The sequence below is a fragment of the Myxine glutinosa genome, unplaced genomic scaffold, assembly GCF_964187855.1.
Source record: "Myxine glutinosa unplaced genomic scaffold, kmMyxGlut1.1 SCAFFOLD_1932, whole genome shotgun sequence".
In the NCBI taxonomy this organism is placed as follows: domain Eukaryota; kingdom Metazoa; phylum Chordata; class Myxini; order Myxiniformes; family Myxinidae; genus Myxine; species Myxine glutinosa.
The window spans coordinates 3,098-75,186 of NW_027618027.1; the positions used below are offsets into that span (position 1 = coordinate 3,098).

General features: G+C 46.1%; 1 protein-coding gene across 1 annotated transcript; it reads right to left on the bottom strand.

Moving 5' to 3' along the window:
- Positions 1 to 10,736: 10,736 nt before the first annotated feature.
- On the bottom strand, positions 10,737 to 50,182 carry LOC144889234 (ubiquitin carboxyl-terminal hydrolase 9X-like; the record flags this gene model as incomplete). The annotated part of the gene is made up of 7 exons (XM_078769282.1): positions 49,958 to 50,182; positions 49,384 to 49,530; positions 49,038 to 49,184; positions 48,597 to 48,804; positions 46,382 to 46,602; positions 21,239 to 21,429; positions 10,737 to 10,910 (listed from the first exon to the last, which is right to left on the bottom strand). Coding segments are annotated over exons 1-7 (1,214 nt in total), but the record flags the coding sequence as incomplete, so codon positions are not given.
- Positions 50,183 to 72,089: the final 21,907 nt, after the last annotated feature.

Here is a 72,089-nt window from a genome sequence, read left to right on the forward strand (position 1 = left end):
ACATGACTTAGGAAGAAATCAGGCTAGAATACCGCCACAATTGGCCGCCACCATTTACACCTCCGAGAGGCCTACCCACCCACCTCGCATAGCACGTGCTATAACACAAGGACCACGGAGTAGGGGACGAGAGTTGGAGTGACGCAGTGGGCGTGCACAGGGGCGAGTCTGTGGAGGCTCTGATTGGCAGAGCAGTGCGCCAATGCCGACGACATCGGCCGGAGATATTAACGAGGGCCGGAAGCCATTTCGGGCAGATGAGGTCAGAGCCCCGACCTGAGTTGAGCCGAGAGTGAGGAGTGAGATCTGAGTCAAAAGTTCGTGTGCACAGTGGCCATTGCGCAGTTGAGAAGATCTAACCCAGAGCAGTTGGATTCCTGGCCGTGCAGAGAGAGAGAGCCCGAGTTGTGTTGGCAGTTTGCAGAGTTGGCAGTTGAGCCATAGGGAGTTGCTGAACGCCAGTTTGCCGAATGCCATTGGGCAGTCGAGTCGTTCAGAGATCCCGACCCGAGTTGGGCTGAGGTGTAGCCCGAGTGGAGCGGTGCTGGACAGCAGCGGAAGAAGACGACAAGACAAGCTAAGCCAAGCTCCGCGTGTACATATTACAAGACGTGTTTCTTTCTTTAATCCATCTCCCTCGTCTCGTGTTTGATATCTGTTGTGTGTGGGATCCCAATTTAGGCTTCTTATTAGAGTTATTATCGTGCTTTTCACTGTCTTTGCTTTTCCTTCAATAAACCCTTGCATTACTTTTTGTATAGAATACCTGAACGCAGTTTATCGGGTGATTGATTTGATAGTTAAGGCTGCGGGGACTTGCGCTGCTTCCCTCCATTCCGCGCGCTTAAGTGTGTTAGATTTTGGAATCCGCCGTTGAGCTTCCGCCTCGGAGTTAAAGCCACCGTGATCGGCATCCGCCATCGCCTGATATAAATTTCAGCGGTTGCGCGACATTTGGTGTCAGGAGTTAGGGATTCAAACCCAGCGGACCATTTTTTGTCCGGAGGTGGCGAGTCGACGCCGGCTGGGTGAAAAACCCCGCCCAGCATTTGGAACCGAAATTGTTATAGTCGAGGCGGAGAAATTTGTACAGTCGATTGGACGTACGGAGCGCGATATCGCGTCTTTGACAAATTTAAATTGTTTTTTTGGAATTAAAATAAATACGCGCACAGGAAACGACCTTCATCAAAGCGGATGTCGGAGGTCGATGAAATGGAGGTACGCAGCGAGGCCTCAGTCAGTGAAGGGAGTGAGCCGGAAATAGGGGGATTTGAGTTCGAGGTGAGCCTTGGAACCTCCCCCGTCCTGAGTACTACCTTACCCCCCTCCCCTACCAGGGAGTTGGGAGCAGAAGGAGTGGCCCCGACAACCGACCAGATGTTGGGTCAATTGCTTTGGAAAATGGAAGGAATGGAAAAGAACATGAAGGCTCATTATGAGCGGTTGGGAAATCTAATTGACGGAATGAGTGATAGTTTGAAGGAACAAACGAGTAAATTGAGGAAAGGACGAACAAATGGTGCCATCGGGGCACAGGAGAAGCCAAAGGTGGCAAAAATTGAGTCGGAACGGGGGGAAGCCAAATTGGGAATGGGAGAGAGTACGGCCCATGCAGATGTGCACGGGGCTCAGGAGCCGGGAATGGCAAAATTGGGAATTGCACCAGGAATGGCAATTGAAGTAAATAGGGAGACTGCAGGTGCAGAGGTGGATGGGGAATGTCCACAGGTGGATGGGGAATGTGTACAGGCAGATGGGGAATGTCCACAGTTGGATGGGGAATGTGTACAGGTAGATGGGGAATGCCTGCAGGTAAACGTGGAGTGTCCACAGGTGAGCGGGGAGTGCCCACAAGTGAATGGGGAAGGAAATTTGGAATGTGAGAATTGCAATGGGGAATGTTTCCCACCTGGTGGCCTGGTTGTTTGTCGGGACCGGGTGGATGTCACAACACCTCAACAGGGGGATGAATTGGAATTGTTGCAGCACCAGGACGGTGGTGCAGAGCAATTGGGGGCCCGTGCAATAGAGCCGGACCGGTTATTTATTGGGGATATTGATGAAAACCTGGCGGGGGCAGAAATGATTTGTTATGATGATGATGATGAGGATGATTTGATCCATCGGCTGGGGACCTGGGACAGTCCCATGGAGGTAGTGTTTGTTCAGGCCCAAAGGAGTTTGGGGGAAGAGGTGAGTTGGTCTGAGGAGGTGGTTGGAATGACCAAGGGGGCGCTCACCGTACACTACGATTTGGAAACGGAGGCTCCGAAATTGGACAACCAGTTGGGGGAGTGTGTTGGCTCTGTACTGGATTTGGACCTTGGAGAGTCGGGAGATCGAGCCTCCGACGATTTGGTCCCCGCAGGGAATTTGGAACTGCAGGGAGGGGCAGAACAACCGGTCGTAGAGGTTGTTGCCTGCAGCTGCGGTGATTGGACACCTGGAGCAAAAATTGGTAAAATAAAATCTAAAATTAAATTAAAATGGGAATTTGATTTGGCGCAGCCATGGGGAGAGTTGGTCCCCGGGCTGCAGGATTTGGACATGGAGAGGTCATTGAGGATGGCCTCGGGGAAAAGTTGCCCCTTTCAAAATTGGGTGATGCCAGCCAGCTGGGGGGCTGTGCTGGCGAGATTTGGACGTGGGGTCCAGCCATGGGTGGCATGGTACGACCTGGACCCCACGGGGGGTCTGGTGGAGTGTGGCGTTCCTTGTCCGTCGGGGCGCCGGCCGGGTTGGTGGCTCGGGCCGACAGGGTCACTGGACCCTGGTGGGGGTTAAGTCCTCAGGGGGGTCCGAGGTGGTCTCTCCAGCCTGGGATGGCAAATATTAGGACCACTAGGGGGAGGTGTTGTGGGTCGCGCTTTGGTGGTGGCACCGCGGATGGCCAGCTTGGGGCTGGTGTATTGACCACCGGGCATGCGGCCTGACACCCTCTCCCTGAGACACTGGGACAACCAGCATGTGGTGACCTGGCATGGTGGTTGGTCTATGGACGCGGGTCAAACCGCATGGACAGGAATGAGACAGCCTGCTGGACAAACATTGGGGCATCTGTGGAACGTGACGGTGTGAGAGTGACCTTCCACAGATGCTCCTTTATGATTTACGGACTCTTGGTTTGGGAAGAGAGCCATGGGAATGTGAATCGGGAATTTGTAACGAGCCTAGCATATGGGCCATGCTCGGCTGGCATGTGTATGGAAAAGCATCTTTCTTTTGTTGAGATTAGTAAAATGTGAAAAATGTTTGGCATGGGTAATATGTGGGTTAGATGTAAATTAAGGGGTGTATTTTGTGAAGAGAAATGGTGGACACTGTACAGTGACGCCATTATTGATCCAGGTGTGTAGACCAAAGTGTTGGAGGCTGTGATAAAATTAATAGGGTAGCAAGACAGCTTTCAACTGGTTGCAGGGGCAATTGTGCTGATATTTGGGACGCGGGGTTATGGGGATGTAGTTGTGTAGCCTGAAGGTCAACGTGGTGCTGTGCGTGTCTGAGGTGTGTGGACCATGTCTTCTGGGTGGGTCTCCTGGTGGAGCATGGCTGTTGACTGGACCTTGGTTTGGTCAAGTGTGGGTGAGCACTGGGGGGCTGCGGTTCTGTGGACGGCGTAGGTGACGTGAGGGGAATGCCACGCACTGCGCCCGTCTCCCCCAGGGCCGAGGTTGTGTGTGCGGTAGTGTGTGTTGTGGCAGCAGGTGCTCACCACATTGGCCAGCTGGGGCTGGTGCAGCCGTGTTCCTTGCAGGGGGGCCGAAGGATGGATGGTGGGTCGCACCCTTATGGACACTCATGGGCCATGTTGGCGTTTTGACTGCTCACCTTGTCCCGATGACCCTTGCATGGTAGAGGTGCAGAGCTGTCGTGGCCACAGGTAGTTGTGTAGTAATGATCACCGTTGGATGCGGATCCACATACTTGCCAGTATAGTGGGGACAAAAGAGAAATTTGGAGAGATTTGATCGGCCCAATGTGAAATTTTGGGATTTTGAGGGTGGATTGCACTTTGGACTTGACCAACCGGAAGTTACCTGTCCATCAAGGTAGAGATAAGGCCTTGATGTTTACTGTCCCAGGCTTCAGGACTTACTTTGGAAAATTGAGGGACATGTAATTTGGAGTTGGGAGGCGGGTGAGAGTGACATGGTCGGTAAGGGGGATGGAATGGGGGCCACACAGTGTCTTGTGGGTGGCGTGTGTTTATGTGTAGAGGTGATGTGTTTCTATGTGGTCGTGAGGTTGGAGAAATATGAGCGAGTGATGATTATTGAGTTTTGAAATGTGTTTTGGAAATGGAAATGTGAAATGATTTGAACTGTGAACTGGGGGATTTCACATGAGGGCAGGCCATGGCAAACTTGTGAAACATCTTTTGTACACCATCTATGAATTGTGCTGAGTTGTGTTGAGAATTGAATGGCAGCGGGGGAGGAAGTGTGTTTTGGGGTCTTTGGTACGGATTTGTGGGTGGGGAAGGTGTGTGTGTCCAGAGGTACGGATCAAGGTCTGAGGAGCGATGCCTGCGGCTCCCCTCTGCGGCAATTACCCCTGGCAGCCAGTGGTATCTGGAAATTGGAGCTCGTCGGTGGAGGGTCTGGTTGGGCGCCGCGGGGTGAGGAAGTCCCCTGGTGACCCGTGTTGCTGCGCTGAAGCAGGAGGCCGCAGAGGAGCCTGGTGTGTGTGGAGACCCTCACTGGTGAGGTAACGGCGGAAAGGGGCTGTTGGGCTGTCACGGGGACAAGAGGTAAAGGGGGGGGGGGGGGGGGCAATGAACTTGTAAGTCGGTTGACTTGTTTTTGGGACTGCGGGCACCACAGCCTGAAGCGCCCCCACCATCTTTTTGTGCGGTACCTCCCCGCTGCCTCGTTGAGGAATGCACACACATGACATGACATCGATGCCATGGTCCTGCAGGGGTGTGAATTGAAATAAGAGCGTTGTTGATTTTTGAAATGTAATGATGAGTTTCGGAATGAGTATGAGTGGATAAGGGGTTTGCATTGCATGAATGTGCGTGAAATCCACCGAGCCATGTCACTCACCTGTAACACCTGGACAGGGCCCGTGGAAATTTAAAGGGGGCATTGGGGATGGCCCCGCAGGTAAGGTTGTGTCTTGTGGCATCCACTGGGGGACGCGGTCTGTAGACCGGGGTATGTAAAAATGTTTTGTGGAGTTTTTGAATTTTGAGTAAGGTTAAGTTTTGTGGAAAAGGTAGATTTTTGCGTGTTGTTTGTTTCCTCCCTCCGCAGGAACAAAGAAGATCAATGTACATATTTGATTGCATGATGGTTAAGGGGTTTAGCATGTTAAGGAAGTGTAGGTAGGTAGCCCGACTCATTTCCCACAGCCCCTCCTGATTTATTTCATAGGTTAATTAAGTGTGTGACTAAGAGTTAAGGCTGGAATGGTAGCGCCTGCAGTGAACCTTGCAGGAGCTACGGTTCCAGGGGGAGGCGGGGGGGTGCTGTGTTACGAATTTGGTAGAGCAATATGTAGAGCAGAGTAGATCTGAGTAGGTAACATGCTTCGACTGTCGCGATAGGGAACACTTCCTGTAATAAGTCATGTGTAGGTGTTTGTCGGGTTAAGATAGATGATTGTGAATCTACCAGGAGATTCGTGTGTTAGTTAGTGTCAGGAATAATGAGTAGAGCCCTTGTATGTCTCACCTGGTAGCCAAACCTATGTCCATTTTGGCACTGCACAACACTTAAACATTGGTTAGGACCTTTAGTACAACATTAATGACGCCCTTTCCCCCCTGACATGACTGAGGAAGAAATCAGGCTAGAACACCGCCACAATTGGCTGCCACCATTTACACCTCCGAGAGGCCTACCCACCAGGCAATAGCACGTGCTATAACACCAGGACCACGGAGTAGGGGACGAGAGTTGGAGTGACGCAGTGGGCGTGCACAGGGGCGAGTCGGTGGAGGCTCTGATTGGCACAGCAGTGCGCCAATGCTGATGTCATCGGTCGGAGATATTAACGAGGGCCGGACGCCATTTCAGGCAGATGAGGTCAGAGCCCCGACCTGAGTTGAGCCGAGAGTGAGGAGTGAGATCTGAGTCAAGAGTTCGTGTGCACAGTGGCCAATGCGCAGTTGAGAAGATCTGACCCAGAGCAGTTGGATTCCTGACCATGCAGAGAGAGCCCGAGTTGTGTTGGCAGTTCGCAGAGTTGGCAGTTGAGCCATAGGGAGTTGCTGAACGCGAGTTTGCCGAACGCCATTGGGCAGTCGAGTCGTTCAGAGATCCCGACCCGAGTTGGGCTGAGGTGCAGCCCGAGTGAAGCGGTGCTGGACAGCAGCGGAAGAAGACGACAAGACAAGCTAAGCCGAGCTCCGCGTGTACATTTTACAAGACGTGTTTCTTTCTTTAATCCATCTCCCTCGTCTCGTGTTTGATATCTGTTGTGTGTGGGATCCCAATTTAGGCTTCTTATTAGAGTTATTATCGTGCTTTTCACTGTCTTTGCTTTTCCTTCAATAAACCCTTGCATCACTTTTTGTATATAATACCTGGATGCAGTTTACCGGGTGATCGATTTGATAGTTAAGGCTGCGGGGACTTGCGCTGCTTACCTCCATTCCGCACGCCGAGGTGTGTTAGATTTTGGAATCCGCCATTGAGCTTCTGCCTCGGGGTTAAAGCCATCATGATCGGCATCCGCGATTGCCTGATATAAATTTCGGCAGTTACGCGACAAGAAAAAAAAAAATAAAAAAATGTATATATATATATACAGACTTGGCATTTAATATGGAATTTTTATTTTTTTTTCTTGATTTGGGTTTAATTTCTGAACTCGGTATATCAATCTGGTGAGTTTCTTTTACACTTCGGTGATTTCTTTGTTAAAAGAACCATGTCACTGATTGTCTGTCGCAGCAAGAAGTCAATAACAGGATTATATCACAGGTGGCGTGACAAAATGTACGGACAGGTACACCATCGGTTATATAAGGGTTGTTGCGTTCTGTATTAGTGGAAAACAACTGCTGCACGTCTACAAAAGTTATCGCCGCTTCGCCTGGAGATGGTCCGTCAACTCGACAATGCTGTTTGTCATTTAGTGGTGGCCTTACGAAATTCCGGCATGAAACAGCGTGCTATTGCTCGGCAGTATGGCATCACTCAAGGTCAGGTGTCAAAGATCCTGAAACGAAATGCTCACAGGGGTGTCCCTACTCCAAAACCGAGGCCAGGACGTCCCCACAGAACCACAAGGAGAGATGATCGCCAGCTGCACCGGTTAGTCCGCAATGGCCATACCAAGTCAGCTAATCGGCTGAGGGGCTGAGTGGCAGCAACTGACAAATGTGCCTGTATCCAGAAGGCTAGTCGGCCAACGACTGGTTCAAGCAGGCTATCGTGTCAGGGCGTCCCCTGAGAAAGCCACGTCTGACCAGACAACACCGCCAGCGCCGATTGCAGTGGGCCAGAGAGCACCGTCAATGGCAGCCAGGACACTGGAATCACGTGATCTTCAGTGACGAGTCTAGATTTCTGGTCTATCGTCAAGATGGCCACGTCCGAGTGCGCAGACAAGTGCATGAAGCCGACAACGAAGATTGTATAGTGCCAAGAGTCCAAGCTGGAGGTGGTGGGGTGACCGTTTGGGCTGCTTTTCATGCAAGGGGGCAAAACTGACCTGGTTGTTCTGAATGGAAACCTGAACCAGTTCAAGCACAGGGCCATTCTGGAAGAAACATTGCTTCCATTTGCTCGTGCAGCCTTTCGAGGAGACTTTGTCTTCCAAGATGACAATGCACGGCCTCATCATGCTCGCATGATCCAACACACACCACCTGTGATATAATCCTGTTGTTGACTTCTTGCTGCGACAATCAGTGACATGGTTCTTTCAACAAAGACATCACCGAAGGGTAAAATAAACTCACCAGATTGATATACTGAGTTCAGAAAGTAAACCCGTCAAGGAAAAAAAAAAAATTCCATATTTTTCTGGTACTTATGTCACATCCATCACAGCGTGACGGATGTGACACTTCAGGGGACGGAATCATTATTTCCCCCTTCTACAAATTAACATGAAGGCACAAATTAATCATTTGATGTTTGAGAATAGCTAATGGTTGAAGCTGTCTCAGGCATATTTTTTCATATTTTTGTAACTCTTACTTCTTGAATAAATTAGGGTGTGATGGACGTGACATAAGGGGATGGAATTTTTATTAATGATTTTGTCATACAAATTTTTTTATGATGTGATATGTTTATTGAATTTTACTTATAGACTTCAACAGAGAATGGCATCTACAACAGAAGAATGCAAAAGATATAGTTATTCTGTTACTTACCATTTGTAAAGGAGTAGAGTGATAATTAGTACCACTCAAATTGAGCTCACTTTGAAAATAGCGCCATCTTCCCATCTCAATTACTCCGCAATGAAGAGGGGCAGAACGATAATTTTTTCACTGAAATAAACCTTAGCATTTAAATTTTACATAAAAAAATAAGGAGACACCTCAAAACCTTCCTGCTAATAATAGTTGATCAAAGAAATGTCAGTCTAATTACTTTACATTTTAATGCCAAAAATACCCCCTTTTTGGCCTTTAACCTGTCATGCAAGAACCAAAAATTGTTATATTGCACTGAAGTTGTCTCTGCAGGTAGAGGAGACCCCATTACACATCATACAAGTATAAAATAGTGGATATTTTATTTGTAATAAGAAAATATCAAGCCCTGTATTGAGAAAAATGAGTGTTCCAATTTTCGTGACTTCACATATATGTGTGTGTGTGTGTGTATGTATAGGTATATGTATATATGTGTGTGTGTGTGTGTGTGTGTGTGTGTGTGTGTGTGTGTGTGTGTGTGTGTGTGTGTGTGTGTGTGTATGTATATATATATATATATACAGACTTGGCATTTAATATGGAATATTTTTTTTGTGGGGGTGAACTTACTTTTCAAGATGACTTAGAACCAAAAGTTCATTGGAGTTATGTTGAAATTATTCTAGATTTTGTTAATGTGACCTTTAACAGAAACAAAAACCACATTTGACATTTCGAAGCAAATAAATTGATCCTTGAAAGTGATGTAAACTGATATCGAACTCAATTCACGGACAGTACTGTGTTAAACTTCTGTACGTTTTCCAGAAGTATCTCTTTATTTTGCACATTAGCCAAATTTTTTTTCAACAAAAACAAAAGCTAAATTATGACTGGGATTACGGACAGTAAAATTACAGTTCAGTACTTCGTGTAACCCCCACGAACATTCAGGAGAGCACGTACACATCGAGCCATGCTGTTCACGAGATTTGCCAAGGTTTGGACAGGAATCGCTTGCCATGCAGTGACAATAGTCTGCTGCAATTCACGCACAGAGGTAGGCTGCTGGTCCAAGTTGTCGATTTGACGTGTTAATTCTGCCCACAAGTTCTCTATTGGATTCATCCGGGGACATGGCAGGCCACTCCATATGCTCTACACCATGGTCAGCAAGAAAGTGTTGGATCATGCGAGCACGATGAGGCCGTGTCATTGTCATCTTGCAAGACAAAGTTTCCTCGAAAGGCTGCACGAGCTAATGGAAGCAATGTTTCTTCCAGAATGGCCCTGTACTTAAACTGGTTCAGGTTTCCATTCAGAACAACCAGGTCAGTTTTGCCCCCTGCATGAAAAGCAGCCCAAATGGTCACCCCACCCCCTCCAGCTTGGACACTTGCCACTATACAATCTTCGTTGTGGGCTTCATGCACTTGTCTGCGCACTCGGACGTGGCCATCTTGACGATACACCAGAAATCTAGACTCGTCACTGAAGGTCACGTGATTCCAGTGTCCTGGCTGCCATTGACGGTGCTCTCTGGCCCATTGCAATCGGCGTTGGCTGTGTTGTCTGGTCAGGCGTGGCTTTCTCAGGGGACGCCTGGCACAATAGCCTGCTTGAACCAGTCGTTGGTTGACTAGCCTTCTGGATACAGGCACATTTGTCAGTTGCTGCCACTCAGCCATAAGCCGATTAGCTGACTTGGTACGGCCATTGCAGACTAACCGGTGCAGCTGGCGATCATCTCTCCTTGTGGTTCTGTGTGGACGTCCTGGTCTCGGTATTGGAGTAGGGACACCCCTCTGAGCATTTCGTTTCAGGATATTTGACAACTGACCTTGAGTGATGCCATACTGCCAAGCAATAGCACGCTGTTTCATACCGGAATTTCGTAAAGCCACCACTAAATGACAAACAGCATCGTCGAGTTGACGGGCCATCTCCAGGGGAAGCGGCAATAACCTTTGTAGACGTGCAGCAGTTGTTTTCCACTAATACAGAACGCAACACCCCTTATATACCCGATTGTGAAGCCAATCGTCAAATGTACCTGTCCGTACATTTTGTCACGCCACCTGTGATATAATCCTGTTATTGACTTCTTGCTGTGACAGACAATCAGTGACATGGTTCTTTTAACAAAGAAATCACTGAAGCGTAAAAGAAACTCACCAGATTGATATACCCAGTTCAGAAAGTAAACCCAAGTCAAGAAAAAATATATATTCCATATTAAATGCCAAGTCTGTATATACATACATACATATACACGTGCCCCCATGCATCAGTATCATAACAACACTGAACTAAGCAAGCAGCTTACGAAGGTAGAACACGCAGAATTGAAAGAAAGGGGGATAAAAGGAGTAATAACATGCAGATGATTCAAATATTAAGCACACACCGGTGAGGACAGCCCTTGCATATTTTCTGATCAGCAAATGAGCCACCAAGGACACGGCTTAGGAGAGAAGGATGCCCGAGTGTTTTGAGAGCTTCATCAAGGCTGTCTACAAGAGAGTTGAAAAACTCCAATGCATCATGTTGCTCACGGAGGTTCACAGGCTCACCCCAGAGTCTGCAGTGAAGAAGACAAAATAAATAAGTACAAATAATACAATTAAAAGCTTTTCTGGAACAACAAATTATCAATCCATAAGCAAATGGAGAAATGCTTGAACAATGGATGTCACAAACAGAACGTTGACTGAAGTAGGCCAACAGCTGTGGAAAGCAAGAGGAAACTGACATTTCAGGCATGAGTCATTCTTGGGGCAAAAAAGGGAATGCCAAATTGTCCTGAGAAGCAAGCAGCAGCTGACAATTCAGGCATTAACACTTTCTTGTGAAATAAAAAGACCGACATATTCACCCACACAATGGCCTGTGCTGGGTGGGATGAAGGTGCACAAAGAACGATGAGTCTGGCTGCTCTTCTTCTGAGCCTTAATCCCAAAAGTATGGGGTCGGCCACTCAGATCTGCCTCTCCATTCCACCCTGTCCTCTGCAGCTTCCTCTCTCAATCCCACGCTCTTCAAATATCTTCCTGCAACCTCCCTCCACTTTAATCTGTCATCTGCTTGATATTTTCCCTCCAATTGACTCATTCCACACTTTCTTGATTTGTTCTTCATCCTTTTTCCTCATTAAGTGTCACACCTCTGCAACATAGTCTCTCTGAGCCTTTCTGTGATACAAACTCCAGCTCTCTTGCGTGTATCATTCCTCAAATGCTCTCCAAATGATACACAACAACAACAACAACAATAGGCATTTTAAGGCCATTTTCCCTGCAAGAGCAGGGGTTAGCCTTGCGGTCCCCATGACAATCTTCTCCATTTTGCCCTATTTTCTGCATCTCCCCTTGTTAACCCCTTGCCCGCATTTCTTCTTCCACCATCTTTAGCCAAGTCTTTCTCGGTCTTCCCCGTCCTCTACTTCCTTCTACATTCATTTCCATCACTCTTCTCAACGAGTCACTTTCATCCTTCCTCAACACATGACCAACCCATCTCAACCTGTTCCTCTTCACAGCATCAATCACAGGCTCTATTCCCATCATGTTTCGCAATTCATCATTTGTCTTCCTCTCTCTCAACGATACTCCACACATCCACCGAACCATTCGCATTTCCACCTTTTCCAGCCTTCGTTGCTGCTCTACGTTCATTACCCATGTCTCGCTCCCATAAATCATAACACGTCTGTCGTTCCTCTTCCTGGCATAAATCCAAACTGCATTTCGTCAATCTTCACTTTCTTCCTTATCCTCCTCTCCAACACCTTTTCCAATACCTTCATTCCATGCTCCAATAACTTTATCGCTTGATACGAGCCACAGTCCAGAGGGTCACCTTTCCCCTTGTATAGAGGGACGAGGGTACTCGGTTCCCAATCCACTGGAATGCGGCCTTCTTTCACCACCAGATTTCTTTTATTATTTTTTTGTATACTGAATCGAGGCTCGTGAAAGAGCTAACATTTATTTCACAAACAAATCAACCAGACAAACAAGAAAAATAAAAAGAGGGAGCGGAAGACAAGATGGGGAGAGAAGGGGAAGCACACAAACATAACATTTGAGAGCAGGGAGATGTGTGGGAGGGAGAGGGCTTGGGGGAGGAGGCGTGGGAAGGGGGGGTGGGAGAAGTATAAAACACAAGGACTTCCAGGACAGAAGTTGGTATTTCAAAAAGTGGATTTGGGGTGGATTACAGAGTGTGTGGATTACAATTGGATTAAAGTGGATTACAGATCTCTGTCATTCTCTTCACACCCCAACATCTGGCTGCCTTCAACATATCTCCCACAACTCCCGTCGGCCCTCCCGCTTTTCTACTCTTCATTGCTTTTATCGCTTCCTCAACTTCCTTCTCAGTTATCTTCTCTGCCGGTCCTAAAACTGGGTTACTCTCTTTGTTGCCATCCCATTCATTCTCTGCATTCAACAGCATTTCACCGGGTAATGATATCTCCAAATGATACTCTCTAATAATGCACTAGAGCATTCTCATCTGTCCTCTCCAGCATCTCCTCTTCCCTTTTCTCAACGCCCATGTTTCTGCACCATACATTATAAATGGTCTTATCAGTCTTCAATTTTCTCGGCATTCTTCTGTCATAGAAGACCCCACTAACCTCCTGCCATTTTTCCCATGCTGCCTTCATTCTATCCTGAATTCCTGCTTCACAACCTCCCCTTCCTTAATTGTTAACAAAGGTAGTTGAACTTGTCCGCTTGCGTGAGCTGTCCACCCATTATAGCTACAATATTGAACCTCTCTGCACCAGTGTTTCCACACACCATCACCTCTGTCTTTCTAGCATTAACCTTCAATCACTATCTCTCTTGCCAATCCAGCACTCTTATCTGCAGCTCTTCTTTGACTCTGCTGTTACAACCAAGTCATCTGCGAACAGGAGCTCACACAGTTCTCCATCTCTGATGTTGTCACTCAGCATGCCCATCACTGTTACAGAAGGACATCACTGCTACAGAACCCTGGTGTAGACCAAACTCCACTCAAATATTTAGAGTCCCCATTCATGGTCCTGACCATAGCATTGGCTCCTGCATACGTTTCCATCATAACGACAACAATCTTCTCTGGCAAGCCCTTCTTCCTCAAACACCAATACTGTGTATCACATTTCAATATCTGATCATATGCCTTCTCTAGATCCATGAATGCACAGTAAAGATTATTTCCTTCAAGAATCTTTCACTGAATCTGTTTCATGATGAAAACTCACATCCAGTTCCCTTTCCTTGCATGGATCTATACTGCATCACATCTATATTCACAATCGCCCTTATAGTGCAGGGCCGTATGTCTCCAAAATGGCTCCCGTGGGCCGTTCATGTTTATTTCCTAATTTCTACTGGAATCTAATCTACGATGACCACTGAATCAAAAAAACATTGGCGCCAATTTTTTCGAACACTTTTTCCCGCCTTTTTGTGCATATGAACTATGACGCCATAGAATACACATAAAAAATGCAAAAATTAGCATTTTGGTTGTCATCTACAATGCTATTTTAAATTTTCCTGCTCTCATACATACATTATGGTGTCAATACCTCTAGTTTAATATTTATCACATATAAACTAGGAAAAAAGCATGTCTCAATCATCGTTTTGCTTTCTATTCAAGTATGATATGTCATACCTTTTAAAAGCCTATGGAAAATGTTCATGCTTCCGTTTACATAAAGGTATTTCCTTTGCTTTTGTTACTAAAGTCTTGTGCTGGGGTTTTCAATATATCTTCATTATATTCAAGGGGACCTATCAAACCATCATATGCAAATTAGTTATGATGTCATAGTAATATAGTGTTCACCATGCATTCGATGTATGCAATAGTGCCATTATACATGAAATGGTTTTAAAACAAGGAAACCAAAAATAAGTACATGGACATATCTGGAGCTGACCGCATGAGCTACGTTTCAAGAACATCATCATCATCGTCACTGTCGTCACCTGCAGTATGTATGTTAACAATTCTGTTCTCACAAGCTACTTCGCAGGTACACATATCTGTGATGCATTTGAGATTGTGCTTCCGACATGAGCAGATCATCGTAGAGCAACTTCCTTTTCATCCACATTTGACTAGTTGAAGCACAGCCTGAGGTGCTGGCAAAACTGTTGTTGGTACGGGAAGAAGCCTGTCACCTTCCAGACGCCATCCATGAGAAGTTGGTGGAGGTAGAGTTGAAGATGCAGTGCCGCATTGTTTCCATATCATGGTGACATAATTTGCTCTGTTGATCTTCTGTACTAGGGTGGCCTTTATAGGGGGCAATTTCTCATCTGTGTACTGGCGCTTACTGAAGAGGAACCAACGCATCTCGTTCACAGAAGAGATTGTTGTGCCAGGAACGTAGAGTTGACATACGTAGCGCTCCAATTCACTGACGTCATCTTCCTGTATGCTTGGAGTGTTTCCAAGGTTGCCAAATGCTCTAACAATATCACCATCGGCTTTCTGCAGTGTATTCCAGCAGGAAATTTTTGATTTCCCGCAGAATGTGCCAGTCTGGTCACAACCACTTAAGACATGGAAGCCAGGGAGTGCAGAAGCTTTCTGACTGCCCAGGGCATCATATATAGGACCTAAATCAATAGTTCGCCGTAGACCACCTGTTCCAACAAGCATCGATGTTGCAGGACACAAGTCCTTGTAGCACCACAAGGCGAGAACTAACACATCTGTATCCGGACTCTGAATGCAGATCGACGTGGCCCCCCTCTGCGAAGCGTCAAGAGCATGAAGTAGCATTCTTGTATCTGCCTCCTCTTGTGTACTGTTCAGATGATCTAATATGAGCTTGTTTGATTTGCATTCCTCACTGAGTGTTGTCACATATATCTTCTCAGATTCCTTGCGATGCTTCAAGATGTGTGATGCTAGATAGAGAGTGAGTCTTTGCTTGTTGTATTGGTTGTTCAGCAGTTGCTTTAGCGTCACCTTTTCAATGATTGCCTCATCGGAGATATTGTAAGCAAGGCTTCTATGATCTCCTAGGCGCAAATTGCGTGTTCTTTCCTTCAGGGAGTTAGGAATGTCATATCGGTCAAAAACGACATGAACTTCATGAAATCCTTGAGATTTGCAATCGAGGACATGCAAAAAGTGATTGGCGAGATCGTAGCAAGTTTTCACCCATGTAGGTTTCCCCATTGACTGGACCACGGCCATTCCATCAATGATTGTGACTCTGCCATGCTGTGTTTGCTCTCCTTGTGCAACAACAAGCTGCTGTTGGTCAGGCAAACGTTCCAAGATAGTCATCAGCTTACTTTTGGCAACACAAGACCGCAAGATACCATCAAAAGTGAAGAGTGAATGAGGATATTCTGCAAACTCAAACTCACTGATGCTCTCCTTCAGGTCAATATCTGGCCGTGACAGTATCACAACAAGGAGGCGGGCGAACAGTGCTCTTTCATTCTTAATTGCTGTAACAGCGACAGCTTTCTTGCTCTTCTTAACCATTCTTGCTGTCTTCCAAGTCTTGAGATTTGCCTTCTTCATAGGACTCCAGATATTCAGCTCTAGGTTTACAAGATGCTCTTGAACAAATTTCTCAAACATCTCTTCTCCAACACTATCTCGCTGTATTACTGCCTGTTTTACTACCTCTGGCATGATCGCTTGTGTGACGATGTTGATGAGCTCATCATCTTCAATAATGAATGGATCATTCATTTTCAGCACCTCTCTCAATTTTCCTACATTATCCTCATACCGTTCCAACTTAGCATCTGACAAATCATGATGCCTTACTGATCTCTGGGAGACTTTACCCACCAAATGTTCAGCTTCATTGACCAAGCGACTTAGCTCAGGTGCAATCAGAAACCATCTGGCCATAGCTGCCGGTTGCTGTGTTAGCCCTTTCAAACCTCCAAGGATCTTCATGACTTTGTTCTCCTGTTCAATGCCATGATCTGGGCCTATTGCGCAGAAAGGGACTTCATTTTTGTAGACGCAGAAGTTGCCAGCCATGAATTCTGTATAGATATCGGGATCATTTGTTTCCAATTTCTCCATCTGTGCCAAATACAGTGGAACCATGCGGGCATAGTTTTGTCTATCATGTGTGAAGAAGTACTTACACAATGCTCTAAGCGATTCTAGATGCAATTTCCAATTGCCTTCCCGTGTTGCCCGAATGAACATCCATATCCAAGCCACAAATTTCATGTAATCTCTGGCAAATTTGAAAGTAGGATCACTTGTTTCCATCTTTGCATCAAATTCATTCAGCTTGTCCATTAAAGAGACATCTACCACAGCTAGTAATTGCTTGTGTCGGTTGTCTAATTCGTCATACTTGCGCTCTTGACATGCTGAATTGACCATTGATGCAGCCACTTGAAGGTAATCATGAACCAAGGTTATCGTATCGGCCGTTAATCGGATGCTTTTGGGCCCCAACGTCGGCTTATTCAGATTTTTCGAGTATGTCTGTACGTGATAAACAAAGAGCGCAGTTCGTAGATCGTAAATCCATTAGTGCCATGGGCATCGGGTGACTGGGTGCGGCGTAAAAGGGATAACAAAGTCGAGTCCTTACGCTATTATTATATAGATAAGATACTGAATACAGACAATGTCCGCTAAAATCTATGCATAGGGTCCACAAAATTAAATTTGTATCATATTTTGCAAAGAAAATTTACATCGTTTAATTTTTATTTACGAATTATGACGTCATACCTAATTTGCATAAAAAAATATGCAAACATACTTGAAAAAATTGGCGCCAAATTTTTTTCCCTTACTCACATCATAATTAATGATTTCCCGCAAAGAATACAAAATAAACATCAAAATCCCACGGAATTACATACGCTCCCGAACTATTAGCCTAAGGTCTACAATCCTTTCTCGTATCTTCATAGCATGTTCCATCAATTTGATCCTTCTCTACTTTCCATAATCTAAGACCTGCCCCTTCTGTTTGACAATTGGTATTATTATACTCTTCCTCTAATCATCTGGTATCTTCTCACTCCATAGTTTCCTAATCAACTCCACATCCACTTAAATTCTCTCAGTGCCGAACACCTTTACTAACTTGACTGCAACTTCAGATGGTCCACAGGCTTTCCCTCTTTTCATTATGTCAAGTGCTTTTATAATTTTGAACCTTTTTCACAGGTCCCTCAGTTTTCCATGCATCCATCAGGGCCCCACTCTAATTTTCCATCTTGTAATATTTCAAAGTACTCTTTTCACCTTCTCTTAATTTCCTCTTCACCATGGCATTGATCGAATGGTTACACCCCTTGGCATTGCACCACATTGAGGAGAGATCCAGTGTTCAAAGTATTTTATATTCAGAAGGATGTTTTGAAGTTTTTTTTGTTTGTTTGTTTTTCGAATACATTTTTATTTAAAAAAAACGCATTTAGGTTGAAGATGACTTTTTACTGTTGACTTTACTTTTGTACACCATTTATCACATTTATTACACAAGGTCGCAGTCGAGCGCTTTACCTCCGCCACCGAAGGTGAATGGAGATTATGTTTTCACACCTGTCTGTTTGTTACTTGCCGGAAATTTTTTTCCGGCAAGTATGTTGATCTGTTCGTTTGTCTGTTTGTCTGTTTGCAGCACTGCGTCTACACCGTTGCACGGAGAATCGCCAAACTTTGCACACATATTGGTCTTGCCCTGGAATAGACTGTGCCCAATTGATGACGTCATCGGTGACGTGGTTCGGCCGCCATCTTGGAAAAACCGAAAAACTTTGCACTTCTATATCTCCGAAAGTACTGAACAGAAAAAATTGAGACATGGCTCATTGTAAAGAACTCTCCATGGGGAATAAAATGTTAATGATGACATCATCAGTCACATGGTCGGCCGCCATCTTGATAAAACGGCAAAACTTTGCACAACGAAATCTCCAAAAGTGCTGAACAGAAAAAATTGAGACATGGCTCATTGTAAAGAACTCTCCATGCGGAATAAAATATGTTAATGATGATGTCATATGTCACGTGGTCGGCCGCCATCTTGGAAAAACCAAAAAACTTTGCACCGCTATATCTCCAAAAGTGCTGAATAGAAAAAATTGAGACATGGCTCATTGTAAAGAACTCTCCATGGGGAATAAAACATGTTAATGATGATGCCATCGGTCACGTGGTTCGGCCGCCATCTTGGAAAAACGGTAAAACTTTGCACCACCATATCTCCAAAAGTGCTGAACAGAAAAAATTGAGACATGGCTCATTGTAAAGAACTCTCCATGGGGAATAAAATATGTTAATGATGACGTCATATGTCACGTGGTTCGGCCGCCATCTTGGAAAAACCGAAAATTTTTGCACCTCCACATCTCTGAAAGTGCTGAATAGAAAAAATTGAGACATGGCTCATTGTAAAGAACTCTCCATGCGGAATAAAACATGTTAATGATGACGTCATCGGTCACGTGGTCCGGCCGCCATCTTGGAAAAACCGAAAAACTTTGCACCTCGTGCTGAATAGAAAAAATGAGACATGGCTCATTGGAAAGAACTCTCCATGGGGAATAAAATACGTTAATAATGACGTCATCGGTCACGTGGTTCGGCCGCCATCTTGGAAAAACCAAAAAACTTAGCACCTCAATATATCTCCGGAAGTGCTGAATAGAAAAAAATTGAGACGTGGCTCATTGTAAAGAACTCTCCCTGTCGAATAAAATAAGTTAATGATGACATCATAGGTCACGTGGTTCGGCCGCCATCTTGGAAAAACCGAAAAACGAAGCACCTCTGTATCTCCGAAACTGCTGAAGGGAAAAAATTGAGACATGGCTCATTGTAAAGAACTCTCCATGGGGAATGAAATATGTTAATGATGACGTCATCGCTCATGTGGTTCGGCCGCCATATTTGTCCTAAATGGCCGATAAAAAAGTACATTCCGGCAAGTCCTCGGTCTCTGACCGATTTTTCATCTGTCTGTTTGTTTGTTTGTCTGTGCGCAGTACTACGTCTACACCGTTGCACGTAGAATCGCCATACTTTACACACATATTTGTCTTGCCCTGGAATAGACTGTGCCCAATTTTTAACTCTCTAGGCCCAAGGCCTCTGTTATGACGTCATAATTTGATAATTTGACAAGTACAAAACTTCATCCAATCAAGATGCAATTTCTTGGGCGCCATGTTGGCATAAACTGGTGGAGAAAAGAAAAAATGATGACGTCATCGGTCACGTGGTTCGGCCGCCATCTTGGAAAAACGGAAAAACTTTGCACCTCTATATCTCCGAAAGTGCTGAATAGAAAAAATTGAGACATGGCTCATTGTAAAGAACTCTCCATGGGGAATACAATATGTTAATGATGATATCATAGGTGCCTCCATTATGACGTCATAATTCGACAAGTACAAAACTTCATCCTATGATGAAATTTTTTGAGCATCATCAAGGAATAAATTAGTTTAGAAAACAAATAATGATGACGTCATCGGTCACGTGGTTCGGCCGCCATATTTGTCCAAAATAGCCGATAAAAAAGTACATTCCGGCAAGTCCTCGGTCGCTGACCGATTTTTCATTTGTCTGTTTGTCTGTCTGTCTGTCTCTGTCTGTGAACAAGATATCTCAAAAAGTTGTGGCCGGATTCAGACAACATTTGGCAGAGACGTAGTGTATGTGACAAAGACGAAACGATTAGATTTTGCTGAAGATTCGGATCCGGCTCGTATAATTTTTGAAGTGATTCTTCATCATTGGGAGATCGGACCAAAAGCGATACATAACATGATATTTAAAAAGGTTATGGATGAGTTATGACTAAACTAGGTGGACGAGTTGGTTTGGTGACAAGAACAAGCCGATTAGATTTTGGTTCAGGTCCGAATCCAGATCCGGCCGATCAGTGGGATACAAAACAAACTGTTCAGCCTAGCGGAGGTATGCGCTTTACTGAGTGCCATTCCAGTTTGCACATGTAATCACAATATTTGATGGTTTGGTAAAAACCATCCCAAACTACAGTAGTCAGTCATCACTATCATCAGAGTTATTTAATCCGGGGTACCAAGAACGTGTGATTCAACCGAATTAAAATTGCAATACAGGGTGATCCAAAAAGACAGAGCCAACTTTGGTTGGTAATATATTTAGAACCACAAATGATACAGCGATACCCTTTGGATTATATCATACAGAAATTCAAAGTTTTGCGCACACCATCAATATGCTTCAATGTGAGCTCCGTTTGTCACACACAGGACATCAAGACAGTACACGAGTTATTGCCATGTTCAGCTAAGCATGTTTGCATCCACCAGTGAGCATGCAGCTGTGATCTGAGAATGAAGATGCTGCAGGTTTGCCACCTTGGTATGTTCATCCTTTTTGGTTGAATCGGAGGGATGAGACGTCGTGGAACCCCCTTCTTTATGCACTTTTGGCAGCCCATATGCCCTTGGTGCAACTCAATTGCTGCTATACAATATTGTTTGTAATGCTTCATTTGTAATCCCTCCAATCCAACCAAAAAGGAGGAACGTAGGGTAAATACACTGTCCAATAAAATTAAAGGAGTTTCCTCGGTAACTCATACGTTGAACCTTATCCTTATGCTGTCTATACTATAACTATTGAATTGATGTTCCTTTGTTTCATACATACCTCTTGCATCTTCACTTTTGGAATCCAAACCATTAATACTTTATTTGATCTTCTCTTCCACAAACCTTATCACCTCCATTAAACATGATTAAATGTGCAAATGGCAAACCACCATGAACTCAAGAGTTTGTTTTTACCAAGAATATCCAACCTCTAGGTGTTCATAAAGTGAATTACGCTTGCTGTTACATCAGAAGAGTGATGTCATGTGACAAAGTTGTGTGACTTTGTGAGGCTTTGTACCTGAATTGTTTCCAGAAGCCCCGTGGAATGTAGAACTGCAACTTGGAGGCAGCCAGATGACCAAAGATGACTTGAAGTTGGCGTAACACGCCAATGTTGTACTCTCGGCGCTCCTGCGCTTTGCTCACTGAAGGGCGGTCCTCAAATGGCACCTGGTAGCCGAGGGGATCGTCACGAGGGTCGACATTGCTCTGCAAAACACCAATTAAAAAGGAGGAAGTCAAGTCACCTTCAGTTTCTAATAAATACATTTTATATCTTTGAGAACAGTTGGACCCTGATATTCACGGTCTCAACATTCGCAGGTTCCATGTATTTACAGTTGATAAATTGTAACCTGTTTCTACGTTTGTGGCTCTGTGTTCTGCATATTCAGGGTTTCCGCGGGTGCAAAAAAAAGAAATTTCCACAACCGCGAGCATAACAGTTTTAAAACATATCTTCCACCAGCCACGCACAAAGCAACTGGACATACGCAGAAAACATGTCTTCCATGAGCCGCGAGCATGACCTGCTTCGACATTCGCGGCCGTGTGCTTCACATTTTCACGGCTTTTACATTCGGGACCATGTGCTTCACATTTTCACGGCCACAAAAATATTTCTGCCGAGCTATTCGCGCGTTTCACGGGATATTCGACCATTCACATTGTAAACATAACCTCGGGGGATGTCTTACCATTCACACTAGGCCTGGGCGATAATGGAAAACCAATATCACAATAATGGACCTCATTATCATGATTATCGCGATATCATGATAATATAAACAAGAAAAAGACAAAATGTCATACCCCCGCAGGGTTTTAGTAATTTTGCAGTACGGAGTTAAAGGCCATCATTCAGCAATCTTTGGTCAAATTACAAAACAAAATCTTCTGCATGTACACTCGTGTATTGTTGTTTGAAGTTTGTGCCAAGTTTGAAGAAAATTCGACCATGCATGTCCGAGAAATTGTTGGATATACGTTTAAGTAACAAAATGGCTGCCAGTCGGCCTTCTTGGTTCTGATCTCAAAAAATATGACCATCTAACATACAGCATATGTAAGCCATCATTCATTATCTGTGTGCCAAGTTTGACAAACATTGGTAAATGCATGTCCGAGAAATGGTTGAGGACGTGTTCAACATCGGGTATTTTTTTACAACTAAAATGGCCACCAGTCGGCCATCTTTGATTGTATAATAAAAAAGAAAAAGAAAAAAAGATGCGCATATGTATACGATCGATTGTCTGTATGCAAAGTATGACTAAAATCAGTCCATACATCTCCGAGATATGGTTGCGGTTGCACGGACGCACGAGACCAAATCCATAAGCACCATTTCGGACTAAGTCCATTGGGGGATAATAATGTAATTGGTGCCTTGAGAACCAAGTAGCATACAATAACAATCCACGTAAAAACAAACTGAATAGCCATAGAGTTACCTCTGTTCGTACTCTTTATTTAATAATTCTGTTGCAATTTGTTTGAAGTCAAACCTTATTTTACCTGGACGAAATTGCTTTGCTCCTTTGCCGAGTAACTGGATGAGCAGTTTGCAAAGCGGTTGATACAGAATGTCTGGCTTGGCAAGCAATAGCAAGCTGCTCGCTAACAGAACACACCAAACAAGCTGCTCGCTAACGGAACACACCAAGCAAATGCTCGCTAACAGAACACACCAAGTAGGCTGCTTGCTAACAGAACACACCAAGCTGCTCGCTAACAGAACAGACTAAGCAAGCTGCTCGCTAACGAAACACACTGAGCACGCTGCTCGCTAACGGAACACACCAAGTAGGCTGCTTGCTAACAGAACACACCAAGCTGCTCGCTAACAGAACACACCGAGCAAGCTGCTCGCTAACGGAACACACCAAGCAAACTGCTCGCTAACGGAACACACCAAGTAGGCTGCTTGCTAACAGAACACACCAAGCTGCTCGCTAACAGAACACACTGAGCAAGCTGCTCGCTAACGGAACACCCCAAGCAAACTGCTCGCAAACGGAACACCCCAAGCAAACTGCTCGCTAACGGAACATACAGAGCAAGCGGCTCGCTAACGGAACACCCCAAGCTGCTCGCCAACAGAACACACCAAGCAGGCTGCTTGCTAACGGAACACACCAAAATGCTCGCTAACGGAACACACCAAGCAAGCGACTCACTAACAGAACACACCAAGCAAGCTGCTCGCTAACGGAACACACAGAGCAAGCGGCTCGCTAACGGAACACCCCAAGCAAACTGCTTGCTCACGGAACACACTAAGCTGCTTGCTAACGGAACACACCATTTGTGAAGAAAGTCATATTTGACTATCTTCACTCTTTGGGCATTTAAAATTATGCCTTTGTTGGCGAACTTCGTGGGCTGACAGGATGTCCCAGAGGTACGCACACTCGCCTCGAAGCTGTCTAGCCTGAGTTTGAATCCCGACCCAGCTATAAAATGTTATCCTGGTGTTTCCCAGGCAGGGTGATTCATCATTGTGTGTGCCATCCCTCGATGGACGTTAAACTGGGGGTTCCATCTGTCAGCACCAGTTTGTGGACGTTAAAGATCAAATGGTGTCCTTCGCAAAGAGTAGGCGAGTATGGCGGCACCATGGCCAAATTCCAAATTCCTGCCCTAAAAAGGCCAATGTCAGGCCTGGCCAGCCGGTTCTTAAATGACTTGAGCCAAGCTTCCCCTGGCCGACACCACAAGGGGGGATAATAGTGGCTGTTAAAGAACAGCACCTTTGATGTTGAACTGAACTTCGCGATATGCAAAATGAAACGTCACCATGTTTGCCGCTCGTTCGGTCCATCGTGAAGGTTGAGAACTGAGAGGAGAAGCATGAGATTACCTGCTTATCCTTGTCCTCAAAGCCAAAACTCCGCAAACCGAGCATGCTCGTCTTGTCAATCTTAAACAAGATGTTGCCTTCAATGTTCAACTTCACGCACAGACAAAGCAAACTCAAACGGATCAGCGATTTCGACATCGATTTCGACATCGGCAGCGCTTTCATTAATTGGTTGTTTGTTTTAATGTTTAACGATACACCATTTATATTACATCTTGGAGAATATACATTTCATATTATATCACCTGCTTTATTTTATAGAGCTGAATTGAATACGGGTATATCTTTTGAGAGAAACTAAACACAAACCGCTCAAAGTAGTCAATACACCATCAATATCCAGGTTCAAGGTGCGTTCCACTGACTGCGCATGCATCACCTATCGCGATAACAAATATGGATTACGTCATCGTGATAATAATAATAATAATAATACATTTATTTTATATAGCGCTTTTCAAGAAGCCCAAAGACGCTTTGACAGAGTACAAAAAACAAGTGCAAAAAGACAAAAACAAATAGGTAAATAATCAAAGCAAAAGGAAGGAGAAGGAGAAGAGATAGTCAGGGGTTAAATGCTGTGGGTTAAATGTTAAATGCAGTGTTGAACAGGTGGGTCTTGAGTGATGTTTTGAATGTGGTGAGTGAGGAAGAGTCTCTGATGGTGTGAGGTAGTGAGTTCCAGAGGGTGGGAGCAGCGATGGAGAAGGCCCTGTCCCCCCAGGATCTGAATTTGGTCTGGATGGGGGGGGGGGGGGGGGGGGGGGGGACAGGAGGTTGGCGCCAGCAGAGCGGAAGTTGCGGGTGGGAGTGTGACTGGAGAGGAGGTCAGTCAGGTAGGATGGGGCCAGGTTATGGAGGGCTTGTAGGTCAAGAGGAGGATTTTGTACTTGATTATCTGGGGGATGGGGAGCCAGTGAAGCTTATAAAGGACGGGGGTGATGTCACGGGTCCGGGAATGGGTGAGTAGACGGGCAGCGGAGTTCTGAATGTATTGGAGTTTATTGATGATTATTGAGGGTGAACCATAGAGGAGGCTGTTGCAGTAGTCCAGACGGGAGGTGATGAAGGCGTGGATGAGGGTTTCTGCAGCCATGGAGGAGAGGGATGGACGGAGACGGGTGATGTTTTTCAGGTGAAAGAAGGCTGTCTTTGTGATTTGTTTAGTGTATTTGTCGAAGGAGAGGGTTTGATCAAAGATGATGCCAAGATTCCGGATGTGAGGGAAGGTGGATACTGGGAAACCGTCAATGTTGAGGGCGAAGTTATGGGTGGATTTGGTGAGCGTTTTTGGGCCAATGATGATTATTTCAGATTTATCATAGTTAAGTTTGAGGAAGTTGATTTGAAGCCAGGATTTTATTTCAGTGATGCAGATTGTCAGGATAGAGTGGGTGGCTGTGGAGATTGACTTGGTGGAGATGAAAAGCTGGATGTGAAAGTAAATGTGATAGTAAATCTAAAGCACGATTATCGCCAAATCGCGATTATCGCCCAGCACTAATTCACACCATAAACAGAGCTTCATGGGATATCCAACTATTCATATTGTAAACATAACTTTGAGGGATGTCCCACCATTTACACTGTAAACATAGCTTCACAGGATAGCTGACCATTCACATTGTAAACACAACTTCGTGAGATGTGTTACGTGCTCCTCCCCAACCCCCGGTCACGGTGTTCCTCCGAGCCCCGAGAGGAGTCACGGCAGAAAAATGTGTTATTCTGTATGTCAAAGATCAATGGGGAAGCCACACCAATTGTTACCAACAAACAAATATTGTATTAAGATCACAAGAATAACAGTACAACAACAATAGTAATCAATTGTACAACCAATATATATTTCCTATGATGGTACCATCATGTTCGTACAATATAACTCACTGTGCTTCAAGTGAGCGAAAAGAAGAACATTCCCCAATGTCTCTCTTCCGGCATCAAGCCCAAGTCGATCCGCTCCAGCGATCGTCAGAACGATGTCCAATCGAGACCAGAATCCCGTTCGGATGACAGTCACAGTCACGCGGCCAAAGCTTCGCAAAGGTGCCCTCAAGGCGACGGGGAAATCCAAAGGCGCCCTCCAGGCGACTGAGAAATCCCACCCTCGGGTATGGACGTTTCATGGCTCCAAACCGGCGAACCGCAGATTTACCTTCAAAATCCACGTTACCCACACACACACACCAGATAAACGTCTGGATGCGGTGAAAATGGTTGAAGCGAAGCGAAAAAACCTTGCGCGACCCGCAAGTCAAAATGGCCGACGGCCCGTTCTCGAGGCGTAACGGCCCGACGATGATTCTCCTCGGAATCAACCGCCAAAACCTGACACGCAGGTTGATCTGTCACAGCGATAACAACTCTGTCGCAAGAATCCCTTTCCCGGGAAACCTGAAGTTCGCTAGTGACCTCCGTTCGTCAACGTGTGCTCCAGACCTCGAAGCAGCTAGGCTTCTTCTTCGACTCACTCGCTCCGCCTTCCTTTTCTTCTCTTCCTCTTCTTCGTCATAGTTCGGTTCCGGTTTCATTTAAAACATTATTTTTTTTTACCTTTTGAAAATAGAAATCTCTATCTCCCTTAGACGACAACAATAATATAGTACATGGAATCAAAAATGTTTACAGTGGATGAAAACCACAACAACGGAAGTGACGAATCCGTAACAGATGTCTTACCATTCACACCATAAACATAGCTTCACGGGATATCCCACCATTCACACTGTGAACATAGCTTCGCGGGATATCCCACAAGCTGTGTAACATGTCACCCCCTATGAGTTACTGTACAGAATGAAGACACTCCACCGCATCCATTTGTGCAATTAGCTGTCCCCTTTTCCCCCATTGAAATAACTAGCAACGGTACCCGCCCTACGGACGGGGCTTCAATTGGGAGGCCCAAATGAAAAGGCAAAATGTCAGAAATTGAAGGCTTTAATTTTTTTTAAACGATTCATATAAACATCCGTTAAATCATATCACACGCAAATCATCAAATCACAGTGATGTGGTTTTTTTATTGAAATTCTAAAAATACTGTTTAGATTTTGATGATTTGCGTGTGATATTTAACGGGGTTTTTTTTTTTTTTTTTGTATACTGAATCGAAGCTCGTGAAAGAGCTAACATTTATTTCACAAACAAATCAACCAGACAAACAAAATATACAAAAAGAGGGAGCGGAAGACAAGATGGGGAGAGAAGGGGAAGCACACAACCACAACATTTGAGAGCAGGGAGAAGTGTGGGAGGGAGAGGGCTTGGGGGCAGGAGGCGTGGGAAGGGGAGGGGGGGGGGGGGGAGAGGTATAAAACACAAGGGGACCGAAATTAGCGGGGGTAGAAAAGATCAAGGTTTTGGATGGGGGAGGATAAGAGATGGTGGTGAACAGCTGTTTTAAAGACGTGGAGGGTGGAGTGGGATTGAAGAGAGTGAGGGAGTTTGTTCCAGAGGCGGGAGAAAAGAGGAATGAAGGAGTGAAGGTGAGCAGAAAGTCTTGATTTTGGCAGTTTAACCATAAGAGGGTTGCAGGCAGATCTTGTGCGACCTGTAGGAATATTTGGGGGACAGAGCCCAGAGAGAGCTGGGGGGGCAAGGCCAGAGAGGAGTCGGTAGAAGACGGAAAGACCACCAACCTGCCTGCGGTGAGTGAGTGAAAGGCCCTTGGAGTTAGCTTCATCGCGGGAGATTCCAATGATTCTGAACGCTTTGGTTTCAACAGCGTGAAGACGAGCTAGGTGTGAGGCAGGAGCACCAGACCAGAGGGGAGAGCAGTATTCCATAGAGCTGCGGATGAAAGCCTTGTATGTGGTGAGGAGCTCAGGTGTGCCAAGGAAGGACTTCGCACGACGGAGGATGCCCAGTCGGCGACTGGCTTTGGAGGCCAGATTTGAAATGTGGTTTTCCCAGGAAAGATCATGGCAAATAGTGAGACCCAAAAGCTTGAGTGACAGAACTTCTTGGAGAGGATTATTCAGAAAGTGGATGGGAGGGTTTTCCAGTCGGCCTTTTCAGAGAGACATCGTAAGAGTGTGAGATTTATCAGGATTTAGTTTTTTTTTTTTTTTGTATACTTCATCGAGGCTCGTGAAAGAGCTAACATTTATTTCACAAACAAATAAAACCAGACAAACAAAATATATAAAAAGAGGGAGCGGAAGACAAGATGGGGAGAGAAGGGGAAGCACACAAACATAACATTTGAGAGCAGGGAGATGTGTGGGAGGGAGAGGGATTGGGGGGGAGGAGGCGTGGGAAGGGGGTGGGGGGGGGGGGGGGGTTGAAAGACATGTTCCATTTGTTTGCCCAGTCTGTGATTTTGTCCAGGTCTGCAGAGAGTGAGGAGGCTGCAGACTGCCGATCTGAGGGATGAGGAATGGAGCGACAGAGAGTAGAGTCGTCAGCAAAGAGATAGAGAGGATTTTCAAGAGAGTCAGAGAGATCATTGATGAAGACCAGAAAAAGCACAGGGCCCAGAACACTACCTTGGGGAACTCCAGCCTGAACAGGAAGAGGAGGAGGAGATGAGAGAAACCCATTCAGGGCCACACGTTGACTACGACCAGAGAGGAAGTCCGCCAGCCATGCGTGTAGATTTCCATGGATACCAAAGGAGGAGAGTTTGGTGAGCAGAGCAGGGTGCCAGACCATATCGAAGGCACGTGAAATGTCAAGGGAGACAGCTCTAATTTCCTGTTTGGCGTTGAGGACCTCCATCCATTGTTGAGAAAGCAGAAGCAGATGTTAAAGATGTTAGAATGTTATCGCGATTATCGCGCCTCCCAAATAAATCGCGCCTCCCAATTGAAGCCCCGCCCGGGTACCGTTGCTCAGGTACCATTGCTCGGGTACCGTTGCTCGTCTGGTACCGTTGCTCGTCATGTATAATGGTGATACAACCATTTATACCACTTTGCTTTGAAGAACTGGAATGAAGGAGGAGGAGCGTGTTAATATGTCTGGTTGAAGGCTTTGGGTGGTGAGGGGCTTGAAGGCAGATTTTAATCTTACAGCCGCCATATTGGTGCTCGCCGTCACTACGATGCCAAGCGAAAGACGCCTCAGAGCTGTCACATTCACAATCGCTATGTCGTATGTACTCCCGATACGTATGTACTCCCGATAGGTGTACCAAATTCCTGATATGTGTGACTGTACTAAATCAACAGTTAAAATAATTTTGAGGCGATAGGATAGGTGTTACGGTCTTGGAAAGATCGATGGAGACAGCGATCTGTTAGCGTATTCACCGCCCAAATAGCTATGTGGAATTCTCTCATGTAGAGATTAAATGTGGTTTGAACTTTGGCCGAGGTCATTATTTACCTTTAATGATGTTTATATATAAATGATGTTTAATGATGTTTATATTGGTTTTGGGTCGTCCTTTCCGCATATCTCATGGGATTGTAAGTTGGAGAGACGGCCGTGATGGCGGCGAGGGGGTTGGAATTCTCTCAAGCAAGGATTCAACCCGTGTCCTTAGAAAAGGTCTTTGTCCGAGGTCACCGAGTCCGATCGGTGCAGCCGTGCAGCGATCGGTGCAGCCGTTTGCGCGGCACCTGGGAAAACAACATCGTCACAATGAAAACATCGTCACAATGAACGTCATGCGAACGCAAATGTTATGCGGGAGTCCAAACTTGAGAATGCTGGAGACTAAAGCTGGAATTGGAAGAACTAAATCGCCTATTTTACTCCTGGAGATCCCAGGATTATCCACCCAAAATATCGTTGCGATCGGTTCAGCAGTTTTTACGGTACCTTTGAATGGACAGACAGACAGACGGACGGCCATTTGGTGAATTATAGTGAGATGCCACAACATTTGTGGATTTTCCTTGACATTTGTCGGATTTTTCATGACATTCGCAAGATTTTATTTGCCATTTGTGGGATTTTTCATGACATCCGCAGAATTTTCCTTGGCATTCGTGAGATTTTCCACGGACGAGGAACCACCGGGAACCTATCCTCCTTTTCTCATTGAAACAATTCCCCGTATTCACAGTTCCGACATTCTCAGCATTTTCCAGGAACGAATCCCCCACCAATGTCGGAGTCCAATTGTATTATTCTTCTGGAGCAGGGGTCCCCAAATATTTTTTAATCATCGGCAATAACCAAAATTCCTTAGCACCTCTCAGGCCACACAGTCATTTTAAATAAGGAAAAGCTACATTCTGTGGGCCCAACCCCCTTAAAATTTTCTGAAATAAAGGCTTATCCATTTGCTCCCCATCCTGACTAATACTCTTATCTCAGACAATCAAGGTCATGAAGCATGAGTATCATAGTAACAACAATAAAAGTGACAGACAACAGTACCCCACAGTCACCATGTCGCCTCATAATCTGGCTTACATAAGGACAAAAAGAGATGCAAACGCACGTCTATCCTCCTTCGTGACTGGCCGTGGATAGTGAAATGGGGGAGGCGGGGATGGGAGGGGGGGGGGGCGGGGGGCGGAGGGGATGAGGTAGACGGAGTATGTGCACTCTAAAAATATTTTAAATAATAGGTGCACAATACCACAGCTTCATTTAATGCCAATAGTAGTGCACCAATGTCAGAGGCATAGAACTGCAAGTACCGTCCATCACGATAAGATGGGTACTGACCAAGATTAGTCTGGGTGGGAGAGTATTGTCACGCAACTCCGATTAACATCAGAGTTGCGGATTGCCGATTACGAGGCTTTAACTCCCGAGGCGGAAGCTCAATAGCGGATTCCAAAATCTAAGCGCGCAGAATGGAGGGAAACGGCAAGAGCCCCGCAGCCTTATCTATTAAAACCAAACACCCAGGAAAACTGCGTTCAGGTATATGTACAAAAATAATATAAGGATTTATTCAAATGAAACGGGCAGGACAGGAAAATGCGCGCCGATAATAAATATCCTAATCGGGATCCCGCACACCAGACAACAACAGGACAAGGGATGAATTAACGAAAAGAACACGTCGTGTAATTGTGAATTGTGGTGTGAGCTTATCTGTCCCGTCGTCTTGACCCCAATTGGCTCCAAGCTCCGCCGCACACCACGAGGTCCCTCGCTCCCGCACTACAGCACCGCGAAGGCCCCAGCCAACGCCCACTCCAGGCCCCTCGTTGACCACCCATGAGGTCCCTGCACCACTTCAGGCTCCAGAAGCACCGAGCACCGCTCCAGGCACCACGAGTCGAACGCACCAAAAGCACCACGCGCCCAACGCAGGCTAGTGAAGAACCCAAAAACTCGAGCAAGAGCTGGACGTGCAAGAGGACGTACTGCGCAAACAAGAACCAGATGTGCTCTCTCTCTCTCTAATGACGTTCGGCCCGCCCTGATATAACCTGGCCGGTGACGTCCCCTTGGCATGCTACCAACCAGCTACTTCCACCGAACCTTCCAGGTTCGCGCCTCCCGCACTCATTGGCTGGAGGTACGCGCTTAGCACGCCGACCATAACAGGCCCGTAGCGTGGTAATAGCTCGTGCTACTTGATGTTCCTAGGCCGCCGGAGGTGTAGCGGCGGCGGCCATCATCGGCGGTGTCCTGGCCTGGTTTCTTTGCCTGTTCCTTCCGAAGTCATTGTCAGGGAAGGGAATTATTTAATGTTGCGCTAGGGACCTAACTAAGTGTATATGTGGTCTGCAGTGCCATAATGGACAAAGGTTTGATGACCAGGTTGGACTCACAGGGGCGTTATCTTTAATCCCGAACTACTTAACAGTCGAATCTCCTGGTAGATTCACAATTATACACCTTAACCGACAAAACGCCGAAACATGGACTTATTACAGGAAGTGTTCCTTATCGAGACATCTCGAAGCATGTTACCTACTCAGATCGACTCTGCTCTATATTTTGCTCTACCCCCAGACATAACAGTATTTGTGTGGTAACAAATATTGGAAATTTAGGCACGCAATACTACGATATCCAATGATGACTATAGCAGCACGCCGAGAATCACCTGGAGCCAATATATGTGAAAGGGTTAATTAAAAAAAAAAAAACTCAGAATTTCAATAAAGGTAGCTTCACAGAGCAGCATGTTTAGGAATCAGTCGGTGCAAACGGTCTGTTTCACCAATTGTGATTGGGTACCTATATAAAGAGGGGCATGTATTTCCTAATATAAAGTAGACAAATGAGAAATATTTAAACAAATTGATTTAAAAAAACAAATTAAAGAAGTCCAATCCATAAACCAAAAAAAAAACAACTAAATCAATAAGCAAATATCACCATCAAATATCAATGACAGTAAAATCAAATCAATACAGCAGTATTACTGTTCACAATATCCTGGAAGCAGGACTGGGGGAAAAAAACAAATTTGACCAAGAAAGAAAAAACAGGAAAATGGGGGGGAAAAGTACATGCAGTCGGACCACAACATTCGCAGGGGATACATTCCTGGAAAATGCCAGGAATGTTGGAAATACAAATATTGAGGCATTTGTTTCAATGGGAAAAGGGGGGACAGGTCCCCAGCGGTTTCTGAATCATGGAAAATCCGTGAATGCAGAGAAAAATCCCACAAATGCCGAGGGACAGGGCCACGAATGTAGAAGGAGGCCGCATTTCATCAACTGTTAATACGTGGAACTCACGAATGTTGGGGTGCAACTGGATATTATTTATATATATATACGTCCATATATACAGACTTGGCATTTAATATGGAATATTTTCTTTTTCTTGACTTGGGTTTACTTTCTTAACTCAGTATATCAATCTGGTGAGTTTCTTTTACACTTTGGTGATTTATTTGTTTAAAGAACCATGTCACTGATTGTGTGTCGCAGCAAGAAGTCAACAACAGGATTATATCACAGGTGGCGTGGCAAAATGTACGGACAGGTGCATTTGATGATTGGCTTCACAGTCGGGTATACAAGGGTTGTTGCATTCTGTATTAGTGGAAAACAACTGCTGCAAGTCTCCAAAAGTTATTGCCGCTTCCTCTGGAGATGGTCCGTCAACTCGACAATGCTGTTTGTCATTGAGTGGTGGATTTACGAAATTACGGCATGAAACAGTGTGCTATTGCTCGGCAGTATGGCATCACTCAAGGTCAGGTGTCCAAGATCCTGAAACGAAATGCTCAGAGGGGTGTCCCTATTCCAATACCGAGGCCAGGACATCCCCGCAGAACCACAAGGAGGGATGATCACCAGCTGCACCGGTTAGTCCGCAATGGCTGTACCAAGTCAGCTAATCGGCTTAGGGCTGAGTGGCAGCAACTGACAAATGTGCCTGTATCCAGAAGGCTAGTCAACCAACGACTGGTTCAAGCAGGCTATCGTGCCAGGCGTCCCCTGAGAAAGCCACGCCTGACCAGACAACACCGCCAGCGCCGATTGCAGTCGGCCAGAGAGCACCGTCAATGGCAGCCAGGACACTGGAATCACGTGATCTTCAGTGACGAGTCTAGATTTATGGTCTATCGTCAAGATGGCCGTGTCCGAGTGCGCAGACAAGTGCATGAAGCCTACAACAAAGATTGTATAGTGCCAAGAGTCCAAGCTGGAGGTGGTGGGGTGACCGTTTGGGCTGCTTTTCATGCAGGGGGCAAAACTTACCTGGTTGTTCTGAATGGAAACCTGAACCAGTTCAAGTACAGGGCCATTCTGGAAGAAACATTGCTGCGGGGATGTCCTGGCCTCGGGCCTTTCAAGGAAACTTTGTCTTCCAAGATGACAATGCACGGCCTCATCGTGCTCGCAGGATCCAACACTTGCTTGCTGATCGTGGTGTAGAGCATTTGGAGTGGCCTGCCATGTCCCCGGATATGAATCCGATAGAGAACTTGTGGGCAGAATTAACGCGTCAAATCGACCACTTGGACCAGCAGCCGACCTCTGTGCGTGAATTGCAGCAGGCTGTTGTCACTGCATGGCAAGCGATTCCTGTCCAAACCTTGGCAAATCTCGTGAACAGCATGCCTCAACGTGTACGTGCTCTCCTGAATGCTCGTGGGGGTTACACGAAGTACTGAACTGTAATTTTAATGTCTGTAATCCCAGTCGTAATTTAACTTTTGTTTTTGTTAAAAATATTTTTGGCTAATGTGCAAAATAAAGAGATACTGCTGGAAAACGTACAGAAGTTTAACACAGTACTGTGCATGAATTGAGTTCGATATCAGTTTACATCACTTTCAAGGATCAATTTATTTGTTTCGAAATGTCAAATGTGCTATTTGTTTCTTTTAAAGGTCACATTAACAAAATCTAGAATAATTTCAACATAATTCCAATGAACTTTTGGTTCTAAGACATCTTGAAAAGTAAGTTCACCCCCACGAAAAAAATATTCCATATTAAATGCCAAGTCTGTATTTCAACATACAGGTATTTGATCTTCATTTTAACGATATTGATAGATAAAGGTGATATAATAAAACAAATATCATGAAACATTTACATTTTGTAGTCCATTGTATAATTTAAATAAACATAAATGCAAATTTCACATGTGGAAAAAGTAAGTACACCTTTGGCTCTAATAGGTGGTATTGCCCCCTTTGGCAGAAACAACCTCAAGTAGGCATTTCTTATAACTGTCTACCAGTCTCTGACATAGACTGGGAGAAATTTTTGCCCACTCCTCCATGCAGAATTCTTTCAGCTGTGCGATGTTTGAGGGGTTTCTTGCATGCACAGCTCGTTTCAAATCCCCCCACAACATCTCGATGGGATTTAGATCCGGGCTTTGACTTGGCCATTCCAGAACCCTCCATTTCTTTCTTTTCAGCCATTCCTTGGTGGATTTACTGGTATGTTTAGGGTCATTGTCATGTTGCAAGGTCCACCTTCGGTTGAGCTTCAACTTTCCGACAGATGGCCTCACATTATCCTCAAACACCCTCTGGTACAATGAAGAATTCATCGTGGATTATATGATGGTGAGCTGCCCAGGCCCTGATGCAGCAAAGCTGCCCCAAACTATAATATTTCCACCACCATGCTTTACAGTTGGTATCAGGTTCTTGTGGTCAAATGCTGTCTTTGGTTTTCGCCAAACATGTCTTCTGGTACTGTGGCCAAATAGCTCGAACTTTGACTCATCTGTCCAGAGCACATTGTTCCAGAAGTGCTGGTCTTTGCCGAGGTGTTCATTGGCAAACTTTAGTCTTGCCCTGATGTTCTTTCTGGACAGCAAAGGTTTCCTCCTGGCACACCATTTTTTTTTTTTTTTTTTTTTTGTATACAAGATTGAGGCTCGTGAAAGAGCTAACATTAATCACACAAAAAGACAAACCGACACACAAAACACAAAAAACAAGGGGAGCGGCAGACAAGATGGGGAGAGAGGGGGAAGGACACAAACACAACATTTGAGAGCAGGGACATCGGGAGGACTTGGGGGGAGGTGGGAGAGGATTAAAACATATGAACACTGCAAGGACTCTGGGGTGAATTACCGGGGGTAGAAAAGATCAAGGTTTTCGATGGGGGAAGATAAGAGATGGTGGTGAACAGCTGTTTTAAAGACCTGGAGGGAGGAGTGGGATTGAAGGGAGTGGGGGAGTTTGTTCCAGAGGCGGGACAAAAGGGGAATTAAAGAGTGAAGGTGAGCAGAGAGCCTAGACTTTGGCAGTTTAACCATAAGAGGGTTGCAGTCAGATCTTGTGCGACCTGAAGGAATATTGGGGGGACAGAGCACAGAGAGAGCTGGGGGAGCAAGGCCGGAGAGGAGTCGGTAGAAGACAGAAAGACCACCAACCTGCCTGCGGTGAGTGAGTGAAAGGCCCTCGGCGTTGACTACATCGCAGGAGATTCCAATGATTCTGAAAGCTTTGGCCTCAACAGCGTGAAGCCGAGCAAGGTGTGAGGCAGGAGCACCAGCCCAGAGGGGGGAACAGTATTCCATTGAGCTGCGGATGAAAGCCTTTTATGTGGTGAGGAGCTCAGGTGTGCCAAGGAAGGACTTCGCACGACGGAGGATGCCCAGTCGGCGACTGGCTTTGGAGGCCAGCTTGGAAATGTGGTTTTCCCAAGAAAGATCATGGCAGATAGTGAGACCCAAAAGCTTGAGCGACAGAACTTCTTGGAGAGGATTGTTGAGAAAGTAGATGGGAGGGTTGTCCAGTCGGTCCTTTCGGAGAGACATTGTAAGAGTGTGAGATTTGTCAGGATTGAAAGACATGTTCCACTTGTTTGACCAGTCTGTGATTTTGTCCAGGTCTGCAGAGAGTGAGGAGGCTGCAGACTGCCGATCTGAGGGATGAGGAATGGAGCGACAGAGAGTAGAGTCGTCAGCAAAGAGATAGAGAGGATTTTCAAGAGAGTCAGAGAGATCATTGATGAAGACCAGAAAAAGCACAGGGCCCAGAACACTACCTTGGGGAACTCCAGCCTGAACAGGAAGAGGAGATGAGAGAAACCCATTCAGGGCCACACGTTGACTACGACCAGAGAGGAAGTCCGCCAGCCATGCGTGGAGATTTCCATGGATACCAAAGGAGGAGAGTTTGGAGAGCAGAGCAGGGTGCCAGACCGTATCGAAGGCACGTGAAATGTCAAGGGAGACAGCTCTAATTTCCTGTTTGGCGTTGAGGACCTCCATCCATTGTTGAGAAAGCAGAAGCAGCATGTCCAGAGTAGAGTGACCAGGTCTGAAACCAAATTGATGATCAGAGATCAAGCCATTGGAGAAGAGGAAAGATTTAATATCTGAAGCAATGATGGATTCCATGACTTTGCTGATAATTGGGAGAAGGCTGATTGGTCTGTAGTTGCTGGGATCTGTTTTTGCACCTTTTTTGTGCAAAGCGGTGATGTTGGCTGATTTCCAAGCAGATGGCAGATGACCTTGAGCAAAAGAGAGGGTGAAGAGAACAGAAAGCGGGAGTGAAAGAGCAGAAGAACATGATTTTAGGACCCGTGGGCTGATGCCGTCAGGACCAGTTGCAGAATCAGAGTCGAGGGTTGACAGAAACTTTTCCACCTTGTCAGGAGGAAAGGACACAGAGTCCAGGAGCAGCTGGGTACGACTGGGTCCGGTGGGTACAGAGAGGGATGGGTTTGGGACACAAGATTTAGAGGCAAACACAGAGTTGAGGCATTCAGCTTTTTCACGTGCGGAGTCAGCCGTTAAGCCGTTTGAGGTGAGGGAGGGGATGGAGGGGGAACAAACACCAGAAACAGATTTGACCAGACGCCACCAGGATTTGGAAGAGGGAGACAGATAAGAGAGTTCGGTCTTGAGAATGGTGAGATATTGTTTCCTGGCTCTCCTGAGGGTGGACACACACTTGTTTCGGGCTTTGCGAAAGGAAATGAGATTTCCTTCCGTTGGATTTGCTTTCCACGAGACGAAAGCAAGTTGTTTCAGGGCAACATCCTCACCACAAGATTCCGTGTACCATGGACGGGAGGAAGGGTATGACAACTGAAGACGAGATGGTATAAATCTGTGCATGAGAGAGAGCAATTTACTTTGAAAGAATTCCCAGGATGAGTTGATGTAAGAGGCGGTAGAGATGGGAGACCAGTCCAGATGATTGATGGCTGCTTGAAGACCGTGCCAGTTGGCCTGAGTGAAATGCCAGACTCGTCGACGCTGAGGAGGCTCTCTGAGAATGGTCAGAGAGATGTCCACTTTGACAAGCACATGATCAGATGAGCCGATTGGAGCAGAAGAAGAGCAGCAGACATTTTCAGGGAAGTTTGTCATAACCAAATCCAGAAGAGAAGATGCTCCGTTGACTGAGATCCGGGTCGGGAAATTGACAGATTGTTTGAGTCCCAGTGAGTCACAGAAGTCCTTTGCTGAAGAGCCATGGCTGGTGAGAGAGGTACCCACACCCAGCCAACTGGCATGGTGACAATTGAAATCACCACATATGAGGAAGAGAGAGTTGGGATGGGTAGATAGAAGTTGGTCCATATTATCAGACAGTGAGATGTAGATGGAGTCATCGCTGATTGGTGGACGGTACAACACACATATGAACAAAAGGTGGGAGCGAAGGGGAAGCCATAGCCAAAGGTATTCCTGGGGGTGAGGTGGAGAGAGGGCAGTGGAGGGCGAGTGAGGATGAGTTTTTTATAAAGATAGCAACCCCACCTCCAGGACGAGGCTCAGGTCTATCATACCGGAAGAGGGAGTAACCTGGGAGAGATACCAAGGCATCAGAGATATCATGAAGGAGGAAAGTTTCTGTTAAGCAGATCACATCTGGTTTGTCAGAAGCAACCTGTATGGAGAGGTCAGTCAAGTTTGAGCGAAGGCCCTGGATGTTTGAGGTCCATACCGTTAATGAAGAGGAAGGGGGAGCATCGGGTCCAGAACAGGGGGGGGGGAGGAGTAGGGTAAGATGTGGAAGAGGAGGAAGAGGTAGGGAGAGCTGTTGAAGGTGTGTCAGAGATTGCAGAATAGCTTGGAGAAAGGGAAGAATGGGGCGGACAAAAGGTTTGATGGAGATTGGGTGAGGCACAGTGAGGTGTTATTTGAGGAGGGGGAAGAGCAAGGCAGAAGGTTTGGGGAGATGAAGGTGAAAGTTGGAAGGAGGAAGAAGCAGGGAGGATGCTTTGAGGAGGAGGGGTGAGAGGGGAGTCTAGGAGGGGAGGAGCGAGGGAGAGTCTTGGAGGGGAGGGGTGTGGGGGGAGTTTAGGAGGGAGGGGAGGGAAGGGGCAAGGGGGGAGATTTGAAATGGATGGGTGATGGGGAGGATTTGGAGGGGAGGGGTGAGATTGGATTTTGAAAGGTGTACGATTCATGGGAAACGAACATTTTTTGCAAAATGAGTTTGAGACCTTCGAGTCAAAAATACGTTTGAGGACACTGGAGGAGGGATGGAGTTCTGGATAGTTTAGGGAATGTAGAAAGGAGGAACTGTAAGAGATGGTATTATATATATTTTTTGGAATGAATAGATTTGGTGAGCAAGACGAAAGCATCCTTTTGTAGGAAAAGAAGGAAAGGGTGTTATAATATATGAGAAAATAGTTGTTCAGGGGAGAGATTATACATTTCTAACCGCGTGATCGCGAACGAAGAACGAACAAACAAAAAGAACAACAAATAAACGAATAAGACCTGGGAAGGAAATATTTTTTTTGGGGTTTTTTTTTTTTTTTTTTTGTGAGTACAGATATTAAACAAGGAGGTACGGGGTGAACGACTGGTACGAAACAGAGAACGAAAATAATTTCAGCGCATTCGACGAATCGCTGAGAGAAAAACAAACCACAAGGTCGGAGACGGTACGGTCGTCTAAGCCTACGAGTACTAGGCCGCAGAATACTCGATACCATTAACCGACGATTGTGTATACATGTACGAAAAATTAGCACCGAAAATTTTCCAAAAGATACGCTATAGGTACATACACCGAAGGATAGATACAGTCTCGACAAAAACACAATTGAGAAATATCACTTAGCTTCGAAAGCGTGAGCGCATGGAGCAGCTTCGAAAAGGAGCTGCTCCATGCGCTCGAGCAGCTTCGAAAAAAATCATCCACCCCCCTTTGCACCTACCTCCCATGTAGATCAAATTTGTGCAGCCTCTTTCTAATGGTAGACTCGTGCACTTTGACATCAACAGTGGCAAGAGCTACCTGTAGGTCCCGTGATGACACTCTGGGGTTCTTAGAGACTTCTTTCAGCATCTTGCGGTCTGCTCTCGGGCTGAACTTGCTGGGGTGGCCTGGCCTGAACAAGTTGGCAGTTGTTTGGAATCTTCTCCACTTGTAGATGATCTTCCCGGACAGTCGACTGATTGATTTCAAATTGTTTGGAGATCTTTTTAAATCCCTTCCCAGACTCGTAGGCATCTATAACCTTCTTTCTGAAGGCCTCAGAGCTCTTTTGATCTAGGCATGGTGACGCCGCACACTTCAACAATAAAGAGCAAACCAAACTAAATGTCTGAGGGTTTAAATAAGACGGGTTCCTCCAAGATCCTCTCTGACGATGTTCTAATCATTTGCACCTGAGCTGGTGCACCTGATTCTAATTTTAGGTATTTGAAGTAGTGATAAATGTAGGGGTGTACTTACTTTTTCCACATGCGAAATTTGCATTTATGTCTATTTAAATTATACAATGAACTACAAAATGTAAATGTTTCATGTTATTTGTTATATTATATCACCTTTATCTATCAATATTGTTGAAATGAAGATCAAATAGCTGTATGTTGAAATATGTTGAAAAAGTCAAAACTTTACATAGGGTGCACTTACTTTTTTACGTGACTATAAATATACACATATATACATGAGTGGGGCATGCTTACACATTGTAAACAATAACGAACCGTGCTGCGTATGTCGGTACATAATAAATAGAAGCTTTAAGAATACAATCTTCAAATGTGATATGACGATCAAGGTTTTCTTTTGTTTTTTTGCTGACGCGTTTTCGGTTTTTCACGTAAATTTTGATGCACTGGCACTTTCCACCGGTTCTGCGATTTTCCCGGTGTCTATGCTTTGATGTCTGTCAGCATACCAAATTTCAGCTTTCTATGTCACCCAGAAGGTACTGAACATCAATATCAGTCAGTGAGTGAGTGGTTAGAATGACTTCGAATGACTTTACACACACGCACACACATGCAGAAGGGCTCGCTACGCTCACCTTATGTCACGTCGTTACAAAGGCACAGGCTTGTTTTAACTGAGGATAATGACCTGATTGTACGTGAGTTGCTGTGTTGTCATGATTTACACAAATCATAACACAAACATTTATTTAGTGTAAAATTTATTTGTAATATTAGTGATATTATTTGTTTGTAATTTTTTTGGAATCTAAAAAAAAGGTCCAAGTGGTGTAAAGCTACAAATGTTCAAGGGTCCAAGCTGTCTTATATGTCTGAAGGGTGTAATCTGTAAGAGGTCTAAATGGTGTTCAGACTTACGGGGTTGAAAGGGACTTAAGGGAGATAAAGGTCTAAATGGTATCAAAGGTCAGAAGGGTTAAAGGATCTAAAGGTGTGTAAAGTATTGAAAGGGTCTCAAAGGTAAAAGTTGTCTTGAGTCTTCAGGATATTGGGGTCCAAAACAATCCAAGGGGTCTCGGCAGTCGAACGGGTCGAAAGTTACATTCTAATCAAATAGTACGTAATTGGCCGCCTCACGTATGGCTTAATGGATGAATAAATGAAAGCGAAACAATTTCTATGGAAAAATCAGAATATAGATATAAAATGAAATAAATAAATATAAATATCAATAAATAAATAATAATTACAATAATAATATATCAACAAAATAAGAATAATAAAGGAATAAATCTACCATATAAGAGACACAATGTCAGTTTGTGTGTTTGAACAGGTGTTTTTTTTGTTTTTTGTTTTTTTTTGTATTCAAGGTCAAGGCTCGTGTAAGAGCCAACATTAATCACAAAAGGACAAACTGACACATAAAACATATGACAAAGGGAGCGGGAGACAAGACGGGAAGAGAGAGAGAGAAGCACACAAGCACAACACGGGAAGGGGGGGGGGGGGGGGGTATAAAACACATGGACACTGCTAGTACTTCCAGGAAAGAAGTCGGAATTTCAAAAAAGTAGAACTGGGGTGAATTAACAGGTGGAGAAAGATCAAGGTTTTGGATGGTGGATGATAGGAGATGGTGGTGCACAGCTGTTTTAAAGACCTGGAGGGAGGACTGAGGGAATTTGTTCCAGAGGTGGGAGAAAAAAAGGAATGAAAGAGTTAAGGTGAATAGAGAGTCTTGATTTTGGCAGTTTAACCATAAGAGGGTTGCAGGCAGATCTTGTGCGACCTGTCGGAATATTTGGGGGACAGAGCACACACAGAGCTGGGGGAGCAAGGCCGGAGAGGAGTCTGTAGAAGACAAAGACCACCAACCTGCCTGCGGTGAGTGAGTGAAAGGCCCTCAGAGTTAGCTTCATTGCAGGATATTCCAATGATTCTGAAAGCTTTGGTTTCAACAGCGTGAAGCCGAGCTTGGTGTGAGGCAGGAGCACCAGCCCAGAGGGGATAACGGTATTCCATTGAGCTGTGGATGAAAGCCTTGAATGTGGTGAGGAATTCAGGTGTGACAAGGAAGGACTTCGCATGACGGAGGATGCCCAGTCGGCGACTGGCTTTGGAGGCCAGCTTGGAAATGTGGTTTTCCCAGGAAAGATCATGGCAGATAGTGAGACCCCAAAGCTTGAGTGACAGAACTTCTTGGACAGGATTGTTCAGAAAGGGAAATGGGAGGGTTGTCCAGTCGGTCCTTTCGGAGAGACATAGTAAGAGTGTGAGATTTGTCAGGAGTGAAAGCCATGTGCCACTTGTTTGACCAGTCTGATTTTGTCCAGGTCTGCAGAGAGTGAGGAGGCTGCAGACTGCCGATCTGAGGGATGAGGTATGGAGCGGCAGAGAGTGAAGTCATCCACAAAGAGATAGAGGATTGATATGTCAAGGGAGACAACTCTGATTTCCTGTTTGGCATTAAGGACCTCCATCCATTGTTGAGACAGCAGAAGCAGCATGTCCAGAGTAGAATGACCTGGTCTGAATCCTGGTGATGATCGATTCCATGACCTTGCTGATTATTGGGAGCAGGCTGATTGGTGTGTAGTTGCAAGGATCTGTTTTTGCACCTTTTTTGTGTAAAGCGGTAATATTGGCTGATTTCCAAGCTGATGGCAGATGACCTTGAGCAAAAGAGAGTGTGAATAGAACAGAGAGAGGGTGAGATAGAGCGGCAGAGCAGGATTTTAGGACCCGTGGGCTGATGCAGAATCAGTCGAGGTTTGACAAAAACTTATCCACCTTGTCAGGAGAGAAGGACACAAGAGTCCAAGAGCAGCTGGGTTCGACTGGGAAAGGTTCGTACAGAGCGAGATGGGTTCGGGACACAAGATTTTGAGGCAAACACAGAGTTGAGGCATTCGGCTTTTTCATGTGCGGCGTCAGCTGTGTAGCCGTTTGAGGTGAGGGCGGAGGGCGGTGAGGGCCGAGGGCGGTGAGGGCGGTTCAGGGAGGGGTGAGGGGGGAGTTTAGGAGGGGAGGGATGAGGGGGGAGTTTAGGAGGGGAGGGATGAGAGAGGAGTTTAGAAAGTGGCTGATTCATGAAAAACGAAGATTTTTTACAAACTGGGTTTATTTTGATTTTCAAGTCAGTGATCCGTTTGAAAACGATAGAGGAGGGGTGGAATGAAGAGGTTAGAGAATGCAAGGAGGAATGACTGCAAGAAAAAGAAAAGAACCGTCTTTCAAGGCCCTTTTCCCCCCACAGAGCGGGGGTTGGCCTTTTTTTTGGGCACCGTGGTCCCCTTTTTGAAGCAATACGGCCGGATGCCCTTCTTGCCACCAACCATGTTAGTCGCCTCTTGTGACACACAGGGAATTACCAGCAAGCTGGTACTCAATTTGCCGACCTCAGAAGGATGACAGGCTGAGTCAACCCCCCTGACATTAATTCAGCGATCGACCGGGATTCGATCCCAGGATCCCAGGATGGAGGAATGCCTGTAAGAGATATAATATTTTTTTAAAGTGGAATGATTTGAAGAGGAAATTGAAAAAAGCCTTTTAAATAGGAAGAAAAACAGCATGTTGTTATAAACCACTGAATAAAACACTGCAGGGGAAAGTTAAAACATATTTAAACAAAACCGTGAAAAACAATCAGGGAAAAGTCCCTGAAATGAGGGCATGGACCAGAGAAAGGAGAAAGGGTTAACTGAGTATGAAGGAAACTCGGATTGGAAAGGCGAGTTACGGCTGGAGATGGAAGGAAGAGGTGGAAGAAAAGGAGATAAAGTGGGCGGGGCGAAGAGAGAAGGAAATATTATTATTATTATTTTTGTATTTAAAACGTTAGACAAAACGTCGATGTTCGGGGAAGTTAGGGGGAGGAGAGAAAATCTAAGAAATAAGCAATACAGCGAAGGAAAGAACTTAAATACACAAAACACTGATGGGGAAGCCTCAAGTTACCAGGCCGCACATGTGCTGCAAACAGAAAACGATTTAATTTTGCACAAGTTTGCACGAATTGCAAACCAAGATTAACTCGAAATACACAGTAACACATACACAATAAAATAACGAGTGGAAATTTGACAGACACACAAATGGGAAAATACTTAAACTTTGATGCCGTGCAGAGGTCGAAGTCACTTCCTTGCTCGAGGGACCAGAAGCGGCGTGTCCTGTTCCCCTTCATTAGGGTAGGTTTCAAAGGCCAATCATTTAACACACATGCGTGTCGGTCTATTTTTGAGGATGAAAACCTTGAAAAACATATTGCATAAAAGAGTAATTATGTCTCTTCTATTGGAATTGTAGACGGTGGCTTGAAAACCAAGCCTCAATGCAATGTACAGAAGTATTTTTTTTTTTTTTAAATAACAATACAAGGCACAGGGAGGTGAAATTCGCTGCACATGATACTTCTCGCCCTCCAAGAGAGTGCATTCATAAAAACTGTGTAAATATTTGGAAAGACAAGGGTGTCCGAAGAAGAATAAGGCAAGTCGTGTGTTTGTGAGGTCTGTGGTTTTTGATGTATTAATGTTTTAAAATATGGCCGGTAGGCTGCTGGTCCCGGCTTGGTCTTGGCTAGATGCCAGACCACACGGTTTTCTGCGAATATAAAGTTGTCTAAATGAAGGTTTTGGTTAATGTTATGAACATCATTGCCTGCCTAAGGTTAACAGCTTTTGGATTATGTTAGGATGGACGATGGATGGCTTAGGAATCATGTTTTATGACTGAAAAGGAATTCCTCTGTTAAAAATGGGGGTTTTGCTTCAAACACCCTCACAGGCTTATTTCAACTCGGATTCGCCTTCTGCATTTGGTTTTGGTAGTCGCTGAAGTGGTTGAACACTTCTCTACAAAAAAATTGGTGAAAATCCGGAAAAATTGACGACCTTGTGGCATTTCATGATTTAACTTGGGGAAGGACAGTGATTGGGATCCTCATTCTTCCTTCTATGCATCGAGCAGCCTTATGGGTTTATTTTAACTCTGATTGGATTTCTGTTTTCAGTTTAAGTCGCAAGTTAGGCTCGATAAAGCTCGAGGTAAAAGCAAATTTGGTGAAAATCCAATAAATTTCGACTAATTTACTTCATTGTGTTTGTTATATAGGATGGTACAGTAAATGCAGATGACCCTAAGAGTTCATTTTGACTCGTGTTGGTTTTCAGTTTTAGTCGCAGGTTAAGATGGATAAGGGACCTGGTAAAACTAATTTGGTGAGAATCAGTTCAGTTTTGACTAATTTACCTCGTGAAGTGATGGAGTCAATGCATACATTACCCTGACAATGCTGTTTCTGCGAATAAAGATGCTCAAACGAAGTTTTCACCGAAGTTGTACACATCATTGCATGCTTGATGTTGTTGTAAGGTATTGGAATGTCGAAGGATAGTTGTTGGGTACCTCAAAAATATCACATTTTATGACATGTAGAACATGTTGGAAAAATGAGTTTTTTGGATTTGAACGAACAGCCTTATTTTGGCTCAAATCCGATATCCGTTTTCATTTTTTATGGTCGCTAACATGGCATTAGACTAAACGGGAACAAAATCCATGAAAATGTGAAAGATTTTTGCCTTGAGTGATTTTGATGTACTGCATGTGGTGAGGACTAGTATGGGCCTTGTCTAGCCTAGGTCACATGACGCACGCACAAACCGACGTGATGGCGCATTGTCAGTGTAATTATCCCACACTTGATTCAACTGCCGATTATTAAAAGGGTACTCTATGCTATGCATCTCCCTATTGGCTGAACAACCTGTCCCCTTTGGGGATTGCTTATTTGTAAGGTACGGGTATATTAGACTTCGGTTAACATTTTTAGGGGTCACAAAGACCACAAATACCTCTACATTAAATTAAAACAAATCTGAGGAAAAACGGATGTTTTAAAGTAAAGTTGAGTTGCACCGTTTTATGTGTTCTGCTGGTTAAAATACATGTATGTATGTATGTATGTATGTATGTATGTATGTATGTATGTATGTATGTATGTATGTAATCATGCCAACCACATTAATCCCATGCTCATCACATCCTGCATTAATCCATCCTGCGTTTATCATTTATCAAATTGGTCTGAATGGATAAACACCAGAGTCCATTAACACATAATTAGGGGCAGATAGAATAGAAGAACATGGGAGGGGGATAACTCAGAAATAATCTAGCAGCTAAATGAGCACCAGGTGATCAATCCATTGACGGGAGATTTGTATTAGTATCGTGGTCCAGACCGATGACGCCTGCAGTCCAGATGTGGACCACAGTCCGCCTTTTGAGGACTAGACTCCAGAGGAACCACCCCTCTCGTTTCCTCACCTCGTTGTCCTGCTTTTCATCCCCCGAAAGCTCATCATCAGTGTCACCGCCTGCACCTTCAATCGTGAGCAAACCAGTGCGTACGGTAGGTACCATATACAGCTGCTGGATTACCGAATTCATATAGCATGTTGCACCTGCATTCTTAAGTCCCACAAAGCCATTTGGTGGCCGAGGACCAACGGGTGGAAGGTACTCCCATTCGTTCAGTGCTTCTGTACCTGCACGGAACACAAAATATAATGTTTGGGAAGAGAAACACTGGGCAGAAACCTAATCTGTTTCCAATGCGATCACTACACTCAACTTAACCTTTGGATTGGTCAATTTGCCATTCCTATATGAGCATTTGCTGCATGATGCTGAGATTTTAGGTTTGAATGCGCGTTCAATTATCCAAATGTTCTAGTAATTCAGGTTTCAGCAATGATGTTTCCAAATGAGCTTGTTCTGCATGTGATACAACAACAACAAGATCCCACCTCCACCCCCTTGCCCCCAAAAAAAATCACAGCAAAACTCGCATTCTCAAAATGAGTACTGTGCAGGCTAGCATACAAAGCTAACAAAAATAATTTTCTTTTCTTTTTTTTGAACTATCTTGGTTTTCAACCTGTGCTTTGATGCTGTTGTGGATTTTTCCCACTATTTTGCTCTAATTTGTTTTATGGTTGCCAATTTTTTGTAGCTACTTTCTTATCTCGTAAGTGGTTGCAAGGTTGGTATCGTAATCGTATTCTGGGATAGCGCGTCAAGCAGATATAGGGTTTGCTCAAGGTTGAAGGCATCACATTGATGGGGCAAAACAAAAAACTTCTCTTTTTCCTGTTTTTATTTGTCAGCGGCAAAAAAAATCGAAAATAAATTTTCTACACATATTCTTCCAATCTGTTGCGATGTATTTTCCTCTATTGGTCAAGCATAGTCCGCACTAGCGTTAGACGGGATGTTCCTCTCCACCCATTTGGCTCCACCACGAAGCTGGTACCTACTGGGCCGTTCGCTCGGCTGCACCTGATTAACTATGACAAAGATCAGTATGTATCGAGGGCACACTCCTACGTTAGATAAGCCATGCCACCCCCAGGTAAATGTGACTGGCTCTGGCAAAAGCAGACATTTGGGGGCAAAAATCAAAATTGAGATTTTGATATCATCTGATTCCCCATGCTTTTCTCTTTCATTTGATATATACATTATGTTAATTGGATGAAAATTAACAAAGTTATGGTATTTTAATGACAATTATATTTTCGTTTAAACAATGGAGACAATTAGGTTCAAAGTTCACAAAACAATTCACACGCACAAAGAATGTGCACACGTAGAGCTTTTCATTCATACCAAACATGTATGTCAGGGATCTCCTTCGAATTACGATGTATGGCTCGTTGTAAAACATCAAAGTTTCGCGATCTTCGTGTCCTTTTGAGCACATTTTGAGAATGACATTTCAGATTATTCGTCGAATTTCACAACTTTTCTGTTGTTTCTTGGAAAAATGTTTTGGTGCATAATAATCTGGAGAAGTTACTCTTTCTATCTATATAAAAATCTAAATTTGGTCCATGTGGTCATATTTTGACTCTTCGGCTTTTTCTGGCTAAGAGAAATGCCCCCAAGTGCCTGCTTTTGCCAGAGCCAGTCACAAATAGTGCCATACGGAAGACCCTGCCAGATTTAGTCGATTAAATGGTGTTCGTGGTTGATTCACAACCTACCGACCGTGGAGTTATCTGCAACCGGTGGCATCAGGATCGGAAGTTGAGAGGAACCTAAGGATGTTGTCCCCCCTCATGGCGAAATGGAAACCACGAGGGGTATTTATTGTACATGAAAATGGGAAGAAAATAAAAATTTGCAAGGCTGAAATTAGTTGTGAAACATGCAACAGTGGCATGTTTGGAATTCACCATTATTCAGAAGCAAGTTGGTTGGTTGTCAAATTATCAAATTGTTAAAATTAAGTGGGTCCTATTACTAAATCGCTCGTTGTTCAGTCGTCTAAAATGTGGAATTTGCATGAATAGAACAACCCACCCTCCCCCTAACTTAGCTGGTGTGATATTTGGCAAAGCGCCATGGCTATATTGACAAAGTCACAAATACTTTAGTGTCGTAATTGTCAAGTTTTCACTCATGGGAGTGTTGTGGATTCGAAAAAAAACAAAAACCTCATGGGTGAGAACAAAGGACAAAAATAAAATGAACATACCACTGTAATACATCTCAATGAGCGTGTCCGCTACAAGTCGTAGATTAGGCACGCAGCCAATGCAGAGCGCGACTAGTAAATCGAAAGCAGCGGAGAGGGTAGAGGGAGATGAACAAACAGGTATGGCTTGCCCTGCTGGTAACTCCCCGGTCTTTTTATACTGCAGGTACACCTTTGATGCTGGGAATAAGAAGTCATCGATGAGCTCCTGGGGAATAAATGAGAATTGCCATGGTGAGGGGAAAAGTGTAAATAAGATAATAAGTGGGAATAACAAGTGGGAATAACAAGTGGGAATAAGAAGAAAATAAACGATAAGAAAAGGTGGGGGGCAGGGAGGGAGAGGTAGTTGAGAAGGGTAACAACTAGCCCCGGGAGGGTAGACAGTGAAACAATGAAACAAGAGCAGGCCCAATGAGTTACCGAATGGGGCAGTTTCACCTTTATCAAGCCAGCTCCCCCTTTCTCCGAGCCTATTAGGAATTTCTTATCACTGGTGTGGAATGAAAGCAATTCTCTCGTCACTCCCAGATGTCCCTCCATCAGCGTCTCTTCGATGGCCATTTCTCCAGTCAACTTCAGCTCATCCTGTGTTCATAAAATAAATATCAAAATCGTCCAGGATCACCAACAACAACTGACATCCGGGAAATAACACATCGAGATCTTGCTGGAAAAAATTACAGTTGGCAATGGCTAAAATTGAACCATTGGTTTAATTGAAATGGGCGGAATGCAAGATGTTGCCAAAACAAAACTCAATACAGTACTCGGTCTGCGCCCTTACCCTGATGCGCTTCAGCCAGTCAATTTCATTGTTCAGCTGCACCTCAGCGTTCTGCAATGCGATGTTGCTGATGTGAGCATAGTTTAGGAGACGGCAAAGTAGGGCGAAGTAGTCTGTAGACTGGGATGCCCGATCCAACACCGTAGACTTTGACAATTCAGTGACAGTTAAGGGAGGGGTATGGGAGGGGGTTTGGTTTAAAAAAGGGTTCACAAAATCTAGTGGATTCCCTTACAACTCAGACTTTTAGACAAACTTTGATAAAATAAAGGTAAAAACTAAAACAATTGAACAACATTTTTTTCCACAGAAAATCATCTTGTCATAATTATTTTAAAATAACATTCAATTTAAAAGGAGTAAATGGGTACATACAGTGGAGTCTACAAAAAGTTACAAAACTGCAACATCAAGAAAGATCTGTGTCGGCAAAAATAGGAATTAACCACCTACAGATCCTGCCTGTGAGTGATCAACGTGTCCAATATTTGGATTCCGAGCAAGGCCTGGCAGCAGGGGTGCCAAAGAAAAAGGAAAGGATAAAGCAAAGGAAGGCATGCAAAAATAAGCTCACCCCAAGAACGGTAAAGAGTAGTGTGATGAAGAAGATGATTGGACGGTGAACAACAGAACACTTTGTGGCCATCAGGAAGAATTGCTCCTGTGCCATCTGTCTGATGCAGCTGGAACCAGGAAACATTCCATTGCAATAACACAAGCAGGCTGGTTCAAGATTCCATACAGCAAGTTCTCTTCTGCTCAATCAACAAATCTCCATTCCATCATGTTTGCACATCACCATTCATTCTCCAGATTTAACTACCTGACAGTCTTCTTTACACCTACACACACAGCTCTGCTTCCTCCTCATCCCACCCCATATCTGCTCTCCTCTCCCCCACCTCACTCATTGTTTCGCCACCTCCCCTCCACCTCTCAATTCCCCCTCCCCCCACTCAGCTTCACCACTGATCATGCACCTGCCCAACTCCCCCTCTCACCCAAGATGACATCTCTCTCAGACGACATGGACCAACTTTTAACCACTCATTCCAACGCTCTCTCTTTCCCTCTTCCTCATATGTGGCAATTTCAATTGTCATCCATACTATAATTCACAGACTGGTGTGTGTGTATTTATACAAGGGCCAGTCAATAAATAACCTTAAAATGGCGATATAAATTCGAGAATGTAATGTGTGTAGTTGTAGACGACATACAGCCGTGGCCAAAAATATTGGCAGCCTTGCACTTTTTTCAAATAATGCACCATTTCTTCCAGAAAATTCTTGAAATTAAAAAATATTTTGGTATCCACATATGTATTTCATTGGTGTGCAGTGGTGGTGGTGAAAAACGTCCGCGTTCAAGAGCTCAAGCTCAAGGCCGACAGTCCGTGTCGGGGACCATTCCCCCAAGGGCCGAGGCCATAGTGCCGGCCCGATGGCTAGCTCGCCCAACATGGCAGGAGTCCTGCGGCCTAGTCGAACCGGTGGCAGCGCAGTCCATCCCGGGTTTAGTCGTGGGCCGCACCCACTGTAAACATTTTCGATTCCATGTATTATTATTATCGTCGTTGGAGGGAAATAGAAAATTTTATTTTCAAAGGTAAAAGTTAATGTTTTAAAATGGAACCGGAACCGGACGACGAAGAAGAGGAGGAGAAAAAGAAAGCGGCGCGAGTGGAGTCGGACAAGAAGCATAGTCACTTCGAGGTCCAGAGCGAACGTTGGCGAGCAAGAGTCACGAGTGAACTTTGGGTTTCCCAGGAAAGGGATTCCTGCGACAGAGTTGTTATCGCTGTGACAGATCAACCTGCGTGTCAGGTTTTGCGGTCGATTCCGAAGAGAATCATTGGACTGCCGTTACGTCTCGAGTACGGCCGTCGGCCATTTTGACTCGCGTGCTTTGTGCGTCGAGCAAGGTTTCTTTGCTTCGCTTCAGCCATTGTGCGTTGCGCAAGGTTTTTCTTTGCTTCACGTTAGCCGTTTTCACCGCTTTCAGACGTATCTGGTGTGTGTGTGTGTGTGTGTGTGTGTGCAACGCGGATATACCTGAAGGTAAATCTGAGGTTTGCCGACTGCGAGCTGTGGAACGTCCATACCCAAGGGTGTGATTTCCCAGTCGCCTGGAGGGCACCTTTGGATTTCCCAGTCGCCTGGAGGGCGCCTTTGCACAGCTTTGGCAGCCGGACTGTAACTGCCAACCCAACGGGATTCTGGTCTCGATTGGACATTGATCTGTCGATCACTGGAGCGGATCGACTTTGGCTTGAAGCCGGGGAATAGAAACATTGGGAATCTTCTTCTTTTCGCTCACTTGGAGCACAGTGAGTTATATTGTACGAACCTGATGGTACCATCATAGGAATGATATACTATTTGTTGTACAATTGATTACTATTGTTTTTGTACTGTTATTCTTGTGTGATCTTAATACAATACCTGTTGGTTTGTAACAATTGGTGTGGCTTCACCATTGATCTTTGACATACAGAATAACACATTTTTCTGCCGTGACTCCTCTCGGGGCTCGGAGGTACACCATGACCAGGGGGTCGGGGAGGAGCACGTAACAGTATCCACATATGTATTTCTTTGGTGTGCAGTGGAACAAAACAAAAAAGCTGAAAAAATTACTAAATCGTAGCTTATTCCACACAGAAAGCCTAAAATGGCACAGACAAGATTATTGGCACCTTTTAGAAGTTGTTAGAAATAGATTTCAAGCAGGTGATTCTCTTTTACTTTGGAATTGAACTGACTAGTGGTGAGTTGCAGGTGCCTGAAATAGCAAAAATCACTCATTCAACCAGTTTGAATGGAGAAAAGGAGTCATTCTGGTGTTTTGTGTCACGATGTGTACCGCAATGAGCATGGCAAAAAGAAAGAAAACCAGAGAATTGTCTGAAGAGGTCAGACACAAGATTGTAGCCAAGATTGGACAATCCCAAGGCTACAAGTCCATCTCCAGAGACCTTGATGTTCCTGTGTCCACCATACGCAATGTTATCAGGAAGTTTAAGGCCCATGGCACTGTAGCCAATCTTCCTGCACGTGGCCGCAAGAGAAAACCTGATCAAAGATTGCAGCGAATAATTGTTCGAATGGTGGAGAAAGCACCTCGATCAACTGCCAATCAGATTCAAGCTGACCTTCAGACACAAGGTACGACGGTTTCAACTCGCAACATCCATCGCCAACTCAATGAAAGGGGGTTCTATGGAAGGAGACCCAGGAGGACCCCACTGCTGAGAGAGAGACGTGAGAAAGCCCGAATGGCGTTACCAAAACACACCTAAACAAGCCAAAATCTTTCTCGGAGAATATCCTGTGGACAGATGAGACCAAATTAGAGCTTTTTGGTTAAGCACATCATCTCTACATTTACAGAAAACAAAATGAAGCCTTCAAAGAAAAGAACACCTTCCCCACAGTCCAACATGGAGATTCAGTGATGTTTTGGGGTTGCTGTGCTGCCTCTGGCACTGGGTGTCTTGAATGTGTGCATGGCATCATTAAATCAGATTAGTTATGGAGAAGTGTTACGTGCTCCTCCCCAAACCCCGGTCACGGTGTACCTCCGAGCCCCGAGAGGAGTCACGGCAGAAAGATGTGTTATTCTGTGTGTCAAAGATCAATGGTGAAACCACACCAATTGTTACCAACAAACAAGTATTGTATTAAGGTCACACAAGAATAACAGCACAAAAACAATAGTAATCAATTGTACAACCAATATATCATTCCTATGATGGTACCATCAGTTTCGTACAATATAACTCACTGTGCTCCAAGTGAGTGAAAATAACATTCCCAATGTCTCTGTCCTGGCTTCAAGCCAAAGTCGATCCACGCTCCAGTGATCGTCAGAACGATGTTGTATCGAGACCAGAATCCCGCTTGGTTGACAGTCACACTGACAAAGATGGGCAAAGGTGTCCTTAAGAGGCGACTGGGAAATCACACCTTCGGGTATGGATGTTCAACGGCTCCCCACACGGCGAACCGCAAATTCCCACTCGAAATCCACATTACACATGCAAACCAGGATAACGGCTGGATGCGTTGAAATGGTTGGAGCAAGGTGAAAAACCTGGAGCGATGCGAAATCGGGCGCGAGGCAAAACGGCCAACGGGCCCGTACTCGAGGCGTAACGGCACTCCAATGATTCTCTTCGGAATCAACAGCAAAACCTGACACGCAGGTTTATCTGTCACAGCGATAACAACTCTGTCGCAGGAATCCCTTTCCCAGGAAACCCAAAGTTCACTCGTGACCCCCGTTCGCCAGCGTTTGCTCAAGCCCTCAAAGCAGCTCAGCTCCTTCTCCACTTCACTTCACTTCACTTGCTCCGACTCCTTTTTCTCTTCTTCTTCCTCTTCTTCTTCTTCTTCGTCTAGTTCCCGAATCCGGTTTCCGGTTTCTTTTTAAAACATTAATTTTTTTTATCTTTTGAAAACAGTTATCTCCAATTCACTTAAACGATAACAATAATAGTACATGGAACCAAAAATGTTCACAGTGGATGAGAACCACAACAACGGAAGTGACGAATCCGAAACAGAAGATTGTCATGGGGCCGGCAAGGCTAACCCCTGCTCAAGCAGGGAAAATCATGAAATCTTGCAGCAGGACAATGACCCCAAACATACTTCAAAAGCACCCAGGAATGGTTCAAGACAAAACGCTGGACTGTTCGGACGTGGGCAGCTATGAGTCCAGATCTAAATCCCATTGAACACCTGCAGGGAGATCTGAAAATAATAGTTGGGAGAAGGCACCCTCCAAATCTGGGAGAACTGGAGCAGTTTTCACAAGAAGAGTGGGCCAAACTGCCAGTCGTGGTGTAGGAAGCTCATTCATGGCGACAGGAAGCGCTTGACTGCAGTTATTATTTTCTGATTTTAAAAGGATATATTAAGTTCTGAATCAAAAACAAAGGTTCTGTAAGAGTAATAGTGAAATAAAGAATTGTGGAGAGCAAATACTTTTGTCAATTCAACTTATTTTGTGGAGAAAAGTGCGAGTTCTTTGAAAAAAGTGCAAGAGTGCCAATATTAATGGCCAAGACTGTACATATGTACAGACTTGGCATTTAATATGGAATATTAAGTTCATTGGAATTATGTGGGGGTGAACTTACTTTTCAAGATGTCTTAGAACCAAAAGTTCATTGGAATTATGTTGAAATTATTCTAGATTTTGTTAATGTGACCTTTAAAAGAAACAAAAACCCCATTTGACATTTCGAAACAAATAAATTGATCCTTGAAAGTGATGTAAACAGATATCGAACTCAATTCATAGACAGTACTGTGTTAAACTTCTGTACGTTTTCCAGAAGTATCTCTTTATTTTGCACATTAGCCAAAATTTTTCTTAACAAAAACAAAAGTTAAATTACGACTGGGATTACGGACAGTAAAATTACAGTTCAGTACTTCGTGTAACCCCCACGAGCATTCAAGAGAGCACGTACACGTTGAGGCATGCTGTTCACGAGATTTGCCAAGGTTTGGACAGGAATCGCTTGCCATGCAGTGACACTAGCCTGCTACAATTCACGCACAGAGGTCGGCTGCTGGTCCAAGTGGTCGATTTGACGCGTTAATTCTGCCCACAAGTTCTCTATCGGATTCATATCCGGGGACATGGCAGGCCACTCCATAAGCTCTACACCACGGTCAGCAAGAAAGTGTTGGATCATGCGAGCACGATGGGCCATGCATTGTCATCTTGGAAGACAAAGTTTTCTCGAAAGGCTGCACGAGCAAATGGAAGCAATGTTTCTTCCAGAATGGCCCTGTACTTGAACTGGTTCAGGTTTCCATTCAGAACAACCAGGTCAGTTTTGCCCCCTGCATGAAAAGCAGCCCAAACAGTCACCAAACCACCTCTAGCTTGGACTCTTGGCACGATACAATCTTTGTTGTAGGCTTGATGCACTTGTCTGCGCATTCGGACGCAGCCATCTTGACGATAGACCAGAAATCGAGACTCGTCACTGAAGATCACGTGATTCCAGTGTCCTGGCTGCCATTGACGGTGCTCTCTGGCCCACTGCAATCGGCGCTGGTGGTGTTGTCCGGTCAGGCGTGACTTTCTCAGGGGACGCCTGGCACGATAGCCTGCTTGAACCAGTCGTTGGTTGACTAGCCTTCTGGATACAGGCACATTTGTCAGTTGCTGCCACTCAGCCCTAAGCCGATTAGCTGACTTGGTACGGCCATTGTGGACTCACCGTTGCAGCTGGCGATCATCCCTCCTTGTGGTTCTGCTGGGACATCCTGGCCTCGGTATTGGAGAAGGGAAACCCCTCTGAGCATTTTGTTTCAGGATCTTTGACACCTGACCTTGAGTGATGCCATACTGCCGAGCAATAGCACGCTGTTTCATGCCGTAATTTCGTAAAGCCACCACTCCATGACAAACAGCATTGTTGAGTTGACGGACCATCTCCAGAGGAAGCGGCAATAACTTTTGGAGACGTGCAGCAGTTGTTTTCCACTAATACAGAACGCAACAACCCTTTTATACCCGACTGTGAAGCCAATCATCAAATGCACCTGTCCGTACATTTTGCCACGCCACCTGTGATATAATCCTGTTGTTGACTTCTTGCTGCGACAGACAATCAGTGACATGGTTCTTTTAACAAATAAATCACCAAAGTGTAAAAGAAACTCACCAGATTGATATACTGAGTTAAGAAAGTAAACCGAAGTCAAGAAAAAAAAAATATTCCATATTAAATGCCAAGTCTGTATATGTATGTATATATGTGCATATATGTATATAAATGAATGAATGAATGATCGTTTTTAAGGCCATTTTCCCCGCTAGAGCGGGGGTTAGCCTTGTGGGCCCCATGACAATCATGGTTCCCTGTTTGAGGCAATGTTTTTATGGCCGGATGCCCTTCCTGACGCCAACCCTTAGTCGCCTCTTACGATGCGCAGGGATACGGTGCACCTATTCTAAACCGGGGTATACACCGGGATCATTCATCCCAGCAAGCTGCTACTCAATTTGCCGACCTCCGAAGGATGACAGGCTGAGTCAACCCTCCTGGCGTTAATTCAGCGATCGACCGGGATTCGAACCAAGGATCCGAGGATCCCAAGCCGGCACCCTAACCGCTAAGCCAACACCAGGCAAATATGTATATATTATGTATAAATACATATAAACCTACACATATATACAAATAAAGAATTGTGGAGACCAAATACTTTTGTCAATTTCAACTTATTTTTCGAGAAAATTGTGAGTTATTTGAAAAAAGCTTTCTTGCAGCACGTAGTGACTGGGGATGAAAGCTGGGTCCACTACTTTCGGCCAGAAACGAAGAGGGCAGGCAAAGAGTGAACCATTCAACTTCACAGAAGCCCAAAAAATTCCACACACAGCCATCCGCTGGAAAAGTGATGCTGACCCTCTCCTGGGATAGCCGAGGCCCACTTGGAGAGCATTACATGCCCAGAGGGACCACAGTCACCAGTGCATTGTACTGCGACCTCCGTAAAAATAATCTGAAACCAGCAATCAGATCAAAACGTCGTGGATTATTCACTACAGGTGTTTTGATGAAGCATGACAATGCTTGGGCCCCATACTGCCCGCGCTACAGCTGCAACAACCGAGGAGAAGGCAGGAGGAGAGGCAGGAGAAGGCAGGCAGGAGGAAATCGCGCGTCTGCGGCCCGGAACGGCCGTCTTCTCACAGCGCGCGATTAATACAGCGCAGTGCGCAGGGCACGGGGCAGGTTTGTGTACCGCGTGGATATTTCAGTGATCAAGTCCAACACTCCGATTCTGAACGAAACTCCAACTCATGGGCTGCGCGACTCTTAACTCAACTCAACTGCCTGTGCACACGACTCTGACTCAATCAATGCCTTCCCCGAACTCAACTCCAACCCGAACTCAACTCTCAGGGGCTCCGACTCAACTCAGGTGAACTCCGGACTCCCAACTCATCTGAGGTGGGGGGCTCGGAGCAGGGTTTTATGGCTCCGCCCCGGCCCTACCCGAATGTTCCATGCTCCGCCTCCCGTTGCCGTGGTTAGCCACTCCGCTCAAGCCCTGATTGGCGGCTCGTTGCTTACTGGCCACTCCTTCTGCAGCGCCTCCCTTCGGCCTTGCCAGACTTGTTGAAGGCCTATGACGTGGCATTTCCAGCCCAAAAGACCGCCCTACTCACGGGCCTGCTCAATGCAAAACGAACACAGGAAAGGACTTCGCTTACATTCACGAAGAAATAACTGAACTATCGTGAGGCTTCATGTTGTGGTGCATCTACCTACGAGGGGGTGTTATCCTTTATTCCAAAACCACAACACTACACCCCTCTCTCACCAGACTCGCCCCCAGTCGAACCCACCAATGGAACGACCGGTAGAGCCTGACATGCAAAATTAATATTACGTTTAAATGTGACACAAAGGTGTGGTTCCCCCCTACCATTTATTCTGACCCATGTGTGCGACAGTTTTAGCACTAAATATGTCCCTCCTATTGTGTTGAGCAGCTATCTAACAATTTCACACCCACAACTACCCGAGTATTTCCGGAATTTCAAACTAAACACATAGCCGGTGGGCACATTCCTATATTTACAATGCACAGAACTTAACTTTATTTACAATGTTATGACCCAGGACCTGTTCTTTTTGGAAGAGAAAATTGGAGGGGAGAGAAAACACAACAAAACACACTCACAAATGGCACTTGCTGCTTGCATCTTGCTTCTTCCGTGTGCGTCTAACAAACCGGCTGGCCCCCTGACCGGCATACAGGCCATTTGAAGCATCAGGGCCATCAAAACTTGCAGAACTTCTTTACCCGAGCACACAATAATAAAGAAAATGCTGTTATTTGCTTTTCATTGGCCAGCAGGGCCGTTCTCACGTGGTCCAACTGCGTGGCATCAATGCCACTCAAACAAGTGGTCCGAAGCTGCAAGATGATTTTGCAGCAAGATGCTGCACAGCAGAGGTGCAAGGTCACAAGGCCTGTGGTCCATTATGAGTAATGAGGTGCAGCAAAAGGTTCGGCAGCAAAGTGCTGCACAGTTCGGCTGCACATGTGCAACAAGGGTGCAGCAAAATGACTGGCAGCAAGGTGCTGCATTGTTCGGCTGCACAGGTGGAACAAGGACAGGGCAGCAAGGTGCAGAAGGGATGCTGCACAGGTCGATGGTGCTGCACAGTTCAGCCTCCAAAATGGTCCTGGGGCGGGGGGGGGGGGGGGGGGGGGGGAGACAGAGCACAAGCAAGTGGAAAAGATGCAATGGCACACAGAAAAACAAGGTGGTGTGGCGCGAGGGACACGGAAGAGCGAGCAGAGCAGGCTCGTCCCTAACCGTCCGTACCCCCCACCGTTGGCTACACTACCCTAGTCCCCCTTGTATTTACATTCCGTCTACGTCTTGTCTCCCATATCCCCCTCCATACCGAATTCGTCCCCAACTCCCTCCCAGGAAGGAAGGGATGGAACAACAACAATGTCTCATTACGTCATGATGCGTCTTACAACTCAAACGGCTTACAGAGCCTCGGTGTGGAGCTCCCTTCCTCGGTGAATGGCTGTGGATGGTGCAAAGGGATTTCTCATCCTAACTACACTAATGACATTAACTCATTTAAACCACCCGGGGTCGTAGCCTGCCAATCGGCCTCTTTAAACTATGTGGTTCTAAGAACCCGAATTCCCATTGCCTTCACTGTGGTGCCCTCCGAATTTGGGTCTCACCCCCAACGAATTTTCAGTCTGTGCCCTCGCACAATTTCGGGGCTGGGTCGTGTGGCCCTACCAGCAGGTCTACTTACCTGCGCACCTCCGCCACTGAAGCCGCCACCCGAGCTTACCTGCTCCTCGCGTCTACCTAACTGGGGAAGGCCCTCCCTGGCACTTAGCCCCTCTGTGCCCACCTTGGCATCGGGCAATCCGGGTCCTCTCCGGGGATCCTCGGGCCCCACTCACAACTACCCTAACCGGCTCCCAGAGCCTACCTACGGCCTCACCTGGCCGACAAAATACCAGTGGCGGAGTGCCTCAATAACCATACGCACTAAGTAAGCCACACGCCCAGCCATTCCACAGACTCATGCACCCAACAAAACACTTCTTTCCACTACCCGCACCACAGGTGTCAATATCCATACAATTTACCTATGCCCTCTACCTGGCTTTACACTACCCACCCTGGGCTTTCGTGAATGGGTTCCAGTCCTCCTCCATTCACTCCTTCGCACCATGCATTCCACACCTTTAATTCCACACCAAGCATTCCACACCACTTATCTCACACACCATTTATTCTCACACACCACTGATTTCTCACACCACTACTTTCACACACCATAACACAGTTCCTTTTATTTTCCACAATTCCTCAAACACACAGCATCATCTATCTAACTGGTTTCCCCTACAACTCGTGCCTCCCCGTCGTCCCCTTTACACGATGCACTCCCTGTTCTTTATCAACCACCGAAACTGTCTACGTCCCCTCTACAGTCCAGGTGTCACTACTTAAATCTCAGTCTCTACTGTCTTGGAGATCCCTAACATTATCCGAGCCCTCCCTCGGCTAGCTTCGGTGCCCCATGGAGGCAACCATCGCTGGCACCCCCATGTGCCTAACACTGCCATCCCCCTAAACTAATGCTCATGCCCCCCCCCCCCCATGTGAGGAATGGTCAGGACCATTGGGGTACACCACTCCCCCAACACTACTCCCCCCAGTCCTCTGAACTATGAGCCGCCGTCATTTGAGGTACTGGGTCCTGCCTCGGCCTCTAAGGCCAAGGCGATCCATGAGGGCGCCTGCTCGCCCGTGTAGGGTCTCACTCGGTCGGCATGGACGATCCGAGGGAGGGCTCGTGGTCCCATTTTGATCTTAATGACGTCACAAATTTGCGCCTGGACGACCCCCGGGCCTTGCCAAGGCGAGGTGAGTTTGGGGCATCTGCCCTTCCGTCTCCAGGGATTGAAGAACCAAATCTTCATCCCCAGAGAACACTGGCTCCCCTGGCTCCGGTGGTCGTACCAGCGCTTCATCTTAGCACCCGCCAGCTGAAGCTGGCGGCGTGCGAAGGCATGGACCCTCTCCTCCTCCCGCTGGGCCGTGCTCCAAGCCAAAGTTCCAAATTCCTCATCAGCGGTTAGTGGCAAGATTGGCCCTCTCACACGGGTTGCACGGACCACGAGGGTCGGGGTGGGGTCTGCCAATTGTTGCCTGTCCTCGTGTCTCGCACAAAATTTACAGTTTTCCCCCAAACAGGGACGTCGAGAGAGTGCGTCAGCATTCCCATGAGCCTTTCCGGCCCTATGGATCATACTGAAATCGTACTGCTGCAACTTTTCCAACCACCTTGCAATTTGGCCCTCCGGCTCCTTGAACCGGAGGAGCCATTGCAGGGAGGAATGGTCAGTTCGAACCAGAAATTTCCGCCCGTACAAGTACGGGTGGAAATGGCTCATGGCAGCGAGCATAGCCAATAACTATTTTCCGAGTGACGCAATAATTTCGCTCGGGCCTACTCATGGCCCGACTATAATACGCGATCACTCTCTCCACGCCCCCCTGTGTCTGGGACAAAACCGCACCCAATCCCTCCTGGCATGCATCCGTGTCCAGGGTGAACGTCCCGTCACTGGTGGGGTAAGCGAGAATGGGTGCAGATGTCAAACACCTCTTCAATGCTAGGAAGGCCTCATTGCACTCCCTTGTCCAATTAAACCTCGCCCCCTTCTCCGTAAGCCGGTGAAGGGGCCGGGCCATCTCCGCAAATGTTGCCACAAAACGCCTGTAATAGGAGCAGAGTCCCAAAAAACCCCGCACCTCTTTAATGTTTCGAGGTGCGGGCCACTCCTCTACCGCTGTAATTTTGCCTGAGTCTGTTTTTACCCCTTCGCGACTGACGACGTGACCTAGAAAGGCCACTTCTTTAGCAAACAAAGTGCACTTACTTGGACTCAACTTCAACCCTGCCTGTCTGAGGCAACCAAACACCTGGTCCAAATTAGCTATGGCTTGGGGAAATGTCTTCGCATGTAACAGGACGTCATCCAGGTACACCAGGCATGACTGCCATGGCATGCCGCCCAGCACATGCTCCATCAATCGTTCAAAGGTGGCGGGGGCGTTACACAAACCAAACAGCATCACAGTGAACTGATACAGCCCCTTACCTGTGGAAAATGCCGTTTTCTCCTTCTCTGCCCTATCCATCTCCACCTGCCAATACCCACTCTTAAGGTCCAAGGTTGAGAACCAATTTGAGCCCGCAACGGCATCGAGGGTATCGTCAATTCTAGGCAAGGGATACGAGTCCTTGAGTGTCACGTTGTTTAGTTGGCGATAGTCCACGCAAAACCACGTGGTTCCATCTTTCTTTTTAACCAACACAACTGATGACATCCAAGGACTTCCCGAGGACTCAATGATACCTGCATTGAGCATTTTTCTACCTGCTCATCAGCTTCCTCCCTCTTGCTCTCGGGAGCCGTCAGGCGGGCTGACGAATAGGCCGGGCCTCACCGGTGTGGATTTGATGTTTCACCAGGCCCGTACGTCCAATATCCTCGGAGGACAAGGAGAAGATGTCCAAATGGGTTTCAATTAATTTGTGTAAGGCCTCGCGTTGGGTCTCCTCCAACTCTACACTACTCCTGTTTACCATCTCACAAATGGGATCGGGCCAATTCCTACTGTTTGCTAAAGACTCCCTCCGGGACCGGCTCGGCTGGATGTTCTCGTCCCTCACTGCCGCGACTTCGTTAACTGGGGTGCAGCCGGCTATCTTCATGCCCCGACCTATAGTGCGTGGTTCTGTACTAACGTTAATTACCCGGACGGCCACCACCGGCCCGTCCGTTTTTACGAGGGTGCGGCCCACAACGAAACCCGCGACGGACTGCGCTGCCACCGGTTCGACCAGGCCGCAGGACTCCTGCCAGGTTGGGAGAGCTCACCATCGGGCTGGCACTATGGCCTCGGCCCTCGGGGGAATGGTTACGGCCTCAGAAGCCTCCAGCTCCATCCTTTCGGCCGTGCTCACCCCGTCGAATGGTAGCTCATCTATTCCCACTTGCAGGGTCCCCCGGCACAAATCGATTTTATAACCGCTGGCAGTCAACAAGTCCAGCCCGATTAGGCATGGGTCGCACACCTCCGCCACCCAAACTTCTATCTCCCTCTTAACCGACCCTAACTTGAGGGATACAAAACCACGCCCTATGATGGGGGCCGTTACCCCGGTAGCCAACTGCAAACTATGGTTTTCCAGACGCTGGATGTTATCCCAGCCGTCTGCACTCGAATCAAGGACCACAGGGCTGATGATCGTGGTGCTAGCTCCTGTGTCCACTACGGCGTGTACACCCACGCCGGCAATTTTGCATCGAATCGTCAAACTACCAGTACCAATTTGGCCACAATAGATGACCGGTCGCGTCGATGAGGGCTCTTCTCCATCCCCTACTGCCGAACGCGGCCCTGCATGCTCGGCACATATTAGTTTCCCAGGGCCTCACGGGGGGGTGTCTGGGGTCGGCTAGTCTGACCCGTGCGAGGCGGAATTTGATGGTCCCGGCTGCCGGGGTCCGTCCCCGCGCGGGGCTCTGCACTCCCGCGCACGGTAACCCATCCGGTTACAATTAAAACACCTCACCTGGTAAGGTGTGTGCCTCCGGAATTCCAAATTGCCCCCCCCTGAAATCCCGAATTGGGGCATTTGACAGTGGCCTACCGCGTGCCATGGTCCAGATCCCGCCAGACGCTGGTCCACCAGCCTTCGGACCATGTCCTCCAGGTCCGGGCCCCTTTCAGGGGCGGACCCTCTCAGGGGCCCGCCACTAGCCACGGGCCCTACCTGTCTCACCGCCAGTGTGTGACGCTCGCTCCCCCGGGCCAGGGGCCTCGCTGCCTACCAACGGGCCGCAGCGTCGGCTGCCTGGCTCAGGGTCTGCGGGCGCCACATGGCGAGCTGTTGCCGAAGCTCAGGGTCCGAAAAGGCCTGGATAAAATGAATCAGCGCCAGGCTCTCTTGGGAGGTCGTGGCCATGTCCGCGTGTGTGATCCCCACTGCGCGGCGAATGTCATAAACTAGTTCCCCGATGGTCTCCCGGGGTTTTCTTTTTCGCACCGCGAGCTGAGCTTTAACAAGCTCGCTCTGCTGTTCCACGCCGAATCGATTAATTAGGGCCAAGCGGAGTTCTGGCAGGGTGAGCACACCCGGTGGTAAAGCAGTCAGAACCTCCGCCGCCGTGCCGCCACGAGGTGTATCCCACCTTCGTCCGGGTTCCAACCGTTACCCTGACACACGTGGTCGAATTGCGCCAGGTACGCCCTCAAATCGCTCTTGCCGTCATACGGCGTGAGCGGAACCTTATGGCCGCCCGATATTCGGACGCTGTGCGCCGCTTCCTGCGGGGTTAATGCGGGGCCGAACCGTTCGGGCCCCCATAGTGCACGACCTCTCGGGGGCTCGCGTGTGTTACCCATCCCACTAAAGACTATCCCGGTCGGTGTCGATGCCTGGGCCGCCTCTTCGCAACCCGCTGCCCACACCATGCTCGCACACGCCGGCGCACACACACCTTTCGCACACCCAGGCGCACACTCTTTCTCCACGCACTCCGTAACAGTCACACACCTCGCTATTGGCCTTTCACGAACGCCCGGGTCCATTCCGACCCCCAAGCTCGTCGAACCTCCCCTCACACCGAACACATTTCTGCCAAAATCGCCACTCACCTCGGAGCTGCTTCCTCCACGCTTCTTCTCCAACACCTGTAAACTTTTTATTTGGTCAGCAAGCACGTCATCACGATGTGAACACAGACCTTCCACGTATTCCATCACCTCCTCCTTTATTTCATTTTTAGTCTCCCTCCATCTCTTCTTAATTTCACTCATCCCCTCTTCTACTTCCTCCAGCTTTTGCTTCACCCCTTCTATCTCCCGGTGCGCCCCCGCAATCTCCCCTTCTAAGACTACCCTGGTCGTCTCTACATGTGTCCTAACCTCTCGTTCCCTCGTCCCCAATGTCTCTACCACGTCATCCAACCTCTTTGTCAGCCCCTCGTGCACCATTTGACATTCTTTCTTCGTCGCTATTAATTCTCTCTTTATATCTTTTTGTGCTGCTTTCAGCCGCCCGATCACGTCAGTATTCTTTCCCACTTGCTCCTTTAATTCCTGTTATCCTACCGTCAGTTTTTCTACTTCCCGAGTCAATTCCTTCCCCCCCCCCCCCCGTCTGGCTGTATTCTGCCTCAACTCTCCCCCCATGCGCTCCTCGCACCGCTTCACATCGTCGCGTACCACCGCGACTTCCTCGCTCAACCTGTGCCCAATGTCCTCCCCCATTTTTAAAATTTCTTTCTTCGACGCCGCCCTCATCTTTTCCATTTGACCACTCATTTTGTTTTCCAATCCTTCCATGTTACGCCTTGCTCCGTCCCTCATGGCGTCCATTTTTGCATTTATCTTCCTCATTTCCTTTCTTGATTCGTCCCCCTCCATTTTCATGGATGCCTGTATTTGAGCTAAAAGTAGTTCGAGGCTAATCCCGGCTTGCAGAGCGGGCCCGGCTTCCGCCGCCACGTGCGAGGCGCCTCCATTTCCTTCGCCAACTGCCGCACCTACTTCAACTTCCTCCACTACCAACTGTCCCTGTTGGTCATGGGTCATTAATTCTTCCTCTACTATCCCCACCGGCATTGGACCGTCTTGGCCAGCCATGGTACGAATTTAATTAGGTTCTTAAACTAAATTTTGTGCGCTCGTAATTTTTGAGTGCATGAAGCGCACTCTAGGTCCAATTATCCCACTCCTGACACCAATTTGTTGCGGATCACCCGAAGCCCGTTCCACGTTACAAAGGGGGGATTAAACCCCTTTTTCCCCCTGGGTCTTCGTGTCCACGAGGCCAAATCGCCACTTCCGCAGCAAGCGTGAAAAAGGGTATCGGATCGACGCCACACGTACCTTTAACCCACGCTGCCACGAAAGCGGGGACCGGACCTCGCACGAGCCACGCTTAATCGAGTACGCCTGAGCGGTATGCGAATCACGTGACTCGTGCGTTAACTTTTATGGAACCCGATTCGAGCGGTTCTATTCGTACCATGCGAGGCCAATCAATGGAAGGGACGGAAACGGTAAAATAAGAGGAATAACACAATTTATTATTACTAGGGCATGCCCGTACTATATATATATCTAAAATTATATCCCCCCCCCTCTATTTACATGAAATGGTTTGGTCCACTCGCAAAGCCAAAGCGAACGGCTTGCGAGTACGGTGACAATCCCCCCCCTCTATTTACATGAAATGGTTTGGTCCATTCGCAAAGCCAAAGCGAACGGCTTGCGAGTACGGTGACAATCCCCCCCCTCTATTTACATGAAATGGTTTGGTCCAAAGCGAACGGCTTGCGGAGTTTGGTAAATAAATCGCCATAGCTCGGTAACTACTTCTCCGATTAATATGAAACCTTGAAAAGGCACATCCTCGGGTCCCCAGCAATATACCTGGCAAGTTTCAAGTATATCGGACCCGTGGTTGTCGAGAAACAGCGGTCACAGACAAACACACAGACACACACACACACACACACACACACAGAGATTACTGGAATTATAGATAGATGTAGAGTGATCAGGATGTCGTGAAGGAAAGGGGACACAATGAATGAATGAATGAATGAATGATCGTTTTCAATGCAATTTTCCCCGCTAGAGCGGGGGTTAGCCGAAGAAGCTTAACACAGAGCAGAAGCTTAACCAATTTAACTTATCCCCAGACACAGGGCCCGCTCACGCACACGGGGAGAAGAAGAGAAGAAGTCCGCGCGCCAAACGCGCTTTGCCGTCGGTCGCTCTGGGACAGCTCGCCCGGCGTGGCCCTCTGGCGGTCACGGCACGTATGCAGGAGAAGGCAGGCAGGAGGAAATCGCGCGTCTGTGGCCTGGAACGGTTGTCTTCTCACAGCGCGCAATTAATACAGCGCAGAGCGCAGGGCACGGGGCACGGGGCACGGGGCACGGGGCAAGTTCGTGTACCACGCGTCTATTTCAGTGATCAAGTCCAACACTCCGATTCTGAACGGAACTCCAACTCATGGGCTGCGCGACTCTTAACTCAACTCAACTGCCTGTGCACACTACTCTGACTCAATCAATGCCTTCCCCGAACTCAACTCTCAGGGGCTCCGACTCAACTCAGGTGAACTCCGGACTCTCAACTCATCTGAGGTGGGGGGCTCGGAGCAGGGTTTTATGGCTCCGCCCCGGCCCTACCCGAATGTTCCATGCTCCACCTCCCATTGCCGTGGTTAGCCACTCCCCTCGAGCCCTGATTGGCGGCTCGTTGCTTACCGGCCACTCCCTCTGCAGCGCCTCCCTTCGGCCTTGCCAGACTTGTTGAAGGCCTACCACGTGGCATTTCCAGCCCAAAAGACCGCCCTACTCACGGGCCTGCTCAACGCAAATCTAACACAGGAAAGGACAACGCTTACATTCACTAAGAAATAACTGAACTATCGCGAGGCTTCATCTTGTGGTGCGTCTGTCTACCTACGAGGGGGATTATCCTTTATTCCAAAACCACAACAATATGTGTGTATGTATGTATGTATGTATGTATGTATGTATGTATGTATGTATATGTATGTATGTGTGTATATATATATATATATATATATATATATATATATATATATATACATATATATATATATATATATATATATATATATATATATATATATATATATATACATACATATATACATACATACACACATATACATACATACATACATATACATACATATATATATATACATATATACACATATATACATACACATATATACATATATATATATATATATATATATATATATATATATATATATATATATATATATATATATATATATATATATATATACATACAGTGGAACCTTGACTTCCGAGTTTAATTCGTTCTGTGACCGAGCTCGTAACTCAATTTGCTCGTTTCTCAAATCAAATTTCCCCATTAAAATGCATTGAAATGCTATTAATCCGTTCCAGCCCGCCAAAAACCACACCAATTTTTTTTTAAATATGCAGTATATATAAAAATATCTCGCGCTTTATATTTCACCTGTATGCAGCATACAAGTTGGCAGGATGGCCTGGACTGGAGGTACGCACACTTGACTCTAAACTGTCCAGCCTGGGTTTGAATCCCGACCCAGCTATAACCTGTCATGTCGGTGTTTCACAGGCAGGGTGATTCATCAATGTGTGTACCGCTAAACTGGGCGCCCCGTTTGCGTCCCATTAGTTGTTGGATGTTAAGGATCTCACCGTGTCTTCCACAAAGAGAAGGCGAGCTATCGCCGGCACTCTGAACAAGTTGTGGCCTGGCATGCTCTTCTCCTCTGCCGTTATATACGTCCTCCTCGGCATCTTTTTCCAGAAGAGCCCTGTCTCGTCACAGTTGAAGATTTGCTGGGGAATGTATCGTTCGGCTTCTATCAGTTCGGCAAAAGTTATAATAAAATCTTCAGCTGCCTTCACATCTGCCTCACCAAGTCGACAACACGCACACCTCGCTCATGTTTTTCGACGATTGCGTGTTTTATATCCAAGCACATCATCCTCTTCTTCTTCTCAGTACTGCCCTTGGCACTCAATTACTTAGGACCCATGGTTAAAACTAAGAAATTTTCCAAAATAACCAACATGCGAAAACAAAACAGCAGCGATATACGGCAGATATGCTTGCACGGCAAGATAACCACGTGACCGGAACCCACCTGGTGGCGGCTGGCGTAAGCTCCAAAATAACCAACATGCGAAAACAAAGCAGCAGCGATATACGGCAGATATGCTTGCACGGCAAGATAACCACGTGACCGGAACCCACCTGGTGGCGGCTGGCGTAAGCTCCAAAATAACCAAAATGCGAAAACAAAACAGCAGCGATATACGGCAGATATGCTTGCACGGCAAGATAACCACGTGACCGGAACCCACCTGGTGGCGGCTGGCGTAAGCTCCAAAATAACCAAAATGCGAAAACAAAACAGCAGCGATATACGGCAGATATGCTTGCACGGCAAGATAACCACGTGACCAGAACCCACCTGGTGGCGGGTGGCGTAAGCTCGTAACTCGGATCTCGGCTCGCATCTCAAAGCAATAAACTGCCCGAGCGACGGCTCGTATCTCGGAAAACTCGTAAGTTGGTGCACTCGTAAGTCAAGGTTCCACTATGTATATGTGTGTGTGTGTGTATATATATATATATATATATATATATATAATCGGGAGATTAAATCAGACGCGGACGTAGCTTCAGGACGTCGATCTTTAATTTTCGACAAAAAAATATAAATATATATATATATATACAGACTTGGCATTTAATACGGAATATATATTTTTTTCTTGACTTGGGTTTACTTTCTGAACTCAGTATATCAATCTGGTGAGTTTATTTTACCCTTAGGTGATGTCTTTGTTGAAAGAACCATGTCACTGATTGTCTTTCGCAGCAAGAAGTCAATAACAGGATTATATCACAGGTGGCGTGACAAAACGTAAGGACAGGTACATTTGACGATTGGCTTCACAATCGGGTATATAAGGGTTGTTGCGTTCTGTATTAGTGGAAAACAACTGCTGCACGTCTACAAAAGTTATTGCCGCTTCCTCTGGAGATGGTCCGTCAACTTGACAATGCTGTTTGTCATGTAGTGGTGGCTTTACGAAATTCTGGCATGAAACAGCGTGCTATTGCTCGGCAGTATGGCATCACTCAAGGTCAGGTGTCAAAGATCCTGAAACGAAATGCTCAGAGGGGTGTCCCTACTCCAATACCGAGGCCAGGACGTCCACGCAGAACCACAAGGAGAGATGATCGCCAGCTGCACCGGTTAGTCTGCAATGGCCGTACCAAGTCAGCTAATCGGCTTAGGGCTGAGTGGCAGCAACTGACAAATGTGCCTGTTTCCAGAAGGCAAGTCAACCAACGACTGGTTCAAGCAGGCTATCGTGCCAGGCGTCCCCTGAGAAAGCCACGCCTGACCAGACAACACAGCCAGCGCCGTTTGCAGTGGGCCAGAGAGCACCGTCAATGGCAGCCAGGACAATGGAATCACATGACCTTCAGTGACGAGTCTAGATTTCTGGTCTATCGTCAAGATGGCCACGTCAGAGTGCGCAGACAAGTGCATGAAGCCCACAACGAAGATTGTATAGTGCCAAGAGTCCAAGCTGGAGGTGGTGGGGTGACTGTTTGGGCTGCTTTTCATGCAGGGGGCAAAACTGACCTGGTTGTTCTGAATGGAAACCGGAACCAGTTCAAGTACAGGGTCATTCTGGAAGAAACATTGCTTCCATTTGCTCGTGCAGCCTTTCGAGGAAACTTTGACTTCCAAGATGACAATGCACGGCCTCATCGTGCTCGCATGATCCAACACTTTCTTGCTGACCGTGGTGTAGAGCATATGGAGTGGCCTGCCACGTCCCCGGATATGAATCCGATAGAGAACTTGTGGGCAGAATTAACGCGTCAAATCGACAACTTGAACCAGCAGCCTACCTCTGTGCGTGAATTGCAGCAGACTATTGTCACTGCATGGCAAGCGATTTCTGTCCAAACCTTGGCAAATCTTGTGAACAGCATGCCTCGACGTGTGTACGTGCTCTCCTGAATGCTCGTGGGGGTTACACGAAGTACTGAACTGTAATTTTACTGTCCGTAATCCCAGTCATAATTTAGCTTTTGTTTTTGTTGAAAAGAAATTTGGCTCAAGTGCAAAATAAAGAGATACTTCTGGAAAACGTACAGAAGTTTAATACAGTACTGTCCGTGAATTGAGTTCGATATCAGTTTACATCACTTTCAAGGATCAATTTATTTGCTTCGAAATGTCAAATGTGGTTTTTATTTCTTTTAAAGGTCACATTAACAAAATCTAGAATAATTTCAACATAATTCCAATGAACTTTTGGTTCTAAGTCATCTTGAAAAGTAAGTTCACCCCACAAGAAAAATATTCCATATTAAATGCCAAGTCTGTACATATATATACAGTCATACCCCGTTTTACGCCATTTTGACCGACGTCGAATCCGACTTTACACCACTCTTCTGGAGTAAATTTCAGTTCAGCGAACGTCATTATGTGTGACTTGACGTCACTCCTACGGACTTGGAAAAAAAAAAAAAATCCTTAAAAATATATTTCAAATAAATAAAATCGTACATAAATTAACAATAAAATAAGCTAAAAAACAATTTAAAGAAGCTAAATAACAATAAAAAGCACATTAAAAAGCTATAAAAATGTACGTACAGTATACTGTATGTACACGCAGCTGCTGGTTCTCATTCAAAACAGAGGCGACGTACAGTATTCCTTTACTGTGTCTGTGTTAGCCATGGGTCCGAAGAATGATAATGCTAGTGTTTCCAAGCGTAATGTGGTTACGATGGAAGATAAGTTAAATCTGATTAAAAGGTATGAAAAAGGTGAAAAAGTGCCGGTGATAGCACATAGACCTTATCGCGAATCGGAACCGCAATGCGTCATGGGATCGGAAAGGGGCAATAGCGCTGCCGGCAGTCGCTGTCACTTTGACAGACTGCTTGTTTACATTGACACACTACGTGATCCTTACCACTTTAAACTACTTTTCGGACTTTTTTTACTGTGACAAATTAACTGTGAACTGTGATCAGCTCATGAGCCAGTATTTGCAAGCCAAGGACACCGTCGCAAAACTGAAAGCCGCCATTGCAGTATGTAACAAGTAGCTTACTGTTTCGGACATAGCAAACTGTGATGAACTTGTGAAACTTTTTACAGGTTTACCTAGTTATGACCTGTTTAAGTGGTTATTATCAGAAGTATCCCTTCATGCACAGAGCCTTCATTATTATAAGGGCAAATTTTATCAATGGAAGACAAGACCTGGCAAATAAACAATACTACAAAACTCGGAGTCAAGCGATCTCAATCTTTCGAGGATCAACTACTCATGACACTCATGAAGCTTCGGCTTAATCTTCGCGAGGAGGACCTCGTATTTCGCTTTGGATTAGGACAAAGCACTGTCTCCCAAGTTTTGTTCGCAAGTGTACAGCCAATATAAGTCAAGACCTACTCTCAAGTGCCTTGTTGGTATTACACCTAGCGGAACAATTTCATACATTTCCAAACCTACAGGAGGAAACACGTCGGACAAAAAAATTGTAAAGATGACGAACATTGTAGACAAGTTCCAGCCGGGCGATATTTGTATGGCCGATCGAGGTTTCAACATTCAGGAACTGTTCTTGCATAAGCAGGTTGTTTCTCTTCTCCAATGGGAACCCCCCTTTCCCTCAAATATTTCTTTAAATCGCTGGATTTTAATGCCAAAAACCGCTGAATTTCTTTCACATTAGCCATCTTCCTTTCCGTAAACACAGCGTCAATCGTAGACAGACGCTTCCTCTTCTGGGTTCGTGTTTACCTTTGCCCCCTTTTCGATCCCATCATGCTTTGCGGTGGAGCGCCCTCTGTTGATATTTACCGATTCGCGATAAGGTCTATGCCTTAGGGCTGCCACGGTCGACGGTATCGACCATCATTCATGATAGGGAACGTATTCTCGCATACGTCACTGAAAAAGCGCCGCCGCTTA